The sequence below is a fragment of the Rutidosis leptorrhynchoides genome, chromosome 1 (assembly GCF_046630445.1).
Source record: "Rutidosis leptorrhynchoides isolate AG116_Rl617_1_P2 chromosome 1, CSIRO_AGI_Rlap_v1, whole genome shotgun sequence".
Lineage (NCBI taxonomy): Eukaryota > Viridiplantae > Streptophyta > Magnoliopsida > Asterales > Asteraceae > Rutidosis > Rutidosis leptorrhynchoides.
Window position 1 is genome coordinate 124218437 of NC_092333.1, and position 72089 is coordinate 124290525.

The 72089-nt window shown below is 36.4% G+C and overlaps 2 protein-coding genes across 2 annotated transcripts; both read right to left on the minus strand.

Annotated features, from left to right (window-relative positions):
- Positions 1–37609: 37609 nt before the first annotated feature.
- On the minus strand, positions 37610–41229 carry LOC139864641 (E3 ubiquitin-protein ligase RSL1-like). Its single transcript, XM_071853219.1, has 3 exons — positions 40792–41229; positions 38953–39728; positions 37610–37889 (listed from the first exon to the last, which is right to left on the minus strand). Exons 1-3 carry the CDS (start codon positions 41194–41196, stop codon positions 37769–37771), a joined length of 1302 nt encoding a protein of 433 aa, XP_071709320.1. The 5' UTR covers positions 41197–41229; the 3' UTR covers positions 37610–37768.
- A 5577-nt stretch (positions 41230–46806) lies between these two features.
- LOC139864645 (E3 ubiquitin-protein ligase RSL1-like) lies at positions 46807–50634 on the minus strand. Its single transcript, XM_071853225.1, has 3 exons — positions 49867–50634; positions 48262–49025; positions 46807–47196 (listed from the first exon to the last, which is right to left on the minus strand). The coding sequence occupies exons 1-3, from the start codon at positions 50563–50565 to the stop codon at positions 47076–47078; spliced, it is 1584 nt and encodes a 527-aa protein (XP_071709326.1). The 5' UTR covers positions 50566–50634; the 3' UTR covers positions 46807–47075.
- Positions 50635–72089: the final 21455 nt, after the last annotated feature.

Here is a 72089-nt window from a genome sequence, read left to right on the forward strand (position 1 = left end):
TCGTCACCGTATGTTGAAGTTTTGTCCCCACAGGTCTTTTTGGAATTTAATTTTGACCTTAAATCCTCTTTGTTGTTATTTAGTTTACTGCGTAAGTCACCTGCTTTTCCCCCAACGACCTCATCAAATCTCCTATCATCCCGGTAGCTATTGCTAAAAGCCCTTCCCCCAGATTTACTTGCATTCTTAGACTTGCAACCATCAACATCAGCTTTGGGTTTTCTGTTTGTGGCCTTAAACACCTTGATTGGTGTCGAACCAAATTTGATCCCTTCTAGTCTTCGAAGCATGAAATTTGGGTCCTTTACATCCACAAATCGAACAAAAGCATACCTTTCACCACCCTTAAGACGAGTATTTGCCACGTACACATCTCGGACAGAACCAAAAGGTTTGAATGTCTTCCAAAGATCCACGACTTGAAAATCTCTCGGAAAGTTGAAGAACATGTAGGAAGTCAAATCGTTTCTGCTTGACCAATTGAATCGGTGTTGGTAGTCGCCGCCGTTGTAGCCACCCTGTGCCCTAGCCGAACCCGCCTTCACTCTCTCTCTAGTTTCTCTCTCACACATTATGTTTTTATTTTTGAACGATACAACCAGTTAAGTTTATATTTTCTTGTTTATAGACAATTCAAGTTCGTAGCCTCATTATTAAATATATATAAAAAATTCGACCAGAAACTCTTTGAAAAAAATATAAAAAATAAATACTCGTATATCTGGTAACAACTAAGTGTTATATAAATAATGTTAATTAAGAAAAAATTTGGTTCTTTGTGTTATTTTTAACATTTTTCTTATAAGATTTTAGTCAGAGTTGGTACGAATGGAACAAAACACGAACTTGAATGACCTATAAAATTACTTTCAAATATGGACGTAACACGAAAAATAAACCTGGAAGGCCTGCAAATCATTATCAAGTATGGTGGCCTAGAAATACACAACGATAAACTTGAGTGGCTTCCCGATATATCATCCCTTTAGAAATAAGCTATTTTTATTTTTGAAAAAAACATCATACCATTAAAAGGATTCAAAGATCAAAAAGTACAACCGATACAAAAGAATCTAAAACGAGTCTTATCCAAACTAAACAATCTTAAGCAAACGACCATACCAACGGAGTGAAAACACGTTTTACTAAAAAATTAATATAAGAATATTAGATATGGAACTAATAGTAACAGCTACACTAAACCATTTTCACGAAACTTGTAACGACCCAACCCGTTATCCAACCGATTACAAAATATATTTTTTTATAACAGAAGGGTGCGCGGCGCGCAGCCCTTGATGTGCGCAGCGCTCACAAGGCCTGGCAGCCCGCTGTCCAGATTTTCCAATTTTCGTTTAAAGATCTCCCACATCCCGACACTTTTAGACGAAATGACTTTTACAACACATTATAATATGTAAAACTAACACGTTTCAATAATAAAACAAGTTTTACAACACCGGGCCCACATCGGCCGTTTTACGACTTTCGTACAAAATACAAGTTTTCGACTACATGAATTTAAGTTCCAAACACAACTACGAGTATGATGTTTGGGGATAAACTACCCAATCCTAAGTCGAAACCAAAAGTAATCCAAGCAAGCATCAAAAGAGGAAATCATCTAATCCCGAGCATACCCTTGCTACGTCCGCCTCTGAACCTAAAAATGTAAACAACGAGAGGGTAAGCTAATGCTTAGTGAATGCAATACTTATACGCATACATACATAATTCAATCACTTGCATACACCTACACAAACAACGCAATATCATTAGCAAACCGCAATAATCGAATAATCATACGTACAACGATATTAAGACTCACACAACCCGAAATACACAATGTCGACATTCGACTCGATGGTGGCCGATGAAGAGTGGTAGGTCAAATACGTTAACCACTCACCACCCATCGCAACGCGTACGTGGCCGACGAAGAGCGGTAGGTCAAAATCATTAACCGCTCACCACTACGCACCATGAGGCCGACGAAAAGTGCAACCAAAACGTTAACACTTACCTCAATCACAAGGATGGCCGACGAAAAGCGAAACCGCTTACCATCCTAAGATAAGTGGCCAACGAAGAGCGAATCCCCAAACGGATAACACTCACCACTTACCCCAACACACACATATGGCCGACGAAGAGCGTTAGGTCAAACATTAATCGCTCGCCACATAACCAAACACACACATGTGACCGACGAAGAGTGATAGGTCAAACATTAACAGCTCGTCACATAACCAAACTCACACATGTTGTAATGACCCTGGATTTTCCAACGTTTATTTATTAATAATTGTTATTATTAATACGTGTGATAAAACGAATGTATGTTATTACATTTACATGTTGCCATGATTGCCCGAACTTGACTTTAATTGCCCGAAACGTCTTTGTGACACCCGGAACTTACACGAATAATATTTTCAAGTATTATTTACATTCATGATTAATTTTATTAATTATTTTAATTAACTATGGTGATTAGTTAGTTACTTGGGCTTTAATTGGATTTAATTGTTAATTAATGGAACTTGGGCTTGTTTAAAGTAAATGGACTCATGATATCGGACTTCCAAGCCCACCCTACCTTTTAAATGGACTTAGTTAGCCCACTCTTTCATATGTAAGTACCAAATTAAATGTGAACTAGTTAGTTAGAATACTTGGAATCTTGTTAACTCTTAATCCCCATGCACATACCTCCATTAACCACCTTTAAGGACAACAACATGCAAGAGACTAGTGTGCATTGGCCTCCCCTTCTTTTTTGCTGCAGAAACCATAGGCCTTTGGCCATGGGAGAGATTCAAAATCTTTTTTTTTCATTACTAGTTCACTCATTCTCTCATTTTCCAAAACACTCTCATACTTGCAACTCTTTCTCTCTCACTTTTCTCTCTAGCTCTTGTAAGTAAACTTGAATCATTTCTTCCTTCTTTTCTTTCTAAAACCGTAGCAAGAACACCCATAATCATCATCATACTTTGTTTGTTTTAATCTTTGTTTACTTGTGTTGATTTCTAGTAGTTGTTAGTTACTTACTTACTTGGTTTCAAGAATCAAACTTGCTAGTTTCTTTCTTCTTTTATCTTGTAATTACAAGAATACTCAAGAACATAACTTACTAGTTATGTTCTACATATACTTTCTTAATAGATTGCAAGTCCATGTGTTGATTAAAATCATACTTGTGATTCATGAAGTAAACTTTAAAGTTTACTTTCTTAAAGATCAAACTTTGGTTTGAATCTTTAAAGTATGAACAACCATGAACAAATTACATGTTTACTTAGTTTACTTCTTCATTCTTGCACTTTAATTTCATGTAATTAGTTTAAATGGTCAAGTACTACAAGTTAGTCTTGATCTCATTAATCTTGAACTAAAAGTTAACTTTGAAAGTTCAAGAACACACAAATAGGTTTTGTTTAAATATAACTTTGTATACTTATGCTTGATCTAGACTTTTGAGTCTTGGATCTTCAAGATCTAACTAAGAACCATGTTCTACACCTTAAGATCTTGATTAGTTAGCTTACTTTCAAGTTTATAGTTCAATATTACCTTTAAAGTTCATGTATGTGTTAGATCTAAGACTTTGATGTAACTTTGGTTCATCAAAACACTTGCAACACTTAAGTGAGTTGTGCTTCATGTCTTAGACTTGCACTTGGGTTATGATGGTCAAACCTTGGTGAAGATGATGTAAACTCATCAATGAGTTGCACACTTGAAGCTATATGCATCAAGGATGAGAACCATGATGAACATCAAGCACCAAGACCACCGGAACTCACTTTTAACTTCCTGTTTTCTGTTTACAGCCCTCTGTCCTACTGTTTCTGTAACAGACCAGTAGACCTGTGAAATGTCCCGTTCTTATTGATTAAAAACGTTCCATATTAATTGATTTCGTTGCGAGGTTTTGACCTCTATATGAGACGTTTTTCAAAGACTGCATTCATTTTTAAACAAACCATAACCTTTATTTCATCAATAAAGGTTTAAAAAGCTTTACGTAGATTATCAAATAATGATAATCTAAAATATCCTGTTTACACACGACCATTACATAATGGTTTACAATACAAATATGTTACAACAAAATAAGTTTCTTGAATGCAGTTTTTACACAATATCATACAAGCATGGACTCCAAATCTTGTCCTTATTTAAGTATGCGACAGCGGAAGCTCTTAATACTCACCTGAGAATAAACATGCTTAAAACGTCAACAAAAATGTTGGTGAGTTATAGGTTTAACCTATATATATCAAATCGTAACAATAGACCACAAGATTTCATATTTCAATACACATCCCATACATAGAGATAAAAATCATTCATATGGTGAACACCTGGTAACCGACAATAACAAGATGCATATATAAGAATATCCCCATCATTCCGGGACACCCTTCGGATATGATATAAATTTCGAAGTACTAAAGCATCCGGTACTTTGGATGGGGTTTGTTAGGCCCAATAGATCTATCTTTAGGATTCGCGTCAATTAGGGTGTCTGTTCCCTAATTCTTAGATTACCAGACTTAATAAAAAGGGGCATATTCGATTTCGATAATTCAACCATAGAATGTAGTTTCACGTACTTGTGTCTATTTTGTAAATCATTTATAAAACCTGCATGTATTCTCATCCCAAAAATATTAGATTTTAAAAGTGGGACTATAACTCACTTTCACAGATTTTTACTTCGTCGGGAAGTAAGACTTGGCCACTGGTTGATTCACGAACCTATAACAATATATACATATATATCAAAGTATGTTCAAAATATATTTACAACACTTTTAATATATTTTGATGTTTTAAGTTTATTAAGTCAGCTGTCCTCGTTAGTAACCTACAACTAGTTGTCCACAGTTAGATGTACAGAAATAAATCGATAAATATTATCTTGAATCAATCCACGACCCAGTGTATACGTATCTCAGTATTGATCACAACTCAAACTATATATATTTTGGAATCAACCTCAACCCTGTATAGCTAACTCCAACATTCACATATAGAGTGTCTATGGTTGTTCCGAAATATATATAGATGTGTCGACATGATAGGTCGAAACATTGTATACGTGTCTATGGTATCTCAAGATTACATAATATATAATACAAGTTGATTAAGTTATGGTTGGAATAGATTTGTTACCAATTTTCACGTAGCTAAAATGAGAAAAATTATCCAATCTTGTTTTACCCATAACTTCTTCATTTTAAATCCGTTTTGAGTGAATCAAATTGCTATGGTTTCATATTGAACTCTATTTTATGAATCTAAACAAAAAAAGTATAGGTTTCTAGTCGGAAAAATAAGTTACAAGTCGTTTTTGTAAAGGTAGTCATTTCAGTCGAAAGAACGACGTCTAGATGACCATTTTAGAAAACATACTTCCACTTTGAGTTTAACCATAATTTTTGGATATAGTTTCATGTTCATAATAAAAATCATTTTCTCAGAATAACAACTTTTAAATCAAAGTTTATCATAGTTTTTAATTAACTAACCCAAAACAGCCCGCGGTGTTACTACGACGGCGTAAATCCGGTTTTACGGTATTTTTCGTGTTTCCAGGTTTTAAATCATTAAGTTAGCATATCATATAGATATAGAACATGTGTTTAGTTGATTTTAAAAGTCAAGTTAGAAGGATTAACTTTTATTTGCGAACAAGTTTAGAATTAACTAAACTATGTTCTAGCGATTACAAGTTTAAACCTTCGAATAAGATAGCTTTATATGTATGAATCGAATGATGTTATGAATATCATTACTACCTTAAGTTCCTTGGATGAACCTACTGGAAAAGAGAAAAATGGATCTAGCTTCAATGGATCCTTGGATGGCTCAAAGTTCTTGAAGCAAAATCATGACACGAAAACAAGTTCAAGTAAGATCATCACTTGAAATAAGATTGTTATAGTTATAGAAATTGAACCAAAGTTTGAATATGATTATTACCTTGTATTAGAATGATAACCTACTGTAAGAAACAAAGATTTCTTGAGGTTGGATGATCACCTTACAAGATTGGAAGTGAGCTAGCAAACTTGAAAGTATTCTTGATTTTATGAAACTAGAACTTTTGGAATTTATGAAGAACACTTAGAACTTGAAGATAGAACTTGAGAGAGTTCAATTAGATGAAGAAAATTGAAGAATGAAAGTGTTTGTAGGTGTTTTTGGTCGTTGGTGTATGGATTAGATATAAAGGATATGTAATTTTGTTTTCATGTAAATAAGTCATGAATGATTACTCATATTTTTGTAATCTTATGAGATATTTCATGCTAGTTGCCAAATGATGGTTCCCACATGTGTTAGGTGACTCACATGGGCTGCTAAGAGCTGATCATTGGAGTGTATATACCAATAGTACATACATCTAAAAGCTGTGTATTGTACGAGTACGAATACGGGTGCATACGAGTAGAATTGTTGATGAAACTGAACGAGAATGTAATTGTAAGCATTTTTGTTAAGTAGAAGTATTTTGATAAGTGTATTGAAGTCTTTCAAAAGTGTATAAATACATATTAAAACACTACATGTATATACATTTTAACTGAGTCGTTAAGTCATCGTTAGTCGTTACATGTAAGTGTTGTTTTGAAACCTTTAGGTTAACGATCTTGTTAAATGTTGTTAACCCAATGTTTATAATAACAAAAGAGATTTTAAATTATTATATTATCATGATATTATGATGTACGAATATCTCTTAATATGATATATATACATTAAATGTCGTTACAACGATAAACATTACATATATGTCTCGTTTCAAAATCATTAAGTTAGTAGTCTTGTTTTTACATATGTAGTTCATTGTTAATATAATTAATGATATGTTTACTTATCATAATATCATGTTAACTATATATATAACCATATATATGTCATCATATAGTTTTTTTACAAGTTTTAACGTTCGTGAATCACCGGTCAACTTGGGTGGTCAATTGTCTATATGAAACCTATTTCAATTAATCAAGTCTTAACAAGTTTGATTGCTTAACATGTTGGAAACATTTAATCATGTAAACATCAATCTCAATTAATATATATAAACATGGAAAAGTTCGGGTCACTACAGTACCTACCCGTTAAATAAATTTCGTCCCGAAATTTTAAGCTGTTGAAGGTGTTGACGAATCTTCTGGAAATAGATGCGGGTATTTCTTCTTCATCTGATCTTCACGCTCCCAGGTGAACTCGGGTCCTCTACGAGCATTCCATCGAACCTTAACAATTGGTATCTTGTTTTGCTTAAGTCTTTTAACCTCACGATCCATTATTTCGACGGGTTCTTCGATGAATTGGAGTTTTTCGTTGATTTGGATTTCATCTAACGGAATAGTGAGATCTTCTTTAGCAAAACATTTCTTCAAATTCGAGACGTGGAAAGTGTTATGTACAGCCGCGAGTTGTTGAGGTAACTCAAGTCGGTAAGCTACTGGTCCGACACGATCAATAATCTTGAATGGTCCAATATACCTTGGATTTAATTTCCCTCGTTTACCAAATCGAACAACGCCTTTCCAAGGTGAAACTTTAAGCATGACCATCTCTCCAATTTCAAATTCTATATCTTTTCTTTTAATGTCAGCGTAGCTCTTTTGTCGACTTTGGGCGGTTTTCAACCGTTGTTGAATTTGGATGATCTTCTCGGTAGTTTCTTGTATAATCTCCGGACCCGTAATCTGTCTATCCCCCACCTCACTCCAACAAATCGGAGACCTGCACTTTCTACCATAAAGTACTTCAAACGGCGCCATCTCAATGCTTGAATGGTAGCTGTTATTGTAGGAAAATTCTGCTAACGGTAGATGTCGATCCCAACTGTTTCCGAAATCAATAACACATGCTCGTAGCATGTCTTCAAGCGTTTGTATCGTCCTTTCGCTCTGCCCATCAGTTTGTGGATGATAGGCAGTACTCATGTCTAGACGAGTTCCTAATGCTTGCTGTAATGTCTGCCAGAATCTTGAAATAAATCTGCCATCCCTATCAGAGATAATAGAGATTGGTATTCCATGTCTGGAGACGACTTCCTTCAAATACAGTCGTGCTAACTTCTCCATCTTGTCATCTTCTCTTATTGGTAGGAAGTGTGCTGATTTGGTGAGACGATCAACTATTACCCAAATAGTATCAAAACCACTTGCAGTCCTTGGCAATTTAGTGATGAAATCCATGGTAATGTTTTCCCATTTCCATTCCGGGATTTCGGGTTGTTGAAGTAGACCTGATGGTTTCTGATGCTCAGCTTTGACCTTAGAACACGTCAAACATTCTCCTACGTATTTAGCAACATCGGCTTTCATACCCGGCCACCAAAAATGTTTCTTGAGATCCTTGTACATCTTCCCCGTTCCAGGATGTATTGAGTATCTGGTTTTATGAGCTTCTCTAAGTACCATTTCTCTCATATCTCCAAATTTTGGTACCCAAATCCTTTCAGCCCTATACCGGGTTCCATCTTCCCGAATATTAAGATGCTTCTCCGATCCTTTGGGTATTTCATCCTTTAAATTTCCCTCTTTTAAAACTCCTTGTTGCGCCTCCTTTATTTGAGTAGTAATGTTATTATGAATCATTATATTCATAGATTTTACTCGAATGGGTTCTCTATCCTTCCTGCTCAAGGCATCGGCTACCACATTTGCCTTCCCCGGGTGGTAACGAATCTCAAAATCGTAATCATTCAATAATTCAATCCACCTACGCTGCCTCATATTCAGTTGTTTCTGATTAAATATGTGTTGAAGACTTTTGTGGTCGGTATATATAATACTTTTGACCCCATATAAGTAGTGCCTCCAAGTCTTTAATGCAAAAACAACCGCGCCTAATTCCAAATCATGCGTCGTATAATTTTGTTCGTGAATCTTCAATTGTCTAGACGCATAAGCAATCACCTTCGTTCGTTGCATTAATACACAACCGAGACCTTGCTTTGATGCGTCACAATAAATCACAAAATCATCATTCCCTTCAGGCAATGACAATATAGGTGCCGTAGTTAGCTTTTTCTTCAATAACTGAAACGCTTTCTCTTGTTCATCATTCCATTCAAATTTCTTCCCTTTATGCGTTAATGCAGTCAAGGGTTTTGCTATTCTGGAAAAGTCTTGGATGAACCTTCTGTAGTAACCAGCTAGTCCTAAAAACTGGCGTATGTGTTTCGGAGTTTTCGGGGTTTCCCACTTTTCAACAGTTTCTATCTTTGCCGGATCCACCTTAATACCTTCTTTGTTCACTATGTGACCGAGGAATTGAACTTCTTCCAACCAAAATGCACACTTTGAAAACTTAGCGTACAATTCTTCCTTTCTCAATACTTCTAACACCTTTCTCAAATGTTCACCGTGTTCTTGGTCATTCTTTGAGTAAATAAGTATGTCATCAATGAAAACAATGACAAACTTGTCAAGGTATGGTCCACACACTCGGTTCATAAGGTCCATGAACACAGCTGGTGCATTAGTTAAACCAAACGGCATGACCATAAACTCGTAATGACCGTAACGTGTTCTGAAAGCAGTCTTTGGAATATCATCTTCTTTCACCCGCATTTGATGATACCCGGAACGTAAGTCAATCTTTGAATAAACAGACGAGCCTTGTAGTTGATCAAATAAGTCGTCGATTCTCGGTAGTGGGTAGCGGTTCTTGATGGTAAGTTTGTTCAACTCTCGGTAGTCGATACACAACCTGAATGTACCATCTTTCTTCTTGACAAACAAAACAGGAGCTCCCCACGGTGATGTGCTTGGTCGAATGAAACCACGCTCTAAAAGTTCTTGTAATTGGCTTTGCAGTTCTTTCATCTCGCTGGGTGCGAGTCTGTAAGGAGCACGAGCTATTGGTGCAGCTCCTGGTACAAGATCTATTTGAAATTCAACGGATCGATGTGGGGGTAATCCCGGTAATTCTTTCGGAAATACATCGGGAAATTCTTTTGCAATGGGAACATCATTGATGCTCTTTTCTTCAGTTTGTACTTTCTCGACGTGTGCTAGAACAGCATAGCAACCTTTTCTTATTAGTTTTTGTGCCTTCAAATTACTAATAAGATGTAGCTTCGTGTTGCCCTTTTCTCCGTACACCATTAAGGGTTTTCCTTTTTCTCGTATAATGCGAATTGCATTTTTGTAACAAACGATCTCCGCTTTCACTTCTTTCAACCAGTCCATACCGATTATCACATCAAAACTCCCTAACTCTACTGGTATCAAATCAATCTTAAATGTTTCGCTAACCAGTTTAATTTCTCGATTCCGACATATATTATCTGCTGAAATTAATTTACCATTTGCTAATTCGAGTAAAAATTTACTATCCAAAGGCGTCAATGGACAACTTAATTTAGCACAAAAATCTCTACTCATATAGCTTCTATCCGCACCCGAATCAAATAAAACGTAAGCAGATTTATTGTCAATAAGAAACGTACCCGTAACAAGCTCCGGGTCTTCCTGTGCCTCTACCGCATTAATATTGAAAACTCTTCCACGGCCTTGTCCATTCGTGTTCTCCTGGTTCGGGCAATTTCTAATAATGTGGCCTGGTTTTCCACATTTATAACAAACTATATTGGCATAACTTGCTCCGACACTACTTGCTCCGCCATTACTCGTTCCGACACCATTTGTTCCTTTCGTTCTATTAATCCCTGGTCCGTAGACCTCACACTTCGTCGCGCTATGACCATTTCTTTTACACTTGTTGCAAAATTTGGTGCAGAACCCCGAGTGATTCTTTTCACACCTTTGGCATAGTTGCTTCTGATTGTTGTTGTTGTTGCGGTTATTATTGTTGTTGGGATGATTGTTGTAGTTGCTGTTGTTGTTGTTGTTGTTGTTATTGCTGTTGTTGTTGGGCCGTTTGTTGTAGTTGCGATTGATGTTGCGATTGTTGGGATAATTGTTGCGATTATTGTTGTAATTGCTGTTGTTGTTGTATTGGTGATTCTTATCACCGTTTTCCTCCCACTTTCTTTTGACTTGCTTCACATTGGCCTCTTCAGCAGTCTGTTCTTTAATTCTTTCTTCAATCTGGTTCACTAGTTTGTGAGCCATTCTACATGCCTGTTGTATGGAGGCGGGCTCGTGTGAACTTATATCTTCTTGGATTCTTTCCGGTAATCCTTTCACAAACGCGTCGATCTTCTCTTCCTCATCTTCGAATGCTCCCGGACACAATAGGCACAATTCTGTGAATCGTCTTTCGTACGTGGTAATATCAAATCCTTGGGTTCGTAACCCTCTAAGTTCTGTCTTGAGCTTATTGACCTCGGTTCTGGGACGGTACTTCTCGTTCATCAAGTGCTTGAATGCTGACCACGGTAGTGCGTACGCATCATCTTGTCCCACTTGCTCTAGATAGGTATTCCACCATGTTAACGCAGAACCTGTGAAGGTATGCGTAGCGTACTTCACTTTGTCCTCTTCAGTACACTTACTTATGGCAAACACCGATTCAACCTTCTCGGTCCACCGTTTCAATCCGATCGGTCCTTCGGTTCCATCAAATTCCAAAGGTTTGCAGGCAGTGAATTCTTTGTAGGTGCATCCTACACGATTTCCTGTACTGCTAGATCCAAGGTTATTGTTGGTATGTAGCGCAGCCTGTACTGCGGCTATGTTTGAAGCTAGAAAAGTACGGAATTCCTCTTCATTCATATTCACGGTGTGTCGAGTAGTCGGTGCCATTTCCTTCAAAATAGTTAAATGGAACAAGTTAATCATACAGAATATTAAGAGTAGTTAATAGTATTTCGTAGCATAATATGAACTCATTTATAAAAGCTTTTTCTTCATATTAGCGTTTTATAAGTTTAAATTCGGGTAGTACCTACCCGTTAAGTTCATACTTAGTAGCTAATATACAATTCAACTACTACAATTCTATATGAAAAACTGATTATAATAATATTTCGCGTTCAAACTTTTATACAATATTTTACAAACTTACAATACCGCTTATTTTACATAAAGCATGAAATATAGCACACAATAACTTTGATACAAGATAGTTGTGAAGACAATTCTAGCTAGTACACAAGTCGTTCAGCAAAGGCAATAAAGACACGTAATTCATACGTCCAGAAACAAGTCATGCATTCTGGTTTTACTAGGACTACTTCCCATCCTTGGTCTTGTGCAACATAACCGTTATGGCCGTTGATAAGACAGCGTGTTGTAACGTCATCAAAGGGACGAGGGTTACGTAATGTCCAACAGTCCCGTAATAATCTAAAAACCTCATTTCTTACCCCAATTACCGACTCCGTCACTTGTGGAAACGTTTTGTTTAATAGTTGTAGCCCGATGTTCTTGTTCTCACTTTGGTGAGAAGCGAACATTACTAATCCGTAAGCATAACATGCTTCTTTATGTTGCATGTTAGCCGCTTTTTCTAAATCACGAAGTCCAATATTCGGATATATTGAGTCAAAATAATTTCTTAACCCGTTGCGTAAAATAGCATTTGGGTTCCCCGCAATATATGCGTCAAAGTAAACACATCGTAACTTATGGGTTTCCCAATGTGATATCCCCCATCTTTCAAACGAAAGTCTCTTATAAACCAAGACATTCTTGGAACGTTCTTCGAATGTCTTACAAACTGATCTCGCCTTAAATAGTTGTGCCGAAGAATTCTGGCCGACTCTAGACAAGATTTCATCAATCATGTCTCCGGGTAGGTCTCTTAAAATATTGGGTTGTCTATCCATTTTGTGTTTTTAAACTGTAAAATAGACAAGAGTTAGATTCATAAAAAAAATACTTATTAATACAAGCAATTTTTACATATATCATAAAGCATAAGAACACTATATTCCATATATTACACCACACGAATACAACTATCTTATTCCGACTCGCTCGTTTCTTCTTCTTCGGTTTTGGTTCGTTTTGCCAAGTTTCTAGGGATATATGATGTTCCCCTAATACGAGCCGTCGTTGTCCACATTGGTTTAGAAAAACCTGGTGGTTTAGAGGTTCCCGGGTCATTGTTACAACTTAAGGACTTCGGGGGTTGACGATACATATAAAGTTCATCGGGGTTGGAATTAGATTTCTCTATTTTTATGCCCTTTCCCTTATTATTTTCTTTTGCCTTTTTAAATTCAGTTGGGGTAATTTCTATAACATCATCGGAATTCTCGTCGGAATCCGATTCATCGGAGAATTGGTAATCCTCCCAATATTTTGCTTCCTTGGCGGAAACACCATTGACCATAATTAACTTTGGTCGGTTGGTTGAGGATTTTCTTTTACTTAACCGTTTTATTATTTCCCCCACCGGTTCTATTTCTTCATCCGGTTCCGATTCTTCTTCCGGTTCCGATTCTTCTTCCGGTTCCGACTCTTCTTCCGGTTCCTCTTCGGGAACTTGTGAATCAGTCCACAAATCATTCCAATTTACATTTGACTCTTCATTATTATTAGGTGAGTCAATGGGACTTGTTCTAGAGGTAGACATCTATCACATAATATCAAACACGTTAAGAGATTAATATATCACATAATATTCATATGTTAAAAATATATAGTTTCCAACAAAAATGTTAAGCAATCATTTTTAAAGAAAACACGGTCGAAGTCCAGACTCACTAATGCATCCTAACAAACTCGATAAGACACACTAATGCAAATTTTCTGGTTCTCTAAGACCAACGCTCTGATACCAACTGAAATGTCCCGTTCTTATTGATTAAAAACGTTCCATATTAATTGATTTCGTTGCGAGGTTTTGACCTCTATATGAGACGTTTTTCAAAGACTGCATTCATTTTTAAACAAACCATAACCTTTATTTCATCAATAAAGGTTTAAAAAGCTTTACGTAGATTATCAAATAATGATAATCTAAAATATCCTGTTTACACACGACCATTACATAATGGTTTACAATACAAATATGTTACAACAAAATAAGTTTCTTGAATGCAGTTTTTACACAATATCATACAAGCATGGACTCCAAATCTTGTCCTTATTTAAGTATGCGACAGCGGAAGCTCTTAATACTCACCTGAGAATAAACATGCTTAAAACGTCAACAAAAATGTTGGTGAGTTATAGGTTTAACCTATATATATCAAATCGTAACAATAGACCACAAGATTTCATATTTCAATACACATCCCATACATAGAGATAAAAATCATTCATATGGTGAACACCTGGTAACCGACAATAACAAGATGCATATATAAGAATATCCCCATCATTCCGGGACACCCTTCGGATATGATATAAATTTCGAAGTACTAAAGCATCCGGTACTTTGGATGGGGTTTGTTAGGCCCAATAGATCTATCTTTAGGATTCGCGTCAATTAGGGTGTCTGTTCCCTAATTCTTAGATTACCAGACTTAATAAAAAGGGGCATATTCGATTTCGATAATTCAACCATAGAATGTAGTTTCACGTACTTGTGTCTATTTTGTAAATCATTTATAAAACCTGCATGTATTCTCATCCCAAAAATATTAGATTTTAAAAGTGGGACTATAACTCACTTTCACAGATTTTTACTTCGTCGGGAAGTAAGACTTGGCCACTGGTTGATTCACGAACCTATAACAATATATACATATATATCAAAGTATGTTCAAAATATATTTACAACACTTTTAATATATTTTGATGTTTTAAGTTTATTAAGTCAGCTGTCCTCGTTAGTAACCTACAACTAGTTGTCCACAGTTAGATGTACAGAAATAAATCGATAAATATTATCTTGAATCAATCCACGACCCAGTGTATACGTATCTCAGTATTGATCACAACTCAAACTATATATATTTTGGAATCAACCTCAACCCTGTATAGCTAACTCCAACATTCACATATAGAGTGTCTATGGTTGTTCCGAAATATATATAGATGTGTCGACATGATAGGTCGAAACATTGTATACGTGTCTATGGTATCTCAAGATTACATAATATATAATACAAGTTGATTAAGTTATGGTTGGAATAGATTTGTTACCAATTTTCACGTAGCTAAAATGAGAAAAATTATCCAATCTTGTTTTACCCATAACTTCTTCATTTTAAATCCGTTTTGAGTGAATCAAATTGCTATGGTTTCATATTGAACTCTATTTTATGAATCTAAACAAAAAAAGTATAGGTTTCTAGTCGGAAAAATAAGTTACAAGTCGTTTTTGTAAAGGTAGTCATTTCAGTCGAAAGAACGACGTCTAGATGACCATTTTAGAAAACATACTTCCACTTTGAGTTTAACCATAATTTTTGGATATAGTTTCATGTTCATAATAAAAATCATTTTCTCAGAATAACAACTTTTAAATCAAAGTTTATCATAGTTTTTAATTAACTAACCCAAAACAGCCCGCGGTGTTACTACGACGGCGTAAATCCGGTTTTACGGTATTTTTCGTGTTTCCAGGTTTTAAATCATTAAGTTAGCATATCATATAGATATAGAACATGTGTTTAGTTGATTTTAAAAGTCAAGTTAGAAGGATTAACTTTTATTTGCGAACAAGTTTAGAATTAACTAAACTATGTTCTAGTGATTACAAGTTTAAACCTTCGAATAAGATAGCTTTATATGTATGAATCGAATGATGTTATGAATATCATTACTACCTTAAGTTCCTTGGATGAACCTACTGGAAAAGAGAAAAATGGATCTAGCTTCAATGGATCCTTGGATGGCTCAAAGTTCTTGAAGCAAAATCATGACACGAAAACAAGTTCAAGTAAGATCATCACTTGAAATAAGATTGTTATAGTTATAGAAATTGAACCAAAGTTTGAATATGATTATTACCTTGTATTAGAATGATAACCTACTGTAAGAAACAAAGATTTCTTGAGGTTGGATGATCACCTTACAAGATTGGAAGTGAGCTAGCAAACTTGAAAGTATTCTTGATTTTATGAAACTAGAACTTTTGGAATTTATGAAGAACACTTAGAACTTGAAGATAGAACTTGAGAGAGTTCAATTAGATGAAGAAAATTGAAGAATGAAAGTGTTTGTAGGTGTTTTTGGTCGTTGGTGTATGGATTAGATATAAAGGATATGTAATTTTGTTTTCATGTAAATAAGTCATGAATGATTACTCATATTTTTGTAATCTTATGAGATATTTCATGCTAGTTGCCAAATGATGGTTCCCACATGTGTTAGGTGACTCACATGGGCTGCTAAGAGCTGATCATTGGAGTGTATATACCAATAGTACATACATCTAAAAGCTGTGTATTGTACGAGTACGAATACGGGTGCATACGAGTAGAATTGTTGATGAAACTGAACGAGAATGTAATTGTAAGCATTTTTGTTAAGTAGAAGTATTTTGATAAGTGTATTGAAGTCTTTCAAAAGTGTATAAATACATATTAAAACACTACATGTATATACATTTTAACTGAGTCGTTAAGTCATCGTTAGTCGTTACATGTAAGTGTTGTTTTGAAACCTTTAGGTTAACGATCTTGTTAAATGTTGTTAACCCAATGTTTATAATAACAAAAGAGATTTTAAATTATTATATTATCATGATATTATGATGTACGAATATCTCTTAATATGATATATATACATTAAATGTCGTTACAACGATAAACATTACATATATGTCTCGTTTCAAAATCATTAAGTTAGTAGTCTTGTTTTTACATATGTAGTTCATTGTTAATATAATTAATGATATGTTTACTTATCATAATATCATGTTAACTATATATATAACCATATATATGTCATCATATAGTTTTTTTACAAGTTTTAACGTTCGTGAATCACCGGTCAACTTGGGTGGTCAATTGTCTATATGAAACCTATTTCAATTAATCAAGTCTTAACAAGTTTGATTGCTTAACATGTTGGAAACATTTAATCATGTAAACATCAATCTCAATTAATATATATAAACATGGAAAAGTTCGGGTCACTACAACCTGGGCTACTGAGACCTTGATTTTCAAATAGATCTTTTCGAGTAGATAATTTTTCATATAAGACTTGTCTTAATCCGAGTTACGGTTTAGGATTTATGGCCCTCCGATCGTCACTATGTGCTTTTAACGTTGTGCAGAAATTTCTGACCTACTCGCACTTAGACCGTCACCACGGTAAAATGAAGACGAGTTTGATTCTGTGAATTTTACCACACTTAAAGGACTCATATATGGAGCCATGGCCACTGGTCTCACCTTAATTCAGTAAGGGTAGAGGCCGTGGTGACTGATCAAAGTCAGCCTTTGTTTTAAACTACTTTCATAAACGAAACTTACTTTACGCCTTTTATTTGATGATGAGTGATGATGACCTTTAAGACCTTATTTACATACTTTTAAACATATTCGGCCGATTTACTGACTTAGTACTATTTGACTTAGGTTGAGGACTCGTTGGACTTTTTGGACCGATTACTTGCACACTTTTCCCGACTCGACTTTTACCGCTACTTTATCATTGTGAGTTATAGCATTCCCTTTTTACTTTAACTTATTTTGGGAACTGAGAATACATGCGGATTTTATGTTTTACATACTAGGCATGAGTACTTAAACTTTATATATGTGTGGGTTATACAACGGCATAAACATTCCCTTTAGCTCGGTAACGTTTAATCATTGGTTTTTGAACCGTGAACGCGAATCTTAGATATGGATCCATAGGGTTTGACATCCCCACTCGGGCTAGTAGCGCTAGCATTTAACGAGTGTTTAATACTTCGTAGACATACTCACTTGCCAAGTGTACTTTCAGGGGGTATAAACGTTAAGTTAGTTACCAAGTGCCCACGGTTAACATATACTTTATCATACTGTTTTGAAACGCTCTTTGTAGCACTGAAATCTCGTGGCCTACCTTACATACTGTTATACTTAAACTATAGCTCACCAACCTTTGTGTTGACGTTTTTAAGCATGTTTTTCTCAGGTGCTTGAGGTTAGCTTCCGCTGTGTACTAGTCGTGCTGTAGACACCCGCTGCTTAGAGTTGTCATCGCATGAACTACTTTACCTTGCATTCAAACTTTAGTACTTTTGAATTATTACTTGTAACGACCATTGTGGTCACATACACTTATTATTTGCTTCTACTTAGTGAAGCATGCTTTTGGATTGTAAAACATTCGATGTTGGTTTAGACATCACTTTATTAATGAATGCAAACTCTTTTTGAAAACGCATATAGTACTTAACCTTGTAATGATCCTGTTGTTGATGATTCGTACACGATGGTTTTGTACGGGGCATTACATTTGGTATCAGATCATTGGTTGTAGGGAATTAGGTTGCATTAGTGAGTCTAAGACCGACCCGAGTAGGATTCACTAATAGGACTAATCTACAACTTGCTAGTTTACTTGTTTCCGCTGAACTTACTACATGCTGCTATTTACTTTTACTGCTATATGCCGTATGCTATTACATGATTTCACTACTGCATGCTATTACTTGCTTTCGATTGCATGCTACTTTCGTACGATTTGCTGTTATTGCCATGCCATTTACTGTTATACCTGATTTAAACTGTTGGCCTAATACGTGCTTGCTTTATGACTTAATGACATGGAAAATTTATTTTTCCTTGTTCAGATGTCGGATGTACCACCTGCTATCGTTTTGGACAGTTTAGACTCGTCAGCCACCCCACCTGCTGCCGTTGCCGACACACCGATCCCGATACGCACGAGTGACCCCGACGCTTCATCTTCCGGGACTAGCAGCCAGCCGCCTGCACCAGTGGCTACTATTGACGGACACGTGGACCCTACGGAGATTCCAGCTCTATCTGCTCCCGGACCCTCGGAGTCACTGCCCCGCATCGGTGGTGTTGTGATTCCCGCGGAGTTCGGGGAAGGGCCATTCCGTAATCGTATGCGCATGCCGTGCCGACGCGCTCCAGATGGACGTTTAATGCCGATTCCGCCATTCAGATACAGACAGATGATGGCCGCTCATGGATGACCAGTTCAGCCACCCGTGTCACCACCACATGATTCTGATGATCCTTCGTCCGATGACTCCTCTACAGATGACTCCAGTGACTCCGACGAAGAGAACCTTGATGACGTACCTATACAGGCACCCTCCACCCCGCCGAAGAAGCGGTACCGTCCTGATGGCACCGTCATTCCAGGGGTGAATGGAGGTCGTGCTTTCACTGACGCTTTTGGTCAGCGTCAGAGGGTTACTGCCCGTAAGCGGCTTATGCCGTACCCTGCCGACCTACTCATACGTAAGGCACCTCGTTACGTGCTGACTATTTTTGGAGCCGGGATATCTGCACCCCGCTTCGTACGGTCTGCACCACCCGCTCCACCAGCACCATCCACTCCACCAGCCCCACCTGCACCACCAGCACCGCCCGCCCCACCAGCTCCCACTGTCGAGGAATTGACAAGGGAGGTGGAGATTCTCCGAGCTCGGGTTACTACGCTTGAGGAGCAAATGTCTCAGGTTATGGACATCCTTCACCCACCTTCACCGTAGGACTTTTGTATTTAGATTTAGTTATGTAATCTAGTTGTAGTTTCATATTTCACTTATGTATTGTACGAACTTATCCAGATGTATGAAACTTATTCTTATTAATGAATGGAACTTTGCGTTATTTAATTCTTGCACGATGTTCTATTTACATTACTGTACGATGATTCTGTGGTATTTGTACCTAGATGCGTTATTTAATAACATGTGATGTTTTGATTCCATGTTGGTTACTATATACTGTACTATTACTACTTGCATACTGGATTTTGACTTGAGTCAAAAATTTTGTTTAGAACATCATGGCTAACGGTCGATCCACACCTACTGCTGCTCAAATTGAAGAGATGATCCAAGAACGTGTAGCCGCAGCCCTAGCATAAAGAAACCTCCAAGCTCCACCTCCACCACCACCGGTTATCCCACCCATTCGAAATGGGTGTACTTACAAGGAATTCTAGAGCTGCAAACCACATAACTTCAGTGGAACCGAGGGACCGGTTGGTCTCACCAGATGGTTCGAGAAACTTGAATCAGTATTCCGAGTTAGCAACTGTTCGGAGGATAACAAAACCAAGTTTGCATCTTGCACGCTATCTGACGGTGCACTAACGTGGTGGAACACGTTAGCTCAAGCGAAAGGTATCGATGAGGCGTATGCTATGCCATGGGAGGAATTCAACGCGGCAATGATTGATGAGTATTGTCTGAGAACCAAAATACAAAAGATGGAGATGGAATTCATGCAGTTAAAGGCCGTTGAGAACGACCTCGATGGTTACAACAGGAGATTTTTGGAACTAGCCCTGATGTGTCCGACAATGGTCACCCCAGAATTCAAGCGAATGGAGAGATACTTCTGGGGACTCCCTAAGTCCATCAAAGGAAACGTCACATCGTCCAAACCACCGAATGTTCCCGAAGCAATGCGCATGGTGCATACTCTCATGAACCAAATCATTATTGATGAGCCGGAGAAGGCTAAGTTTGAAGCTGGTAGTAGCGAAAAGCGAAAGTGGGATAATAACAACAACAACAACAACAACAACAACAACCACCACCACAACAACAGGGGGAGAACCTATGACCAGACCCCCACCAAGAGGCACAACAACGGTGGAAACCCCAACCCCAACAACAACACCAACTCCAACCCGAACTACAAAGGAACCTTACCACAATGCAAGCGGTGCTACAAGCACCATACTGGATATTGCAATGTTGTCTGTGAGAAGTGTCAACGGGCTGGGCATATCGGGAAAGACTGCAAGGTCACCACTTTGAATGGGAAGCCGAACCCCACAGGGCCAAGGAAGTGTTACGAATGCGGGCAGACAGGCCATTTCAGAAATGCGTGCCCAAATAAGCGAAAAGATGGCGGACCACCGTGCGCTAGAGCTTTCAACGTTAATGCAAGGGACGCCCGAGAAAACCCCGACTTGGTGACAGGTATATTCACAATTAACAATCTTTTAGCTTCTGTCTTGTTTGATACTGGTGCGGATAGAAGTTATGTATGTAGACATTTTTGAGATAAGATTAATTGGTCATTAGTCCCGTTAAAAGAAAGTATGCTTGTCGAGGTCGCCAACGGTAAACTTGAAAAAGTTGACCACATTAGTCGAGGAGCTATTATCAACATAGCTGGTGCAGATTTCGAAATTGACTTGATACCTATTAAACTGGGAAGTTTTGACGTGATCGTCGGTATGGATTGGTTGAGCAAGATAAGGGCCGATATTATCTGCGGAGATAAAGCACTCCGCATACCACAAGGAGATGGCGAACCACTGGTTATCTATGGAGAGAGATGTACCTTGAAGTTGAACCTCATTAGTTGCGTGAAAGCGCAAAAGATTATGAAGAAGGGACGATATGCTGTCCTAGCACATGTGAAAACAGTAGAAACTGAGGTGAAGAGCGTGAACGACGTTCGAATTGTGAACGAATTTTCCAATGTCTTCCCCGAGGAATTACCTGGATTGCCGCCGCAGAGAGCAGTAGAGTTTCAGATTGATTTAGTGCCAGGAGCTGCACCTGTAGCTCGCGCACCTTATAGACTCGCACCTTCCGAGATGCAAGAATTACAGAGCCAACTACAAGAACTACTTGATCGAGGATTTATCCAACCAAGTTTCTCGCCTTGGGACGCACCTGTTCTGTTTGTGAAGAAGAAGGATGGATCCTTCCGTATGTGTATCGACTACCATGAACTCAACAAATTGACTATCAAGAATCGGTATCCTCTTCCACGAATTGATGATCTTTTTGATCAACTACAAGGATCAAGTGTTTACTCAAAGATCGATTTGCGATCCGGCTATCACCAGCTGAGGGTGAAAGAAAGTGACGTGATGAAAACTGCATTCAGGACCTGTTATGGTCATTATGAGTTTCTTGTGATGCCATTCGGGTTGACAAATGCACCTGCCGTGTTCATGGACCTCATGAATCGTGTCTGCAAGCCGTACTTGGATAAGTTTGTTATCGTCTTCATAGATGATATCCTCATCTACTCTAAGAGCGAAGAAGAACATGAGCAACACCTCCGACTTGTGCTTGAACTCTTGAGACAAGAGCAACTTTACGCCAAATTCTCCAAGTGTGAATTTTGGTTGAAGGAAGTTCAATTTCTGGGTCATGTTGTGAGTGACCAGGGTATCAAAGTTGATCCCGCCAAGATTGAAGCCATCAGCAAGTGGGAGACCCCCACTACTCCAACTCACATTCGCCAATTCCTAGGTCTCGCCGGTTATTACCGAAGGTTTATCGAAGGTTTCTCTCTGATTGCGCGTCCTTTGACCGCGCTGACTCACAAGGGCAAGAAGTTCATTTGGGAACCCGCACACGAATCAGCATTCCAAACTTTGAAGAAGAAGTTAACCACCGCACCTATCCTATCACTTCCTGAGGGCAGTGACGACTTTCTTGTTTATTGTGATGCATCGAAGAGTGGTTTTGGTTGTGTACTGATGCAACGATCAAAAGTTATTGCCTATGCCTCCCGCCAATTGAAGATTCACGAGCGGAACTACACTACTCACAATCTTGAACTTGGAGCCGTTGTCTTTGCGCTCAAATTATGGAGACACTATTTGTATGGAACTAAGAGCACTATCTTCACCGATCACAAGAGTCTCCAGCACATCTTTGATCAGAAGCAACTGAATATGAGACAGCGTCGATGGATCGAGACGCTCAACGACTACAATTGTGAACTCCGTTATCACCCTGGCAAGGCCAATGTTGTAGCTGATGCTTTAAGCCGAAAGGAGAGGACGACACCTCTTTGTGTTAGGGCTCTGAACATCACCATCCATTCGAACCTCAACAACCAGATCAGAGTAGCCCAAGATGAGGCTCTCAAGGAGGAGAACATATCACACGAACATTTGAACATACTTATCTCTTGATTCGAGGTTAGGGAGTCTGGACTCCGATGTTATGCCGGAAGAATTTGGGTACCTCTTTATGGAGATCTACGGAACCTTATACTTGATGAAGCACACAAATCGAGATATTCGATTCATCCTGGAGCGGGCAAAATGTACCACGACCTTAAAGAACAGTATTGGTGGCCAAATCTTAAGAAGGACGTTGCGACTTATGTTGGTAAGTGTTTGACTTGCTCGAAGGTTAAAGCCGAGCATCAGAGACCTTCTGGTTTACTTCAACAGCTAGAAATCCCACAATGGAAGTGGGAAAGGATCACAATGGATTTCATTACCAAGCTACCAAAGACGGTGGACGGATACGACACTATTTGGGTTATTGTTGACCGCCTTACAAAATCTGCATACTTCCTAGCGATGAAGGAACCTGATACAATGGAAAGACTTGCTCAATTATACATTAAAGAGGTTGTAACACGACACGGTGTACCTTTATCGATCATCTCCGATCGCGACCCCTGTTTTGCTTCTAGATTTTGGCGTTCTTTACAAGAAGCCATGGGAACTCGTCTTGACATGAGTACTGCTTATCACCCTTAGACTGACGGGCAAAGTGAATGAACGATTCAAACCTTGGAAGACATGTTGCGCGCATGTGTCATTGATTTTGGAAAGGCCTGGGAAAGGCATTTGCCATTAGCCGAATTCTCGTACAACAACAGTTATCACTCAAGCATTAATGCGGTGCCTTTCGAAGCATTGTATGGCCGCAAGTGCCGATCTCCTATTTGTTGGGCCGAAGTAGGTGAAAAGCAAATCACCGGACCCGAGGTAGTCCATGAAACGACGGAGAAGATTGCTCAGATTCAAGCTAGACTTAAGACTGCCCGTGATCGCCAAAAGAGTTATGCTGATCTTAAACGTAAAGACTTTGAATTCAATGTTGGTGATCACGTAATGTTAAAGGTTGCACCTTGGAAAGGTGTGATTCGTTTTGGAAAACGTGGAAAGTTAAACCCACGATACATTGGTCCTTTCGAAATTTTGGAACGTGTTGGACCCGTTGCTTACCGTTTGGATCTACCAGCACAATTGAGCTCAGTTCATCCTACCTTTCACGTGTCAAACTTGAAGAAGTGTCTTGCTGCACCTGAACTTATCATACCACTTGAGGAACTTACGATTGATGACAAACTTCACTTCGTGGAAGAACCTGTCGAGATTATGGATCGTGAGATCAAAACTTTAAAACGCAACAAGATTCCAATTGTACGAGTACGATGGAATGCCAAACGAGGACCTGAGTTTACTTGGGAGCGAGAGGATCAAATGATGCAGAAGTATCCTCACCTTTTCCCGACTCCTCCATCTACCTCGGCTTAAATTTCGGGACGAAATTTTCTTTAACATGTGGGTAATGTAACGACCCTGGATTTTCCAACGTTTATTTATTAATAATTGTTATTATTAATACGTGTGATAAATCAAATGTATGTTATTACATTTACATGTTGCCATGATTGCCCGAACTTGCCTTTAATTGCCCGAAACGTCTTTGTGACACCCGGAACTTACACGAATAATATTTTCAAGTATTATTTACATTCATGATTAATTTTATTAATCATTTTAATTAACTATGGTGATTAGTTAGTTACTTGGGCTTTAATTGGATTTAATTGTTAATTAATGGAACTTGGGCTTGTTTAAAGTAAATGGACTCATGATATTGGACTTCCAAGCCCACCCTACCTTTTAAATGGACTTAGTTAGCCCACTCTTTTATATCTAAGTACCAAATTAAATGTGAACTAGTTAGTTAGAATACTTGGAATCTTGTTAACTCTTAATCCCCATGCACATACCTCCATTAACCACCTTTAAGGACAACAACATGCAAGAGACTAGTGTGCATTGGCCTCCCCTTCTTTTTTGCTGCAGAAACCGTAGGCCTTTGGCCATGGAAGAGATTCAAAATTTTTTTTTCATTACTAGTTCACTCATTTTCCAAAACACTCTCATACTTGCAACTCTTTCTCTCTCACTTTTCTCTCTAGTTCTTGTAAGTAAACTTGAATCATTTCTTCCTTCTTTTCTTTCTAAAACCATAGCAAGAACACCCATAATCATCATCATACTTTGTTTGTTTTAATCTTTGTTTACTTGTGTTGATTTCTAGTAGTTGTTAGTTACTTACTTACTTGGTTTCAAGAATCAAACTTGCTAGTTTCTTTCTTCTTTTATCTTGTAATTACAAGAACACTCAAGAACATAACTTACTAGTTATGTTCTACATATACTTTCTTAATAGATTGCAAGTCCATGTGTTGATTAAAATCATACTTGTGATTCATGAAGTAAACTTTAAAGTTTACTTTCTTAAAGATCAAACTTTGGTTTGAATCTTTAAAGTATGAACAACCATGAACAAATTACATGTTTACTTAGTTTACTTCTTCATTCTTGCACTTTAATTTCATGTAATTAGTTTAAATGTTCAAGTACTACAAGTTAGTCTTGATCTCATTAATCTTGAACTAAAAGTTAACTTTGAAAGTTCAAGAACACACAAATAAGTTTTCTTTAAATATAACTTTGTATACTTATGCTTGATCTAGACTTTTGAGTTTTGGATCTTCAAGATCTAACTAAGAACCATGTTCTACACCTTAAGATCTTGATTAGTTAGCTTACTTTCAAGTTTATAGTTCAATATTACCTTTAAAGTTCATGTATGTGTTAGATCTAAGACTTTGATGTAACTTTGGTTCATCAAAACACTTGCAACACTTAAGTGAGTTGTGCTTCATGTCTTTGACTTGCACTTGGGTTATGATGGTTAAACCTTGGTGAAGGTGATGTAAACGCATCAATGAGTTTCACACTTGAAGCTATATGCATCAAGGATGAGAACCATGATGAACATCAAGCACCAAGACCACCGGAACTCACTTTTAACTTCCTATTTTCTGTTTACAGCCCTCTGTCCTACTGTTTATGTAACATATCATTAGACCTGGGCTACTGAGACCTTGATTTTCAAATAGATCTTTTTGAGTAGATAATTTTTCATATAAGACTCGTCTTAATCCGAGTTACGGTTTAGGATTTATGGCCCTCCGATCGTCACTATGTCCTTTTAACGTTGTGCAGAAATTTCTGACATACTCGTACTTAGACCGTCGCCACGGTCAAACGAAGACGAGTTTGCATCTGTAAATTTTGCCACACTTAAAGGACTCATATACGGAGCCATGGCCACTGGTTTCACCTTAATTCAATAAGGGTAGAGGCCGTGGTGACTGATCAAAGTCAGCCTTTGTTTTAAACTACTTTCATAAACGAAACTTACTTTACGCCTTTTGTTTGATGATGAGTGATGATGACCTTTAAGACCTTATTTACATACTTTTAAACCTATTCGACCGATTTACTGACTTAGTACTATTTAACTTAGGTTGAGGACTCGTTGGACTTTTCGGACCGATTACTTGCACACTTTTCCCGACTCGACTTTTACCGCTACTTTATCATTGTGAGTTATAGCATTCCCTTTTTTACTTTAACTTATTTTGGGAACTGAGAATACATACGGATTTTATGTTTTACATACTAGGCACGAGTACTTAAACTTTATATATGTGTGGGTTATACAATGGCATAAACATTCCCTTTAGCTCGGTAACGTTTAATCATTGGTTTTTGAACCGTGAACGCGAATCTTAGATATGGATCCATAGGGTTTGACATCCCCACTCGGGCTAGTAGCGCTAGTATTTAACGAGTGTTTAATACTTCGTAGACATACTCATTTACCAAGTGTACTTTCAGGGGGTATAAACGTTAAGTTAGTTACCAAGTGCCCACGGTTAACATATACTTTATCATACTGTTTTGAAACGCTCTTTGTAGCACTGAAATCTCGTGGCCTACCTTACATACTGTTATACTTAAACTATAGCTCACCAACCTTTGTGTTGACGTTTTTAAGCATGTTTTTCTCAGGTGCTTGAGGTTAGCTTCCGCTGTGTACTAGTCGTGCTGTAGACACCCGCTGCTTAGAGTTGTCATCGCATGAACTACTTTACCTTGCATTCAAACTTTAGTACTTTTGAATTATGACTTGTAACGACCATTGTGGTCACATACACTTATTATTTGCTTCTACTTAGTGAAGCATGCTTTTGGATTGTAAAACATCCGATGTTGGTTTAGACATCACTTTATTAATGAATGCAAACTCTTTTTGAAAACGCATATAGTACTTAACCTTGTAATGATCCTGTTGTTGATGATTCGTATACGATGGTTTTGTACGGGGCATCACACATGTGACCGACGAAGAGTGATAGGTCAAATATTAACCACTCGCCACATGCCTCACCTTCAATCGTGGTCGACAAAGAGTCATTCCTTCCGGATATCACTCGCCACATAACGCAAACCAAATATAGCCAACGAAGAGCCATCCATACGGATATCACTCACTATATTTTTCCCCACCCAAATGTAGCCCACGAAAAGCGTATCCTACCGGATAACACTTGTTACGTCGCACGCAAGCAACCAAATTATATACATACGCGTATAAATATTCCACTCACCTTGGTTACTTGAAGAGCCAATCCCGCTTGAGCTCCTAATCGTCCAAAAGTAAATCACCTAAGTAATTCACAACAAATAAGCTAAACACTCTAGCTTATACCCAAAACACCAATAAGTGCAATATTAACCCATTTGCACTTACTTCCAATTGACTAAGTCAAAACTCACCCAAAACACCCATAATCACAATCGACTAGTGATTATGTTCCAAACGCTCATTTTACTCAAGGTTTCATCATCAAAACATATTACTTGCATCAATTTACACAAAACCCATTTTGACCTAATCTCAAGTCAAAACACCTATTTTGCAAGCTTACACAATTAATCGCTTATAACCTAAGTTAACTAGTGATATTAACACCCGAACATGATTATCAACTAATCAATTTCATCATCCAACCCAAAACCCACAAACAATGGTTATCAACACCATTTACTAGCTTAATCACCCATTTATCAACTAGTGGGTTTACTCAAGAACACCCAAATCAAAACCCCAATTATGAACAGTAATCAAACTATTAAAACTCGGAGTTAGAACTTACCAATACTACCATAACGTAGCTAGGAGCGAGATGAACAACTTTAACACTCGAGCTTTTGATCGATTCAAGCTCCTTCTTCCCCAAATCTCCAAATCTCTCTAGAAATCTCTCTCTCTAGATGAAATGGGAGTGTTTGTGGATGTGAAATATGATCCAAAATTGGATCCCAAACTGATAATATGGTTACGCATCCGGCCTCAAGTGAAAAGACCAAAATGCCCTTCATTTAACTCAAAATAGCAAAAAGCAGATTTCTGTCGCAGGATAGGTGTGCGGCGCGCATCATTGCCTATGCGCGGCGCGCACAAGCTCACCCACAGTCTGTCAGTTTCAGTTTACTTTAGTTTGATTTATGCAACGTTTATGTACACCTGTACACTTGGGTTTAGGGTCTTACAACTCTCCCCCACTTAAATTGGATCACGTCCCCGTGATCCTCGCCACTCTAACTAACAGGACCCACACTCTATGGTCCTCCGACATCCGTCCAAATTCGATGTCCACAACAATTCCCACAAATCCGAAGATTTCACACAATTCTTTTAGGCGACTTTACTCAAAAGTTACCCTTTCGATTTAAATCATCATCCGTGATATACCAAATCTACCAAACTGAGCACTAAGTCTCGTTTCATTCTCAAACCGGAACGAACTCACGCCTCGACTGCATGACAAACACATGCTAACCTTCTAAATCTCGTACCGAGTTAGCAATCCCTTTAGCGTACCCTTATCATGTACATCGCTAAAGTAACAACACACCAATAATATGTCCAACAAACAATACAATGGAGCCGACGAAAAGTGAATTCTCACGATTGGATACCACTTGCCCCACATCCTCACGCGTACGTGGCTGACGAAAAGCGGTAGATCAAACGTTAACCACTTACCACTACGCAACAAGAGGCCAACAAAAAGCGCATCCTTACGGATCACACTTACCTCTCCCCACACATGGCCAAACAAAAGCGATTCCTAACGGAAAACGCATGCCACACACCAATAAGTAGCCAACGAAAAGCGAATCCTAACGGATAACACTTACTACTTATCACACTCCAACCGTGGCCAACGAAAAGTGAATCCTCGCAATTGGATAGCACTTGCCACAATACATACAAACAAACTAAGTATATGCGCATACATAGAATCATTCCACTCGACTTGAAATCTCCCGCACATGAAATCATACGTATGCACAAGCATCGATATCCCGATCATGCAAAACATAACCTATATCACGCATAGGTTCAAGAATGCAATTCTCTAAAAGAGAAATTGACACATCATCCTTCAACTACGGGACCTTACCTTGCTCAACGAGCCCGTCCATTTACCTCTTAATGAGCTTATCCACTTTACTACCTCGAGTAGTAATTTACATTCAAAACAATAAATACAATTTAACCAAAATTGTACTCTACCACGAATCGACCAATCTAGGTCCCGACACTAACTCCGGATCTAACATGAGCATTATCCGAAATTTCACACTAAAACCTCCTTGTGTGGGAGTGTAACTCCCCCACTTGGAACTACGTTCCATATCCACATCGTCGTGGTAACAACATCCCGTGATAATTACCACTCCCCGATATACGTGACTAACCTCTCCATCGGTCGTAGCACTAGAATTCCCAAGAATTCATTTCGCACACTAGAAATTGACGCTCACCGTCACCCGTTGGCGTTATTTAAGCAACGACATAGAACCAACACAACACGCACCTTGTACAATCATACAATGCTACCGAAAGGTAGACTTTTCCAATAATTGGGTTCACACGACCCATCACCACATCTAGCTCCAACCTTGAGCATACAAAGGATCTTAACCTATCCTTAATCACTTCGAACGAAGAGTTCATCACAAATTACACAAACTTTATTCTTGCAATCCTCCGATTGTCATAGTTTGTTAAAGTTCCACCTAGTCACTCATGTACCTAAGAGTTTCTCTCCGGTACCCTAAGTACAATGTAACCACAACATTGTCGGAGTCGAACATTACGCTTGCAGGTATGAAAGAGGCACCTGACCACGCGTCGCATAGACTCCACTACCAACATTCATCGAGACCGAAAGACTCGACTTTGTGGGTTCCATTCATCCGATGTCACCCATCACAACACTAAAGTGACCTTAAGTCATCCGTCCTCGACGAAACGTATGTTTCATCAATTACGACACAAAAGCGAATACGCGCTACCAAAACAACACCAAAGCCCATTCTCATGGCTTGGTAAAATCTTTCGCCCAACACTAAGGAATTCTTGGAAGCACCAAGTCTTATGCCCTTCGCCCGTCAATCCGACCATCATCATAGGGTAATTCCATAAGGAACGCTACCCCTCATCACCTTACGCAATAACACAAAATGCATCAAACAAAATCATGAGTATGTTTCAATAAGATAATCGAAAAGTACCTGAACATCGTCGTCAGGTTCTCATGCATCACCAACTAATTCCGGACACGCCGACTTTCGGTGTCCCTCCTTTCGGCAATTAAAACACGTAACCTTGTTAGACTTCGCATTCGTACATTCGCGCGACAAATGACCCCGTTGTCCGCAATTATAACAAGTGGGTATAAAACCACTACCACTCTTCTTCATGCTTCCGACACCCTCGGAAATACTTTTACTCTTTTTGTTCGATTGCATCGTAGTTTCGGACTTCCGCTTACTAACATCGGAACCACTCTTCTTCAGGACAAGCGTCTCAAAACCCTTCGCCATGTCAAACAACTCGTCAAAAGTTTTCACCGAGTTCCTACTAATCTTTTCTTGGTAATGATCGTCCAAGGTTCGGTAAAAGTCTTCCTTCAACATGTGATCATTCCCGACATACTCCGGCAAAATTGGGTCTTCGATAAGAAAACGAATTTGAGAGTGTTTAAATCCATTGACCCTTGCCTCAAAGCACGCAACTCGTCCTTAAGCTTAGAAAGATCGGCCGAAGTTCGGTATTCCTTGAAAAATTCCGCTTTGAACTCGTCCCATGTGAACTCCATACATTGTTCCTCACCATAGAGTTGGATTTTCGCATCCCACCACAACTTGGCGTCACCCCTTAACATACTACTACCATACCTCGTCTTCTTATCGAGAGGGCACTCACTAATACGAAAGGCCCCCTCCATATCGGAGATCCATCGAGCACTCTTGAGTGGGTCTCGTTCGCCATCAAAAGTGGGAGGTTGAGCATCCTTGAAGTTTTTGTAGTAGAAGTCTCGTCTTTCCATATTATCTTCGTGACGGACAATCTTAACTTGTTCCTTAACTAGATCAACTACTTGCTCGTTAATTGAATCTAGGAACATCTTCCTAACGTCCTCTTGAAAGGCCGCACGATGCCTTTGTATAATGGCCTCAACCTTGGTTGTGAACTCGGAGTCTTCACCTTGATCATCATTATCATGTCCGTTCCTCGTCTTCATTCTAAGAAATGAACTCGGTTAGGAACGCAACACAAGTGAATTACATACACCGCCAAGATCTATATTCACAATCATATAAATATGCCACCGTTCGTACATCCCATCTAGTTCAATACTTGTTGTACATCACTTACTTGACTTGGCTTGCAACCGTAATAATGGTCGTGAAGCATTATTACGCTCACACGCCATGCCGAGCTCATGAATACAACAACCATCTCGCTAGATGTTCAACACAAAACAACATGATTAGTAACAACATAATTAATACATAGCTAGTTCACCTATTCTCTAAGGCACTAACTAAAACCCGAACCAACCCGTAATCCTACAAGTCCCGCAGCAAATAAGCACACACAAAAAGTCTAAGTCTAGGCGCTTATCTCAAGTCACCTAAATCCCTTAGACCATGCTCTGATACCACTTGTAATGATCCAACCCGTTATCCAACCGATTACGCAAAATAATTTTTTTTTATAACAGAAGGGTGCGCGGCGCGCAGCCCTTGATGTGCGCTGCGCGCACAAGGCCTGGCAGCCCGCTGTCCAGATTTTCCAATTTTCGTTTAAAGATCTCCCACTTCCCGACACTTTTAGACGAAATGACTTTCACAACACATTATAATATGTAAACTAACACGTTTCAATAATAAAACAAGTTTTACGACACCGAGCCCACATCGGCCGTTTTAAGACTTTCATACAAAATACAAGTTTTCGACTACATGAGTTTAAGTTCCAAACACAACTACGAGCATGATGTTTGAGGATAAACTACCCAATCCTAAGTCGAAACCAAAAGTAATCCCAGCAAGCATCATCAAAAGGGAAAATCATCTAATCCCGAGCGTACCCTTGCCACGTCCGCCTCCGAACCTAAAAATGTAAACAACGAGAGGGTAAGCTAATGCTTAGTGAATGCAATACTTATACACATACATACATAATTCAATCAATTGCATACACCTACACAAACAACGCAATATCATTAGCAAACCGCAATAATCGAATAATCATACGTACAACGATATTAAGACTCACACAACCCGAAATACACAATGTCGACATTCGACTCGATGGTGGCCGACGAAGAGCGGTAGGTCAAATACGTTAACCACTCACCACCCATCGCAACGCGTACGTGACCGACGAAGAGCGGTAGGTCAAAATCATTAACCGCTCAGCACTACGCACCATGAGGCTGACGAAAAGTGCAACTGAAACGTTAACACTTACCTCAATCACAAGGATGGCCGACAAAAATCGAAACCGCTTACCATCCTACGATAAGTGGCCAACGAAGAGCGAATCCCCAAATGGATAACACTCACCACTTTCCCTAACACACACATGTGGCCGACGAAGAGCGATAGGTCAAACATTAATCACTCGCCACATAACCAAACACACACATGTGACCGACGAAGAGTGATAGGTCAAACATTAACCACTCGTCACATAACCAAACTCGCACATGTGATCAACGAAGAGTGATAGGTCAAACATTAACTACTCCCCACATGCCTCACCTTCAATCGTGGTCGACAAAGAGTCATTCCTTCCGGATATCACTCGCCACATAACGCAAACCAAATATAGCCAACGAAGAACCATCCATACGGATATCACTCACTATATTTTTCCCCACCCTAATGTGGCCTACGAAAAGCGTATCTTACCGGATAACACTTGCCACGTCGCACACAAGCAACTAAATTATATACATACGCGTATAAATATTCCACTCACCTCGGTTACTTGAAGAGCCAATCCCTCTTGAGCTCCTAATCGTCCAAAAGTAAATCAACTAAGTAATTCACAACAAATAAGCTAAACACTCTAGCTTATACTCAAAACACCAATAAGTGCAATATTAACCCATTTGCACTTACTTCCAATTGACTAAGTCAAAACTCACCCAAAACACCCATAATCACAATCGACTAGTGATTATGTTCCAAACGCTCATTTTACTCAAGGTTTCATCATCAAAATATATTACTTGCATCAATTTACACAAAACTCATTTTGACCTAATCTCAAGTCAAAACACCCATTTTGCAAGCTTACACCCTTAATCACTTATAACCTAAGTTAACTAGTGATATTAACACCCGAACATGATTATCAACTAATCAATTTCATCATCCAACCCAAAACCCATCAACAATGGTTATCAACACCATTTACTAGCTTAATCACCCATTTATCAACTAGTGGGTTTACTCAAGAACACCCAAATTAAAACCCCAATTATGAACACTAATCAAACTATAAAAACTCGGAGTTAAAACTTACCAATACTACCACAACGTAGCTAGGAGCGAGATGAACAACTTTAACACTCGAGCTTTTGATCGATTTAAGCTCTTTCTTCCCCAAATCTCCAAATCTCTCTCTAGAAATCTCTCTGTAGATGAAATGGGAGTGTTTGTGGATGTGAAATATGATCCAAAATTGGATCCTAAACTGATAATATGACTACACATCCGGCCTCAAATGAAAAGACCAAAATACCCTTCATTTAACTCATAATAGCAAAAAGCAGATTTCTGTCGCAGGATTGGTGTGCGGTGCGCACCACTGCCTGTGCGCGGCGCGCACAAGCTCACCCACAGTCTGTCAGTTTCAGTTTACTTTAGTTTGATTTATCCAACGTTTATGTACACCTGTACACTTGGGTTTAGGGTCTTACAAAACTAATAGGTACGGTTACACTAAACCATTCTCACAAACAAACAAGCAGTGACGGTGACCAAACCCGTCCATCGCCGCAACAAAACAACCAAACCAAACCGTTGGCCATGTACCAAATAACCGACAACCACCTTTAAAACACAACTCCGACCACAACCCCAAAACGAGAGAACGTCACAAAGATAACCATGCAAGGAGGTCATCAGGAAGGTTGCCGCTAAACACCGATAAAAAGGAAACCGGCCATAAATATCTGACCACCACCAAATAAAACCAAACCAGATCATTATAAGATAAGAACACGCATACAAAAGACCAGCAACCACCAACAAAGAAAAACTAGAGTACCAACATACTACTCGTCGCCTGCTCAAGAGAAGGACGAGGCTAGTGAGGATTCTGGTGAAGAAGCCCAATTTTGACAATATGCAAATCTCATTGGAGAAACGAAATCACCTAGATCTCGGACACTATAACGGGCTCCGGGCTCCGGCAATCCCTGTTACGAGAACGCGAGCAGGAGTGGGACAAGTCACTAGAAACGAACACAAGCTGCCGAAAAAAGAAGACCTCGCTACCAGAAAGAAAAAAAACGAAGAGGCGAAGGAGATCAGCCCGTTTATTGAGTTTTACACTTTTAAGTATCACATTATATCTTTAATGGTTAACATTGCATGTGATTAAATATAATGATAAGCGCTAAATAATTCAAGATCTTCATGATTTAAGGATCGATTTTGAAATAATAATAATAATAATAATAATAATAATAATATATTTGATATTTATTTTATATTTACACTTTTAATGATGTAAAAATATTGTATTAAGTATTAACATGTTACATTAACATGTAAAAGGGTATAATGGTTTAATAAGTATTACTAATATAATTTAAGAAGAGTATTAAAGAAAAATAGAGACATTAAATAGTTAACAACTCCGAATGATTGAAAATATATCTTTTTGTTGTTCGACATTTAACGTTTAGAAATTACAAGCACATATAATGAATGTTAAACGATTCGAGTATTAGTAATCTGAATCTTTATTTATAGCATTATACCAACGTTTTAACGTGATGAGCCATTTCGAAATTTGAGAGTTTGATGCACATATGATATGTTATACCTATTTTATTTAATACATGTAAGAGGCTATATTATCTAAATATTGTAGGATTTAGGATACACTAATCCAATTTTATAATCTCAATGCTGATGCTGATTATGATAATGACTTCACTGAAATAACTCTCTAACCATAATGTGCTTTCTAAAAATAATACAATAACAACAAAATCCAATACCACATAAATAGTGTATGAGGAATGTGAGATGTAGACAATCATTCTCTTATCCAAGAATAAAGACAAGTCATTTCTCCACCCAAAGTGAAAACACTCTCAAAAGTAGAGAAAGTCATATCTCTCCCTATTCGACGGATAGAGTGATTGCTTCCGAGTGAACCTTCGGCTAATAAATTAGAAAAAAAAATTAAAAAAATTAAATTAAATTAAAAATAAAATTGAGACGCCATGAAAATGATAAAATCAAATTTTCATGGATTTTAAATCCTGCCCGAAATTAATTTAGGCTCTAAGAGTCAGTCAAGTCGGCAATAAATCAACGTTTGCTGTCTACTCAATAACTAGAGCCGTGTGCTTTCTAAAAATAATGAACTAGTATATTAGTGTCGCATTAACACTTCGTTACAAAGACTATTTAAGACTGATGTGTTATCTATGACAAACTTATTAGGGTTAAAGCCAAAAATAGGCTACAAACTTATACAAATGTACCGATGTCGCCCACAAACTCATTTATGTCCTACTGTAGCCTACAAACTTTCAAAAAATGTGCTAATATCAACATTTTATGGTTTTGACCTGTTACATACTAATTTTGACCTGACAAATTTTTTTTTTGGTTTTTTTTTTTTTAAGAATTAAGATCCAATCCACGAACGACACGTGTTGATTTTAACCAGTTTAGCCGGTAGCAAGTCATTTTTGTTTACATTGGTACACTTTTTGAAAGTTTTTGTTTACATCGGTACACTTTTTGAAAGTTTGTAGGCGACAATAGGACGGAAATGAGTTTGTGGGCAACATCGGTACATTTGTGTAAGTTTGTAGCCTATTTTTAGCTTTAAACCAACTTATTAAAAAGAGTGGTATTTAGTAGACCATTATAATATTAAATTTAATAAATCAATAATTTTTATTGGGCAAAAATTATTGTTAACCCATAAAAATTCGATTCACTATATAAACAAAGACTTAGAAAAGAATTGCAAGGACTAGTGTCATTAGGCCATTCTTTACCCATGAGTGGAATGTTATGGTGTTGTGTTGTGTAGAGAGGATTTTTGCTGACGTGATATTGTTGTAAAATTTAAGATGCAGTGTGAGAACTAATTGCTTCTCTAGCAAACTGAAGTCCCATCGCTCCCTAATCACATTTCAACACCATCTCATATACACTTACAACGCATGGACCCACATTAATTAATTAAATAAACCAATTTTTATATTTATGATCGGTTGTGTCAAGCATGTTCACGATTACGTTGAAGTGGATTTAGAAGATGGGCGTTTTTCGAACACGTGCTTATGGGTTAATGAGGTGAATCCTAAGATCGTGGATGCCAATTGGTTTAAAGATGTTTCTCCTTCCGACCTTTTAGCCATTTTCAATTGGATTGTCATGGCGGGTCATCCAGGCTATGCACAACATGTTGACGAAGTGCAAGTTGCTTTAGTGGTCGAGGGCTTGATTGATATTCAAGATGTTGGAGACGAAGTGAATGAATCGGCTTTGTTTGGTGTTCAAGAAGCCGATGTCGAAGAGACTGATATCGAGTTCGATCAAGAGGTCAATGTTGTCTTTGGTTCGGGCTTGAAATTTGGTAGTATTGATGAAAATGTACTTGCCGGCTCGCCGTTTTAAATTCAAGGTAAACAAGTTCCGGTTGAAAATTTTGTTGAAATTCCTATTATAGGTGCTACAGAATTTGTGTTGCAACACCCTGAAGATGCGCATCATGTGGTTGGTGTCTCTTCTGTTTCTCGTGGTGACCAACGTGTTAACGATCGTCCTATGAACCTCGTATAAAGAATGGTAGGAACAAGAAGAAGAAAGATAAGGGTTCGTATGTGCTTCGGGACGAAGATGATGTAGAACAATCGAATGAAGAATATTTTAACATTGTTGTTCTTATCTTACTCGTCATTGCTTATGTCATCGCGTGTGGTGCATTCAGGGACAATAAAAGGATGGACATAATGAACAATATGGTGCGATTAGGATGGAGAAGGTGCGACCCACACGGATACATATGGAGAAAAGTTGTAATTATACATACAAAACGTAGAGTTACTCTTTTAATTGCCATTGATCAGCACATATTAGGTACGAGCACGTAAACTGGTATCTAGTTAGTAACGATAGAAGTAAAAAAAAGAAAAAAACATCATTGTCAACGTGGACAGTATTAACAAGATCCTAACCGCCAAGCAAAACTTGAGTTATGTAAAACTAGAGCATGATCAATTCATACGTTGCCTACGCGTGTCTATAATGTTACGCTCATCCCAGATTGGACACTTGTACGTAGGTGTCTTGTTGATCCACTGAGCTCCACAGGTGTAGCAAAACTCATATCCACATCTGTAATCACATTTCCAAATTAGAGGCTTAAAAAGCAGCAAATGTTATTGTTGTTCTTCATCAGAATCAAATCAGCATTTTATTCTTTATATATGCCACTTATGCAACTACTTTTTGTGGTTTCAACCTGTACAAATCAACTCTTATGTAAATAATGTAACAGAAGTGACGGCTTTGTTTTAGTTTTCTTGTTACCAAGATGCAGAATTGGTAATATTACATTGGCGCGCCACACCATTTTAGAATTATACTAATAATCAAGTGTCTTCATTTTACAGTTCATTCAGAGAAATGTAGCATCATAACTAATGATGATACTTACCAATATGACAAATTGACAATAGTTATAAGTACTGTTGACAAAGCATATGAACTAGGCTGAAACTATCAAATCATGATAACAAAATGAATTTAACTCTTTTGCTCTCTTTATCGAGAGTTTCGCAATGGTTTCTACGTTTAAAGCGTAAGTTCAACTTTAAGCTGATTACCATATTATAGATGGACGGAACATTTTCTAGAGGTGGTAAAGTGGGCAAATTGGGACATATGTCAAAACGGTTTTTTGTCAAAATAGTTAATCATAATGTTGGCGCATACGAGATGAAACACACTTTTTTTGGTATCTTACATCTTATTTAATAAAAGACAAAATTGCTAAAATCATCCATGTGTTAGGCTTTTTCATCTATTTTCGTCCCTCCTAATTACAATCTGAAAAAAATAGTCCTTAAATGTTAGGGCAAAGGATCACTTTAAGGACTGTTTTTGCAGCTTTTAGTTTGGAGGGATGAAAAGAGAGAAAAACCCTAACACGGGGACAATTTCATCAATTTTGTCAATTTTATTACAAAAACTATGGAACTTATTTTCATTAGAACAATTTGGAGGTTTTAGGCATTTGAGTACTTTTAATTACTTTTTACCTAATCATCCCATTTAATCTCTAAAACTACTCCACGTTAAAGCTTAACCTGTGGCACGTTAAATACAAACTACAACCCAAATTCTGACGGAATATATACGATAAACCAGTCAAATAAACGAGATGAGATAACAATACCTGCAATATATATGGTAGCACCCTTTTGCAAGTTCAATGATATTCTTACACTTGATACATTGACGCCAATGTTTTTTTGTTGCGAGAGACTTAAGTTTTGCAGCACTCGAAGACTTATATCGAGACGACTTCATATAATCAGAGCAGGTAATATTATCATGCCAAGGTACATTGCAATCAATGCAAAAAGCACGATTGCATTTAACACATTTTCGCATTCCAGGTTTTATAACAGAAGTAGATCCTGACGTGGCATTATATTCTTGTACCTCAGTCTTCGACATCAAATTTGAACAATCAGAATACGGACAGTAAATTCTCTCTTCAGGAGGAATAGAAGCTTCTTTTACCCGCACGCTAATCATATCGTGTAATTTTGGGTTTAAAAACTTTTTGCAGCTCTCGATTTCGATTTTAGATTTGCAATTTTCGTGTGGACATTCAGCTAGTTTTCCTTGAAGTAATTTTGCTTCTACATGTTTTCTCATACAAGAGAAACAAAATCGATGCAGACATTTGTTAATGGAAAACATTTGACTGGTGTTCAAATATTCGAAGCAAATTTTGCATTGCTCAACAAGTGTCACGGTACAAGTACTGTCTGCCCATTTGGTGGACTCGGAACGTATTGCATCAATTGCTAATTTATAAATGAACTCCATATTGTTTGTGCTCTCGAGACGTGGTTCGCAATGGGCAAAGTTTTTCTGAATAAGGTTAAATTGGTGAACCAATTTCATAATCTTGTTGTTCGTTGGTTTATCTGTACCAGTGAGCTGCATTGCACATAAATTCAATGGTGAATACATGCATACTCATTACTCACAATATAATCATAAAAGTTGACGATTAATTGGTAACAAAGATTATCACAACAGATATGTGACAAGTTACTCTTATCATTAGGAGTGGCACTAATCAGGAGTACTTTTACTTTTGATTTGAATACAATGTAGAACAAGAACACAATGTAGAATACAGTGTGGGCCCGTAGGGGTGATGTGGCCGGTGTGGGGACCCTAAGTGAGTTCTGTGTGCATCTAATGTGGTGCAACCAGGGGCGGAAGTAGTAAGGTACAAGCGGGTCACTCGCCCCGGTAGATTTGCAATTTTTGGTGCAAAAATTTTGGATTTTTTTATTTTGCCCCGAGCGAATTTTTTTTTTTGTCCAAAAATCTTCTTATTTTGCTCCCAAAGCCTCCATATCAGTGGCGATTTTAGGATGAAATGCTAATGGGGTCCTAAATTTTTTTTTTTTAAGGCTAATTATATTTGAAGGGTACTTTAGTGGTTATTTACCTCTAAAAAATACAAATTTTAAAAATATATGTGGTCCTATACTTAAATTTAGTGAGGTCCTGTACAATTTGAAGTATACATCGTATAAAAATTTTTTCCACTAGTGGGGTCATAGGACCCCACTCCCTTCAAGGTAGAGTCGCGTTGCTCCATATTTTGCCCAAAAGTCTAAGTAATTTGCCCAAAAACCTCCATATTTTAGTCAAAAGACTCCATATTTTCCCCAACAAAATTTCTACACTTTTAAATTTTTTTTTGTACCCAGTGAAAAATATTTCTGTTTCCGGGGTACAACTGTTATAGAGGTCATCAAGTATTAAACTTTTTTAATCAACCACAAATTCAAATATATTGGAAACACAAAATTGTACATGGTATCTCTTATACCAACATTTGTACAAACAAATAAATCAATTAATAAACAAATAATGTGAGATGATTGAATATGGTTATATGCAAGTTAAGGTTAGGATTAGGGTATCTAGGGTTTATAACTTTATCAATTAAATAAACGTAAAAATCTAATCAAAGTTAACTTACATATTGATAAACCGAATCATTATCGGAGAAAACATGCAGTCGTTTTACGCCAATATTAGCAGCAGAATCCATAGCTTCAATCAAAGCTTTAAGTTCAATAAACTCACCTTCTGATTTATTTCCACCACCAATTGCATCGACCAAAAACGAATACCCCAATTCACAAACACAAAAACCATTAGGATTAAAAATAGCTACACCAATACCAGCAAACTTCATTTTAATATTCGTGACTATTTCATTCATCACTAAACCCTTGAAATAAACCCTAAATATTTCTTCCATTTCGTTCGATGATGATGAAAATTGTACGGTTGATGAGAGTTTTATTGCTTCTTGCAATTGAAGTTCGAAAGCGAGATCGAAGTCGGCGGCGGCCGATGCCATGGGTTGATCGGAGTTCATGAGAAACGGACGTGAGAGGAAGGATAGCCACCGTGAACTCGGTCTGTAAAAAATGTAAAAGTAAATTTACGGACGGTTATTTTATTTTATTTTTTTAATATGCAAATGACAAAATATCATTGATAGTCCTTATAGTTTGTATCAGATTACACTCATGATCCATATATTTTTTTTTCAAAAAAGATGATTCATGTAATTTGCATTTGAATCACCCAGTAGTCCATGGAGTTTGCATTTTTCCGTCAAAGATAGTTCATGTGGTTAGCATCACAGAGAATATCGATGACTCAAGTGTGAACCATAGAGACCATCCATGATGTAAAAAAACACGAAGACCATGAGTTTAATCTAGGGGTGTAAATGAGCCGAGCTACTCGCGAGCTACTCGAGCTCGACTCGTTAAAAACTCGATTCGAGCCAAGCTTAAACGAGCTCGAGCCCGAGCTTGAACATATTTTGAAGCTCGTTTAGTAAACGAGCCCGATCTCGAGCTTCATATCTCGAGCTCGAACAGACTCACGAGCCTAAACGAGCTTTTTTATTTTTATACACTAAATTATTATTCTATAATAATATAAATAATATAGTATAATATAATTTCATAATAATCATTATTATTTTTTTATATAATTAAAACAAAAAAAGTAAATCTTATTATATGTGAATAAAAAAATACACAAAAATAAATATTTAATATAATTAAAATAAAATTTTATTAACAAAAAAATAGAGTATTACGTAATAAACGAGTCGAGCTCGAGCCGAGCTCGAGTTTCTATAATATCAAGCCAGCCGAGCTCGAGCTCGAGCTTTGTGAATTCTAAACGAGCCGAGCTCGAGCCTAGTCGAGCTTGGGCTCGGCTCAGCTCGTTTACACTCCTAGTTTAATCTGATACAAATTATATGGACTATTTGTAAAATTTTGTCTATACAAATTGTAGAGCTTATTTTAAATTTAATCAAATAAGTTAAAAAAAAAAAAAAAATAAGCTACCAGTACTTGTTTTTAATATAAGTTACCGTACTTGTTTATATAGTGTTAAACTTAAATACATACATTTTATTTAAAATAATTACAGTAATACTAAACAGTTAAATTTTATATGTTTATGGTTAAGCTTATAACATTATGGTTAAACGTTCATAGTTAACAATTTGAATGATTTAAAATTTTTAATGAACTTAGTTCAGAGTAACATGTTTGATAATTATATAAAATTAGTCTAACGGTATCGATGTGCCTCTCTGACTTTGAGCCTTGAGATTGGTTTATGTTCTGGAGTGAACGTTAGGTAAATATTTGTGTAAAAATCGTGTTGGTTATGTACGTTTAACTATCTAAAAAATGTATTAACGTTTTACAACAACGGATTTTTTTTAAAAAAGTTGACGATTACTATTAAAATTTAAATATCTTCATCAAACAATGAAGGATCCTATAAACCTGGTACAATATAACCAACAACGTTAAGGCTCGAAAGAGAAAACAATACAAAATAACCTAAAAACGCTAATCCAATTCGAGCCAAAACAAAAACGGCCGCAAAAACATAGACACAACCAATCATAGCAACTAACAGCGGGTTTGTTAGTTGTTGTAGATGGGTTTGTTACTGGTTTAAATGCTTCGGCTATTAAATTTGGTTCCATATATTTTGTTGACGATGTTGGAGTGAAGGGTACTCCTGTTGGTTGCAATTTGGTTGAAGATGTTGTAGAGGTTCTTGACGAATCTAATGAATTAGATATTACAGTGGGTTCTTTTGGTGATGTTAGGAGCAAGTTAGTGAAACCAAATCAGGTGCATGACATTTTTAATGGTGTACAATCGGATGATCATTCACTAAGTGGTGATAATGTTAATTTTGATTGTATAAAAAAGAAAATGGGGGTTCGCTCTAGTATTGAACCAAATCAGGAGCATGTTTTTGTTGATGGTATTAAGAGTGCATCTTCACAATTGATAAACAAGGTTATTGATATGTCGGAACCGAATGATGATAACATTACGTTTGCGGTTAGATTAGATCGTTTAAAGAAGGAGAAAAAGAAAAAGAAGGAAGAATTGTTGGCAAAAAATAAGGTTGTTTCGAACGTTGAAAGGCTTGAACCGGTTTTGTTTGGTCGTAGTGGATGGTGTTATTGTGATTGCGAGGTCCCATCATGTGAAGGTTGTTGTAAAGCGAGGTATGTTATGAATAAAGATGTTTCAAAATGTTTACCTAGTGATGCTAACCCGGGGTCAAGAAAGAAGGCGAAGGAAGTGTCCACTTCGGGTGCCTATAAGCTTAAAGATAACATTGACGACGTGGATTACGGGGACGCAATTCAAAATTTGTTCATGGGTCCTCAAGATGGAAAAGACGGCGGCTCATCGGCAATCAGGATAGGAAATATGTCCGTGGAGGCTTTCGCGGCATTCGACAATATGATGACACGTTTGGCCGCGGAGAGCGCGCCCGGTGATGGTTCCGCTAATGTATTATCTTACAAGATTGAGAATCGATCCGGGAAGAATTCTATGAAAGAGACGGTTAATGGAAAACTAAAAAGGGCGGGTCCTCGAGGTTGATGTTGTGGTCCGTCTTATTTTCTTCGGTTGATCTTGTTCGTTATTTTTTCATGTTATAGTTATTCGGTTTAATTGGTTAGTTTGATTGTAAGGTTTTTTTCGGAATGTTAGGGAGACCCGTTTATAGATAGCTTTTGTTTAGTTGTTTTCTAGGCGCGAGCTCCCCGTTTCTCCCATCGTTTTGTATTCTTGTTGAGGGCTTTTTCTTTTGAAAAACAACCTCGGTTCTATTTGAGTATTCGTATTTTCGCCAAAAAAAAAAAAAAAAAACAACTAACAGCCCCCGATACCAACAACTCAAAGACACTAACACAACGAATCTATAACATAAAAAATCAGAAATCAAAAACATCTAAGAGGCTCTCATGCCGCTCCTTTTATCTAGTCATGACGTCTTTCCTTCGACTTTATCAATATGTAAACCTTTGTCACTTCGAGAAGAAAATTGATATGTAACAACGTTCGGCGAACTACGTACCAACAATACGTGTACCCTCACAAGGTGGAATACCCAATGATCCGCCAAGTGTTGAAAGAATCCTTTATTAGTAGCAACCGAACAACCCGTGTCGTTAGCTTCCGAAGTACCCACGTTATTACCTCTATATACTAATAGTCACCTTACCCTTATATACTAATAGCCACCAAGAATTTTGTAGTTTCAATACAAAAGTGTAATTTTTAGTTTGCGTTCACACTGCAATCGGCCCCTCACCTTTGCCTCACTTTACACAACGACCCCTCAACTTTACCTCTTTTCAGGGGTAAAAAATGTAAATATACAATTTTATTAAAATAAAAGAAACTACTTCTACCCGAATTTTTAACGGGTCCTATCTTTTCGCTCGGCGCGAGTTAAATTTTTCCGAGCCCACAGTTCAACTCAAAAAAATCTCACGAACACAACGGGACTAAGTATGCGCGAAACGGACACTTAAAAAAAAACGCTCAATACCTCGGACTATATTCAATACATATACACACCTATAACACGCTCCGTTAACTATGAATACGCAACTCAAAGGCCCCGCGGCATCGCACGGGCTCATTTTTCTAGTTTGCATCAAAAGAAACTGCTGTATCTTCATCTCTTTAGGTCGTCGACCGTACCTTGGATTATTTTGCTTTCTGTTTCCTCTTATTGATCTTCGATGGCTTAGGATTAGAAACAATAGCAACGTCACCCGAATCATCAACTAATCCAAAAGTCCATCTGAAGCCGAACGGAACAAAGATGCGTGATTCGAAACAGGAGGATCAATTTCATGATCCAAAACCTGAGTTACACCAATGGTCAAAACAGGGTCAGACTCTGCCATATTCGAAGCAGGGACAGAATAGGATTCAAAAACTGATGGAGGAGCCATAACCGAAACGTCACCCTCACCTAGGCTCCCAAATTGTATCCTGACGTCAGTCTAATCTTCAACCACGCCCACGTACCCTCGTAATAGCAGCCAAAACCTCACAAATATCATCATCCGAAGCTAAATTCGCGGAAAAATCATTAACGAGTAACGCACCATTAACAACGTCAATATGTTGACCATAAATTGGATTACCGACGAACACTGGGCGATTAGATATGGCAGACAATGATACGGTCTTTTCGAGTCGACTGTGAACTCCGAGGATAGGAGCCGATTCGAGATGGATAAAATAGACTTGTGAAAAAGTCTTTGGACTAAACCAAATATTCATTCATCATGCTTAATAAGAAACCAAGTACATGTATATATACTAAAACAAACTAACTGCTACTTACTGATAAAAGCTACGTAAATAAAAACTACTACTAAGTTCTATGCACACATACACTGAACGTGGGCAAGGCATGCTCACAACACAACATGCATGAATTGTGACACATAGAACAAAATAAATAAATTTGCATGAAGTGTGGAAATCTCAGCAAACACTTTGACTTCTTCAAACAAAATGTAGATAACAATTTTGTGGCTAAACCATACTCGTATCAGACAACTCAGCAGGGAATTCGTCTGAGAGCACACCATCTAAGTCCATTAACGCACTTAACTCGTTAACCCAAACGTTTCCGACCGAAGAAACATCATCCTCAAGGTCGACCTCGCCCGATTAGTGCAAATGCTTCGGATTTTCAATTTTACTGAAAGCGTATAACGCTCCAATATTACGCAAACAGCTAGTCGTTTGCGTAATCTTCAACACATCTCCAAACAAACTAGCAATTTTTGTGGCGCTATCGTCGGAGGAGTATGCTAACGGTATACCCCTCAATTCCAACCAGGTGACTCGAGCCAAACTTTTAACCACAAAAACTAAAATAAATTCAGCTTACTGAGACGACAAGATACGATTAAAACCTGTACCCTCAGCGAAGAAAATGACAGCTCCGATGCTTCCCACCTTGCACACTTTATTATCCGAAACTTTGTTACTAAATGATAAAAACTGAATCTTCAAATATGCCAACGGGTTCGTGTCAACGATCAAAACCCCTAAACCCATCTGATCAGCCCCCGAATTATTCGAATTCACCTTGCACCTGAGTTTAACCGGTTGAGACGCTCGCCTACCTCCGGAAACAGAACGAAGTACCCTGTTAGCGCGATAAATCGGCCACCCCACAAAAATTGGATGCCCAGAAATTTGTGACCCATTCATGGTCTCGACAGCCTCTTTTGCAACTGACTGATTGGAAAAGGAGACGAAACAGTATCTACAACTCACCCAGAACTTAATTTCCGTGATAAATGTTCTAATGCATTATTATACCAATGTTTTAATGCTTACGTGATAACCATTTCAGTAATTTTAAACACATGGTATTATACGCATTATACATTACATGTAAGAGGCTGTAATACTTAAATATCATCTGATTTAGGCTCTGTTCTAGAGTTTTCAGATTTTTAAACCTGTTTAGGAGTTTACCCTCACGCGTACCATCATCAATTACTCCGTACAAACTACAAGATGTTTAAAAAGTTAATAAATGGAAGAAAAAGATAAGGTTACAGCTCACGAGATCAATATTTTTCAAGAAAAGTGAATCCAAAAGGCCAAAAGCAATTGTAGAAAAAACAGAGAGAGTACAAGTTATAGGTCTCAACTCAATTCATTCATCCAAAACGACACAAAATGTAACATTTTTTACCCAATGAAGCGGTCATATCCAAACATATCCACAATGACATGCAACTTAGGTAGCAAAAGTTGTGCGTCACACAGTTAATTTGACCATTTAGTACTAAGTAGAACATCAACCATCAGTATTAATCGATTCATAAAGTTAAAGTCAGGCATTGGAGTCATTATGAACATATCAACGCCCATTCTGTCCACCAGCATATATAATGTTACGCTCATCCCAGATTGGACAATTGCACGTAGGTTTCTTGTTGATCCACTGAGCTCCACATGTGTAGCAAAACTCATATCCACATCTGCAATCACATTTCCAAATTAGAAGCATCATTTACATTCAGCAAATGCTATTTTATCATCTTTACGTCACGGAATCAATATTGTCTTAGTTACATAGTAGTATATTTTTGTATCTTTTTATTCTTGTGTCTTTAATCATGTCATAGAAGTTGGCAGCTTTTCGGAAACATGTGTTTTCACTTTTCAATATATATACTAGTTTTCAGCACATATACATAAATTTGAATCACATAGAAATATAGAATAGAATGCAGATACTTACCAACATCATTGAATAAGCCTGAATGCGTGCCTTTAATTCCGTCTGATAATGGATATACAAAATGATAATCTAATTCCTATGTTTATGTCCTTTCCCACAGTTCTATATTCTCCTATTGTAGACTGTATATGGTATCAGACTATAAGGCCCATTGGTTTGTAGTAATTAATTCAGATTAGGGTTTCTGTATCTATGGGTTCACTTTGTAACAAAGTATACGATAAAAAATGGAAGTATCACTACAATAAGTGGAACGAAGATAGAAACAAACCAGAAATGAGCAAAAAAAAGGTCATGTGATTTTGATGATTCGGTTCAACTATAAGAGATGAACAAAGAGACTTAAATTGAAACTAGGTTTATTAACAACACCGACAAATAATATTAATCATGAAGGAACCATACACCCATGACAATAGCTACTTATATCAAGAATATTACAATATTATTTTTCACAACATGTATCATGTATGAGGAATCCCCGGTTTCAGTGGTCCCTACGTTTTAAATAGGTTGCAAAAACCAATTAAATTTAATATTTAATATTATTATAGCAATGTTAACCTAAATCTTGTATAAATCAGTTTGAAGGTTTATGCAATTAAATAAACTTCGGATGATTTTCGACCTATTCTGCACATATCCTTTTTGAACAGCAACTAGTATGACTCTATGGATATAGCCCAAATTAACCCATCAACCCAAAACCCATCAGATCTAAGATAAATGGGTTGAAAGTGCCACCTCCAGTATTTCGACAAAACAAGTACGAGTATAATAAAGTCAATGAGATAATAAATACCTGCAGTAGATATGATAGCACCCTTCAGAAAGTTCAACCATATTCTTGCACTTGATACACTGACGCCAACGATTCTTTGTTGCAAGAGACTTAAGTTTCGCCTCATTTGAAGATTGATTTGCAAAATACTTCAAGTAACTACCGCAGTCAACGTTATCATGCCACGGTACTTTGCAATTAATACAAAAAAGCCGACGACACTTAACACATTGTCTCATTCCAGTGTCACGAGACGAAGTAGCAGCATGCAATTGGAGCTCGGTTTTTGACATTAAAGCTGAGCATTTAGAAAACGGGCAATAAACTTTATCTGTTGCAGGAATAGACTCTTCTTTTACCCTCGAGCTCATAATGTCGTATAATTCAGGATTTAAAAATTTCTTGCAGCTTTCGATTTCAAGTTTAGACTTGCATTTTACATCTGGACATTTGGGTAGCTGCCCTTGAAGTAACTTCGCTTCTACGTGCTTTCTCATACAAGAAAAGCAATATCTATGCATACAATTGCTGACTGAAAACATTTGATCAGTGTAAACAGATTCAAAACAAATTGTGCATTGCTCGAGTAATCTCTTGTCAGAAGTGTTTCCAGCATATTTGGTGGTCTGAGAACTGATTGCTCCTCTAGCAAACTGAAGAGCAAACTTGATATTGTTTTGCCTCATCAGAAATGGGCCACAATAAGCAAATTTTCTCTGAATAAGGTTTAGCTGATCGACCAATGTCACAAGTTTGTTGTTTGTTGGCTGCCATTTACCAGTGAACTGCATTAACAAACATAACAGTAATCAGATGACAGTAATAAACACATAATTACATAAAATGGGAACTTCTACAAAAAGTAGAACAATAACATGTTGACATGTTACATAATAGCGAAGTAAGAAAAAGGATAGCAGTTAACTTTTATTACAATACCAATTGGCTACGATCAATATTCTCACAAATGATACCAAAAATCCAATATCATATTGTGGGCCAGAGCAATAACTTCAATCTATACCCCATATAAACAGCATCAACATAATTTTTTTACTTGAAAAATGACTTCTAGTCAAGATGTTGGCAAATGCCAAATGGCATTGCATATTTCAACATTTTTAAAAAACCAAAATGTACTTTAGAACATTTCAATCCCTACTGCGTTTTAGCTTACTTTGAACAAAATCTAACCTTTCAAGCAGCAGATGCGGTATCAATTTAAAACAAACCTTACAACCCATAAGCACTCCCCTTCTACATCATACACAAACCTCAAATGTCTACACTCTATGGAAGCATGAAAGTAACGGTGTGCAAAGATTCGATAGTCGTACCAAAACATAACTAATTACACCCCACACTTTCATCTCCAATCGCACACCCTTAATTTAAAAAATGTATTATGCATTACTTCTACAACATTGCAAATTTTATATACATACACAGTATTATGACTTTACTGTTACAAGCCCTAAAAATATAAACTTAGCAAACTTAAATATTGATAAAATGTATTATGTATTTACTTCATTACTTCAACAACAACAACTATAATTTATACATATACACAGTATAATTACTTCAATGTTACGACCCCTAAATATGAAAAGTTAACGAACTTACATATTGATAAACCGAATGGTTATCAAAATACACTTGAATTCGATTGATTCCAATACAAACAGCAGCATTCAACCCTTCAATCAAAGCTTTAACCTCAACAACAATTACATCATCACCATCAATTACATCACCGTCACTAACAATAAACGGTTTCCGTAACTCAAATACACAGCAATCACGTGTATCGCAAATAGCAACACCGATACCACCAAACACCACTTTATTTTCACCCTCACTTACTAAACCCTTACAATAAACCCTAAAAACCTCCTCACGTGACACCGGCGTGCCACCGTACGGTTTTTCAAAGTAATCGCCTGTGCTTCTCCACTCACGTTCCGGAACGTCGAGAATTTGACGCGCGAAAACCTGATCGTGGATTAAGCGGTTGAGATTGTCTTGTAGTTGTTTAGTTTCTGCTTTGACTATATCACGATCAACGCGTTGACGTTCGATGTTGTCGATTTCTTCGGCGAGGTAATGTGCGATTCCGGACGGTGAATCGGAGGTTAGTTCGGTTAAGGAAAGTTGTTGTGAAGAAGATGAAGATGAAGATGAAGGTTGAGAGATTTTGATGGCTTCTTGTAGTTGAAGTTGGAAGGCGAATTCGAGGTCGGAATCGGTGGCGATGGCGGTGGTGAGTTCATGGCGTTGTTCGGAGAGGAGGGAGAGGAGTTCAGGGTCGTCGTCGATGTCCATGGTGGCGGCAGTAAAAAGTAAAAAGGGGGAAATGGAAGGGGTAGTGTATATTTTACGCAAAATCAAATGTGTAGTGATCACGAGGTTAGTAGTATGTTGTTTCGGTTTCTTTACTCTTTTTTTAATAAAAAACAAATAACGTACATGTTAATTTGTTGCTCCGTGACTAAGGAATTTAATTAGTGTAGAACTAGGAAGATACCGTCCCCAACAATGTGACGGGGTTATTTGGGTTGAATATTCATATTTAATATAACATTATGCATTTTCAATCATATTTAATATAGCATTATGCATTTACAAAATTAAAAATGTGTTACTACGAGTATGGTTGGAAACACGTGGTTAGTACATATTATCCGTAATAGACTCTACGTTTTTAGTGCCGGAAAAACCGCATAATGGTTAGTTTGAGTTGTTTATTACACCTGTACTTAAATGTATAAAACAAATCTCGAAATATTTAACGTTTTTTAAAAAAATTCCGTTTCGCGCGTACTTAGTTACATTGTGTTCGTAAAATTATTTCGAGTTAAACGGTGATCTCGGAAAAATTCAACTCGAAGCGAGCGGGAAGATGAGGCACTTTAAAGTTTTGGGTGGAGTTTGTGTAAGTTTTTTAATTAAATAATAATTTTACAATTTTTACCCCTAAAGAATTGACATATTTAAGATTGTTTGAGGTGAAGTTTTGTAATTTTTTTGATGTTTGTTGTTTGATAAAGCGATAGAAATCCCGACCTCTTTAAGTATATAGGATAAATAAATAAATAAATAAATAAATAAATACATAGGTGTATTTAAGGTTACATTTAGGTTTTATTCAAATTAACAATAGTGCATGGAAAATACTACTCGTATATGTAGTTCTTTAATTTTTAATATTGTCTTTTTTGTTTGAATTTTAATACCATTTCATTATTTATAAACCAGATGACAAATTGTGTATTAGTCACTAACTAATTGCTTTATAAAAATGGAGAAAGTGGATATTGGCGTGTCTTAAATCGGCTTCCATCTCTATTCTTGTTAACAGTGCGCTCACAAAGGAATTCAATCTAGAAAGGGGCGTAATGATAAGGTGTTAATTTCGCATCTCCAATACGCGGATGACACTATTTTTTTCGGGGATTGGAGCCGTTTAAATGCCTTCAATTTAATGAATCTCCTTAAGTGTTTTGAACTAGCGTCGGGTTTAAAAGTCAACTTCCAAAAGAGTTGTTTGTACGGAGTAGGGGTGGATTTAAGTGAGCTTAATTCGGTAGCTCAACTCATGGGTTTTCAAATCGGTAAATTCCCATTCACCTATCTTGGGTTACCCATTGGTTCGAAAATGAAAAAGTTGAATGATTGGAACGCGGTAATTGAGAAATTTAATAAGAGGCTTTCGGATTGGAAATCGTGTTCGATGTCATTTGGAGGAAGATTGACTCTTATTAAATCGGTCCTAACGAGCCTTCCATTGTACTACTTTTCTCTCTTTCGTGTCCCGCCGTGTGTGATTAATCTCCTAAAAAAAGTGAGGCGTAATTTCTTTTGGGGCGGGGCGGGTCCGGGTTCAAAAATATCTTGGGTCAAATGGGATTGTATCATTAATTCATATGATAATAGGGGGTTAAACATCGGGTCTTTGAAGGGCAAAAATCTATCCCTTTTGGGAAAATGGTGGTGGAGGTTTAAAACCGAAACCAATTCATTGTGGGTCAAAGTCATTCGGAGTATTTATGGTCAATTTGGCGGCCTAATGTCGGAAAGTGGGTCTCCCCATGCTTCGGCATTAGGTGTTTGGCATAATGTTATTTTCGCAGGTAACCTAATTGAAGAAGCACATGTACAATTTAAAACTTCATTCGTTAAATGCATCGGGGATGGCGGCTCTACTTTCTTTTGGCACGAGAAGTGGATTGGGGTTGATAGTCTGAGCAAAAAAAAAACACAAGGACTAAATCAGCATTTTGGTACAAACTACAGGGACTATTTAAGCAGTTTTGTCTAAATAATAATTAAATACTTTTATATTAGGTTGTTTGTTACGCTGACAATAGAACGGTATGGGTTGCCCAAGGAGCACAAAAGCAACACCCACTTTGGTGTATGGGTCGTGACTTAACGACTTGTCCTGGGTGTCGATTGTGAGCTATTATAATTGATTTTTTTTAACGGCAATCTTTGCATCAGTGTATCATTTATTTTAACGACACTCATCATTTGCACATACACACACACGTTCGGGTGTAAACTAGAATCGCAGTACAAAAACCAGATCCTTTAACCATCCTAGGGGCACCAATGCCTTAAGCCCTTGTGATATCCCCTCATGAGGACCGGGTTTGAATCCTGAATGGATCCAAGAGAAAATCCTTTGGGGTCAATCTGAATACCCATATTTCAGGCAGATTGCTTAATAGGATAAGCAGAACGAGACTCGAACTTATGATCTAACCCTCGGCCCCAACACACAAGGTGAAGAGGATGCCGTTGAAGCAATGCTTCGTTGGCAATTGGTTATTTTTTGATTATATATTTCACTTATCATCTTCTTATCTGTGATGACCCGTCTAAATTCACTTGGACGAATACATCATTCATTGATTTCATAGTGAGGTTTTGACCTCTATATGATACGTTTTGTAAACATTGCATTCTTTTGAAAAGGCACACCATAAATGAATATATAAATCCAAGGTTTTCGACGTCTGATGATTTCTACGTATAGACAATCACCGTATATAATAGTTTTCAACAATACATCCGTTGACAATACAGTCAAATAAGATACATGGTGATGATTTTGTGAATGCAAAGTTTTCTCGAATAAAGCATGTATGACTCCATGCACATAGCTTGTATACGTATAAGCAAACAGCGGAAGACTTCTAGGAAACTGAGAATAAACATGCTTAAAAGTGTCAACACAAAGGTTGGTGAGTTCATAGTTTTAATGTTGCGCATAATCTGTATATAAAGGTGGATCACAAGATTTCAGTTGTTTCATCCAGAAACGTTTATCAAAATATTCTACGAAATTAAGCACCCTGGTAACTAAACTTTAACGTTATAATAAGTACCCATGTTTTAACATACATGCAACCAACATGTACAATACACGCAATCCAACGTGAACTAAACTCAAATAGCATACGTCTATTTTATAGTTCAGGCTAGGGTTTCTATACCTAGAACAAACGGGGATGTCAAGCCCTATGGATCCATATACAACTACTCGTGCCCACCTGTAGTGACCCGAACTTTTTCATGATTATTCCATGATTATATATTAAATGAAAACTATATTTGCATGATTAAATGTTTCCAACATGTTAAGCAATCAAACTTGATAAGACTTGATTATTTGAACTGAGTTTCATGTAGACAATTGACCACCCAAGTTGACCGGCGATTCACGAACGTTAAAACTTGTAAAAAATGACATGATGATATATATATATGGACATATATATGGTTAACATGAGATTATGATAAGTAAGAATCTCAATAAGTATATTAACAATGTGTGATATACATAAAAATGAGAATATTGAATTATGAAGCTCGAAACGATATACATAACGATTATCGTTATAATAACGTGTTACTAAATACATATGTATTGTATTAAGATATTGGTATACTATATTTAACATGATAAAATGATAATTAAGTATATCATTGAGTGTATTAACAATGAACTATACAAGTAAGATGAGACTACTAACTTAAGAATTTCGAAACGAGACATATATGTAACGATTATCGTTGTAACGACATTTTAAAGTATATATATCATATCAAGATATATTCATTGTTGGTGATTTGTGTCACCAATATGATTTAAGTGTAATGGGATAAATTTGTTAACCAAAATAACCTTGATAAATATCGAACAAGTTTGGGAAAGTGTGGAGTGCACAATTGTTTGAACTTATCTTGATTATGACGGGGGTCCGGGGGCAGTGCTCCCGATAGTGGGGTCCGGTCCAAGGGGCAGAGCCCCTGGCTGGGGTTGTGCTGCCAGGTCATCATGGAAAATTTTTGTTTGGGTTAATATCGCTTTATTAAAAATGTGTTAAAATTTGATTTTAAGATTTCAACAACATTAAATAAGATCGTTAACTAAGACACATATCAAAGTACTTCTACTTAGAAAAAATACTTACAATTTTATTCTCATTCGTTTTCATCAATAATTTTACTCGTATGCACCTGTATTCGTACTCGTACAATACACAGCTTCTAGATGTATTTACTATTGGTATATACCAATAGGAAACCATCATGATCAGCCATAATTGATTGGAATTTGGAGTCTTTCATGTAGGGTTTATCTTTTGACTAATGGTAAGAATTATTGCAACTAAATTCCAAGCTTAAAAGTTAATCAAATTTGACTACATATACATGCATATTCACGTCCATAATTCTATCACCATAACCCATTTGATTTCAATCTTAATCTTAACTTTCTTTCTACCTAAACACTTTCATTCAAGAACACATCTATATTCAGCAACCTTTCTTCATCTACAACAAATTCTACTTCAAAATCTAATCTATAATCGTCATAAGAAAAATCATTCAAGAATCATTTCAAGTTTACTAGATTACTACCAAGCTTTCTAATCCAATCCAAGTAGTCATCCAAGATCAAGAAACCTTTGTTATTTACAGTAGATTATCTTTCGTATTCAAGGTAATACTCATATCCAAACTTTGATTCGATTTCTATAACTATAAACTATCTTGATTCGAGTAATAATCTTACTTGAACTTGTTTTCGTGTCATGATTCTACTTCAAGAACTTTCAAGCCATCCAAGGATCCTTTGAAGCTAGATCTATTTTTCTCATTTTCAGTAGGTTTATCCACAAAACCTGAGGTAGTAATGATGTTCATAACATCATTCGATTCATATATATATAACTACCTTATTCGAAGGTTTAAACTTGTAATCACTAGAACATAGTTTAGTTAATTCTAAACTTGTTCGCAAACAAAAGTTAATCCTTCTAACTTGACTTTTAAAATAAACTATACACATGTTCTATATCTATATGATATGCTAACTTAATGATTTAAAACCTGAAAACCCGAAAAACACCGTAAAACCGGATATACGCCGTCGTAGTAACACCGCGGGCTGTTTTGGGTTAGTTAATTAAAAACGATGATAAACTTTGATTTAAAAGTTGTTCTTCTGGGAAAATGATTTTTCTTATGAACATGAAACTATATCCAAAAATCATGGTTAAACTCAAAGTGGAAGTATGTTTTCCAAAATGGTCATCTAGACGTCGTTCTTTCGACTGAAATGACTACCTTTACAAAAATGACTTGTAACCTGTATTTCCGACTATAAAATTATACTTTTTCTGTTTAGATTCATAAACTTAAGTTCAATATGAAACCATAGCAACTTGAATCACTCAAAACGGATTTAAAACGAAGAAGTTATGGGTAAAACCAGATTGGATAATTTTGCTTGTTGTAGCTACGTGAAAATTGATAACAAATCTATATTAATCACATCCTAGCTAACTCATATTGTATTATACATGTATTCTAATATATTATGTAATCTTGAGATACCATAGACACGTATGCAAATGTTTTGACATATCATATCGACCCATGTATATATATTATTTGGAACAACCATAGACACTCTATATGCAGTAATGTTTGAGTTAGCTATACAGGGTTGAGGTTGATTCCAAAAATATATATACTTTGAGTTGTGATCTAGCCTGAGACATGTATACACTGGGTCGTGGATTGATTCAAGATAATATATATCAATTTATTTCTGTACATCTAACTGTGGACAATTAGTTGTAGGTTACTAACGAGGACAGCTGACTTAATAAACTTAAAATATTAAAACGTATTAAAAATGTTGTAAATATACTTTGAACATACTTTGATATATATGTACAAATTTGTTATAGGTTCGTGAATCGACCCGTGGCCAAGTCTTTTTTTCCGACGAAGTAAAAATCTGTGAAAGTGAGTTATAGTCCCATTTTTAATATCTAATATTTTTGGGATGAGAATACATGTAGATTTGAAAATGATTTACAAAATAGACACAAGTAATTGAAACTACATTGTATGTTGAATCGTTATACCGGATATCGCCCTTGTTGAACTTGGTAACCTAAGAATTTGTGTTTATTATAATTGCCACCCGTTGACGCGAATCCTAAAGATAGATCTATGGGCTTTGACACGCCCCAGTCAGAGAATTTGAACTGCTTTAGTACTTCGATATTATTTATGGGGATATTCTAGATGCATTTTGTTAATGTCGGTTACCAGGTGTTCAAACATATGAATGATTTTTATGCAGATTGCATGTTTTTGAAAGATGAAATCTTGTGGTCTATTATTACAATTTGATATATAGGTTAAACCTATAACTCACCAACATTTTTGTTGACGTTTAAAGCATGTTTATTCTCAGGTGATTATTAAGAGCTTCCGCTGTTGCATGCTAATTTATGGACAAGAGTTGGAGTCAGCATGCTTGTATTATATTGTTTAAAAACTGCATTCGAAGACATATATATTGTTGTGTAATATTGTAGTGACCCGTCCTAATCCATCTGGACGAAGTCTTCAACAGTTGGTCCCATTGCGAGGTTCTGACCTCTATATGCCATGAACGACTCCATGTAATATGAGCAAATGCACAGCAGAAGAGTTCTTTCATACCTGAGAATAAACATGCTTTAAAGTGTCAACCAAAAGGTTGATGAGTTCATAAGTTTATCATAAAACAATAAAATTCATTATTTTGATAGACCACAAGATTTAAATCATGCATGGTACAAATGGGCCCGAATCCTATACTGGTGTCGTAGGGGGTGTATACAAAATAGTATTATTTTTAGTGCGAAATACTATTAAATATGCTACAATTTTACACAAGTTATTTATTTATTTATCGAGTGGATATACTTAAACCTTGCTACAACACTTATAGGCAGTGTACCTAATCGTATTATAGTATAGTTTTTAGTAAGTCCGGTTCGTTCCACAGGGAGCTCGTGAAGTATAACACTATATTTTTTTACACACAATAATTGTAAAAATACAAATATATATATATATATAAGTAATATTATTATTATAAAGGGGGGTTTTTACCGTTTAATGACCGGTTTGTCGATTTTAAAACTTTAGTCGCAGGTAAAACCAAATGTAAAATATTAAAAATAAATACAAGACTTAAATTAAAGCATAAAGTAAATAACGATAATGAAATTGCGAATAATAAAAGTGCGATAAAATAAACTTGCGATAATTAAAAAGTACGATAATTAAAAGTGCAATACAATAACAATAAAAATGCGATAATTAGAAGTGCAATTAAATATAAAATAAAGGAAATTAAATATGAAATAAAAGAATTATGCTTATTTAAACTTCCGTAATCATGATGTTTGACGTGTTGATTTTAGTTTTTTTTTGCCCATGGGTTAATTGTCCTTTGTCCTGGATTATTTAATATGTCCGTCTGGTTTTTGTCCATAACAGTCCATCAGTTATAAATATAAATTGCGAGTGTCCTCGTCAAATTATCCTTATACCCGAAGTTAAATATTCCAACTAATTGAGGACTTAAACTGTAACAAGATTTTAATACTTTGTTTAATAATTACACCAGGATGTCGACTGAGTGTAACCCAAAGTTTTAATATTTTGTTATCAATTATACCAAGTGTCCTTGTACATAATTTCACCCATGTTTTAATTATTCTAGTGGCAATTAATCCATCCCCGTGTCCGGTTAAATGAACGATTATTCGTACATATAAATACCCCGCCCATCGTGTCCGATTGAGTGTATATGGTAATTTATAGGGACGCCCAATTGTAAATCTTTATATTAACATTAACAAACTATCATTTAGTTAAACAAATATAAAGCCCATTAATAGCCCATAGTCTAATTTCCACAAGTGTCGTTCTTTTGTCCAAACCCCAATTATGGTACAAAGCCCAATTACCCAATTTTAGTAATTAGCCCAACATCATGATTACTTCGTTTTAAATAAGCATAATAATAACTTAGCTACGAGACATTAATGTAAAAAGGTTGAACATAACTTACAATGATTAAAAATAGCGTAGCGTTACACGGACAGAATTTCGACTTACACACTCAAACGATCTCTATCATAAATCTTATTATTATCATAATTTAAAATTAAAATTAAGATTATTGTTATATCTGATTACATTAACATTATGATAGAGAATTATAGATATAAATTATAGATATTGATATTGATAGATAGAAAAATAAGAAAAAGATAGAAAAAATGATCGAAAAAAAAGTTCTCTCAAATTGATCGTAATACGTTGCCTTTTATAGGCAAAATGTTAAATTGAATTTTCGCTTACGACCCCTGAACTATGCTCAATTAACAACTTTTTATTATTTAATATTATTCTTATTATGAATTATTTAAATATTATATTTTATTCTTGTGCATAGTTGACTCGTAATTTTTACACCGTTGCGTCGAGCGTTGAGAGTTGACTCATGTCCCGGTTTCGGATTTTCGAACGTCCTTTCGTACAATTTTATATCGTGTACTTTGCGTTTTGTAACTTGTACTCTTGTCATTTTTAGACGTTCCTCATCAATAATTTGAACCTTTTTGATTGTATCTTGTACTTTTGAGCTTTTTGGACCTTTGTGTCTTCAATTCGTCATTTTCGCCTTTTGTCTTCGCACTTATTTAATATAAACGAATATTACTTGAAAATGGAACAATTGCAACTAAAATCTTGTATTTCTTGGGGAATAATGCTATGAAATATATGTTCCTTTTTAGCCTTATCAATATCCCCACACTTGAACGTTGCTTGTCCTCAAGCAATATAGTCTTGAAAAACACTTGAATCACTTCTTTATTCTTCACACTTTGTACATCAGTGACTTCAATATGGCGGTATAAACAATGGTAGTAACGATGTGGTTAAAGGTGGGTGTGTCTTTTATAGTTGCCTCGGGTTTAGGTCAACGACACTTTCAATCAAATAGCCGATTTACTTTCGGTTTCCAAAGCAAAGTGCACATTTGAAAGGCGGTTTACAGTCCCACATGACTATAAAAATTTAGATCCTTTAGGAAATAGGATCTTTATGAAAACATTTGATCTTTTGAAAATTCAATCTAGCTTTTACCCTAGATAAGTTTTCTGATTTGATCCACCATTGGTGTTGCAAAATATATTTGTGGATCAATATTTTGGCTAAAAACATTTAGGTTCGTGTAATCCACTGCTATCCCGGTATCGGAAAGCACACATCCAGTTTACTTGTTCCGTATATTACCTTTCGGCAAACTACCGTCCGGTTGTAAAGGAAAGCGATGAACAAGAAACTGTTAAGGCAATGTCTAATGACATGCTTTTGGTTATGGTCTTTTAACGTGTCGGATGCTAGTACTATCCTTGGTAGGAGCAATAGTAAAGATCATCCTATGATTTTTCGGTCTGGCACAAGGTCCTGTCTCCGACCATGCTATGCAACCACCGTTCTTACGGTTGACACCCGATTTGGTTAAGGTGACCTAATGAATTCCAGGTGAATTCCTAGGATTTTACGTTCAATGGTAATGAACGCATTGAAAATGGTTTTTCAGAAAATAAATCGGTTTGTAATTTTTGATCAAAATATTTTCTCGTTCAAGCTCGAGTTTAGATATCATCGAATTCCATGAGTTTGAATTCTCAATCTTTAAGGTCAATCTCAAGGATTGAGTAATATCAGTCTTAAAAGCTGATTTTTAATCTTTAAGGAGATTATCCTTTTCTGGGGATCTGATTCATTAGTCTTATCCAGCTAATTTGCACGGTGCTCCCCCATTGTACGAGATAAATCCTTCTCATGGTTAGGATAAATCTGACCACTTGGCGACCCTGTTTGATGCTGAGGTCCGTGGATTTCCAGCCGATTTTAGTGATGACTTTTCTAGATTTTTTGTCAACCTACAGCTGATCTGGACGACAACTTCATGACCTAAATCAAGAAGCACGTGTCTTTTTCGGAAGACTTTACTTCCTTTTAATGATGGAATTGATTCATCGTGTAGATCCATCTCTTCTTTTCTTTCATCGGGTAAAACAGTTTAGTTTAGTCCAAAGCAAAAGTATTTTCAGTTATTTGTTACAGATAGATGTGACATATGTTTAAGATAACTTGGTAAATTTTCCCACACTTGGCTTTTATTTTCCTTTTTATCGTCATCTATTACATTTTAAATGAATTTTAACATTTTGGTTTGTTTCTCAATTTATGTCCTTTCCGAGGTAACAATAATTTCGGTGTTAAAACCTAGTTTTATCGTTCATAAATATGTATAAACATGATTTTGAGTTCATTTAATTGAAAATTTTGAAAAATTTTACTAGAATTGGGTAGTCAGTATATAAGACTAGGGCTGTTCTTTATTATCAGAGAGCACTAGATTCTAATACAACTACTGCTTTACTAGTATTTTTAATGGTAACCAAGTGTATAAAGTAAAAAAAAATTTAAAATCCGAAAGAATTTAACCCCTTCCCACACTTAAGATCTTGCAATGCCCTCATTTGCAAGAAATCAGTAACAATTTAAATTATTGAGGGTGATAAGCGTAGAAAAGTGATTAAATTTTACCAAAGTTTCAAACATATTGTTGTTTGTTTGTTGAATGATAAATGGTGCACGTCATTTGTTTATTCCGTCTTGTTTGTTATTTCACACATATTTTGCATCTTGTCGTCAAAATTACTTGCTTTTGCTGAACTTAATGCCAGTCTTTGAAAACGCGTTGTTTTACCCTGTCTTGTAAGATAAACTACAAACAAATATATACATACTATTTTTTTTTATTTATAAAACCTTTAACTTATAAAACAAATATTAATTAATTTTAAAAATTTGTTTCTTTTAAGAATGAGGGCGTTTCGGAACGATGCCCTAGTCCGTCCCTCGACAAAATTTTAAAATTTGTCATTTTCAAGCAATTGTTTTAAAAGCTTAGATTTTTGGATTTTTTAATTTTTTTTGGCATACTTTAAATCAATAAGATTAAAAATAATGATAATAAAAGTTCTCGTCCCTCCCTCGGTTAAAGCAATTTCGGTTCAATGACCTAGTCTTCAACTTACGATGAATTTTAAAAATCATATTTTTAACTTAATGAGATAAAGTAAATTTTTGTTTTTAAATTCACACAATTTAAATATAAAATTCAAAATTAATATTAAAAATTCACACCAAACTTAAAATTTGAAATGCATAAAATTAAAAAATTCATATTTTTTAAAAATTAAAAATTCACACCAAACTTAATTTAAAAATTCATATTATAAATTCACACCAAACTTATATTAATTTTTCAAATATTTACAATTTTAAATATATTGTTTTTACAAAGTTTACAATATTAATTTAAGATTTATATATTAATTTTAAAAATATGGTAAAAATAAAATTAAAAATCTTTTTGGCTTTTTATCCCACTTTAATCAATCAAATATTATCAAAAATATGCGCCCCTCTTTTCGGTAAAGTAATTTCGGTTCCAAGACCTAATTTAACTCATGACAAATTTTTGAAATATTTTGGGTTGATTGATTAAAGATATTTATACCTTAAGAATAAACGTTAAATTTCGCAGTGATGTAATAAATTTTTGAATGATATCAATAATTTCGGTCGCCAAACCTAATTTTATTTAATACCAATTTAATACTTTATAGCGAACAAATTAGCGTTTATTATCAAAAGGTTAAAAATAAAAATAAATAAAAAATAAAAACTGTACAGACTTACCTGTGAGATAGTATTCTTAGTTATATGATCTATCCCATTCATAAGATAGTCGGTTTAATTGGTTTTTCATAGCTACATAGGCGTAACCTCGAGCATTCAGTGTCTTTTCTTCTAAACATATGAACGGTCCGTCTCTACATAAAGTAACAAATTCGGTATTTGAATAGGTTTGATTATTTGAACATTTACCTCCATGTGACCATTTTCCGCATTTGTGACATCGTTCTAGGTGTCGTGCTCTTCTTTTCGCTGCGGATTTTGATTTTCCTTTACCAAATTGTAACTTATTATCTTCACATCTGGATTCTTTTCTAACTCCGTCCATTCTTTCTCTGATTACTGATACTAATTCACTCGGGAGTATGTCATTATTACGTTTAGTGATCAAAGCGTGTAGCATTAGACCATGGTTTAGTTCACAGGCAGTCTTCATTTCCTAAAAAAAATAAAAATTCAGAATGGGGGGAGAAGACTAGTTCTTTAGGGTCTGCTAGGGAAAGACCATTCGGGTTCCATTTTCGAGAACTATATGAAAACAGACAATCTAACTCTAACAGAAATACATATTATCCTTTAAAGACTTGATTCTCCCCACACTTAGTTAGCTGTGGTATCGAAATTATGATTAACTTCATTGTCGAATTCCATCGGACTATCTATGTAGTGTTTAACTCTGTGACCATTAACTTTAAATTCAATCCCATTTGAATTTATTAATTCTATCGTTCCGTATGGGAAAACTCTTTTGACTATGAATGGTCCAGACCATCTTGATTTCAATTTTCCAGGAAATAGCTTGAATCGTGAATTGAAAAGAAGAACTCTGTCTCCTTCTTTAAATTCTTTTAAACTTCTGATTCTTTTATCATGCCATTTCTTCGTTCTTTCTTTATACATTAACGAATTTTCGTATGCTTCATGTCTTAGTTCTTCTAATTCGTTTAGTTGACTTAATCGTAGACGTCCAGCTTCATGTAAATCAAGATTACATGATTTCAAAGCCCAAAATGCTTTGTGTTCAATTTCAACTGGAAGATGACATGCTTTTCCATAAACAAGTCTAAAAGGTGTGGTTCCAATTGGAGTTTTGTGTAACATCCCGCGTTTTTCCGTTAAATTTAATTTTAACACCGTCTTTTTTTTTAAAACATAATCTTTCGTATTTAAATTAATAGTTTCCGTGAGTAACGTTCATTATATTCCCGCTATTTAATTTTGACATCACCCGTTTACTCGAGCGTTTTAAAAATATTCGATCGGTTAAATCCCGCACCCGCTTCTAAACTCGAGGGACTAAAATTGACACTGGGCAAACTAGTTGACTAGGTCAACTAGTCCACCCCAATCACCACCATTCAATCACCTCCATCTCTCTCTCTTTCTCTCTAGCAAGAACACACACACAAACACCCAATTCAATCATTCATCATCTAAATTCGATCTAGGAGGCTTACAACAAAACAAATTACATATTTGGAATCCTCTCTTCATCCTCTACAATTTGATACCAACTTCATCTCGTTTGGGTAACATTTCTAAAACTCTAGATTTCTATAAATTCGTGTTTTTAACTTGAAATTGTGTTAGTTAGTGTCTATGGCTCGTGTCTAGCATGAATATATGATTTACTTGCTCGATTTGTTGTTTTGAGTAACTAGTTTGAACATTTGAAATGGGTTTGCTTAATCTTGCATTTTGGAAGATTAAATGTTGTTTGATTGTTAAAGTTCATGTTTTAATTGTGTTACTAGTATCACAAGCTTCGTTTTGATGCGTAGGTTGATTAAGAAAACTTCAAACACATGATTATTGATTTTTGTGAATTTTGGTTAGGGTTGATAGACTTTGAAATGAACTTTTGATGCGTTGAATGCTTGTTAATGTTGTTAGTAAGTGTTTAGATGCAATGTATGCTTAATTACCTTCGAAACGGCATATCGTATGTGTAAATTGGATTCCCGAATCATAAAATACGTTTTACGAACTTGAAACTTTGAAAATAACCCTATAATGATCACTTGATGAGATTTCGGCTATTGTAAATGATGTTTGTGATTGTTGAAATGTGTTTAGTTGTTTTCCTTGTCAAATTACCTTTCTAATGATATAGGTTATGCGTTTTAAGTGTTTTCGGTGCATGAAATGTGTTATATTGTATTTTGGTTCGTGACTTGGACCATTTTTCTGCAAACTGCATGATTCCCATGTATTGCGCGCCGCGCATTTACCCGCGCACCGCGCAGAATCAGAGATCCCAGATGTTTGCCTTCGTGGTTAAGTTCTGACCAGGATTTACACTTGGGTGCGCGCCGCGCAACCCATTGCGCGCCGCGCATATGCCCAGCTCATTTTTGTTTTTATTTTTCCTTTCACAAAATGTTTCCCGCTTAACCGTAACTCCGATTAACATGAAACTTGGCCATTCTGCACATAAATGATTTCTCATCATGGGAAAATTGTCGGATACCCGACCCGACCCCGTTGACTTTGACTTTGACCAAGTTTGACTTTTAGTCAAACTTAACCAAACGATTATACAATCGTTCTAACATACTTAACTACTTGTATCGTGCATGAAACTTGAAAAATTGATTCACATGCTATATTAATCGAGTCGTAACGAGCCATAGGACTAATTGAACACATTTCACCTGACCTTGTATCGTAACCGGTTAATTGACACAACTTACTTGTTTAGGTCAAGGCTAAGCAACTTTCATGCATACGTTACTTTGTGAAGTACTTTTATACTCGTGCACTCGAGGTGAGATCATAGTCCCACCTTTTCAACAACTTTTATTCTTTTAAATCGTGGGCTGAGAAACATATACATTACATACTTATATACATTTCACATGTATATATACTTTTCATACTTTTATACTTTGAACACAAATACGAATACAAAGATACAGACGAGTTAGAACAAAAGTCCTCAATCCAATTATCATTAGTTCCACTTGCAGGGTGTAAGTGTAAGCGAGTGATTATGTTGTGTGGCCATACGGGTTTAACGAACCCTCATTCAGACGGTTCGCTACTGTTAGTGGATGAAATATAATTTCAACGTGCATAGTGTATGTTCTAACACTATATTCAAAATTCAGAGGGAAGATTCAGTTAAGCTTTGGTAATTGGGTGCTCGCAATACAAACTACATTCTTCGGAATAAATACGATTTGGATAATCATCTATACAAACTATTGTGGTTCAAAATATACTTTTACAAATACATTTATGATCTCACCGACGTTTTTCGTTGACAGTTTTCTACATGTTTTCTCAGGTTCATACTTGGCTACTTGATACATGCTTCCGCACTCTTTGATTACTTGATTGGAGTCAACCATGCATGCATACGCTAGGGATAGCACTTTTGGATTCAAACTTTTGTTTACATACTTACGCTATTTATAGCAACTGTGTTTTTAAACTAATTATGTCGTAAGTTATTTCATTTATACTTTATGACTTTTGTAAACTTAGACTTGTTGTCGAACGGTTTTGTAAACTAAACTTGCAAGTCTTGTACCTTTCAAATGAATGCGACATAATTTTGGTCAAACGAGTCTCATATAGGGACTACGACCACGCAACGGGACCTAAGTTAACGGCGCCGTCAATAACGGTTTTGGTCGGGTCGTTACATTTTGTAGGCTGTTCTAAAAGTCCAGAGTGCATCCTCCAATTTAATGGACCATTCCTTCGGATTTGATCCTACGGTTTTCTCTAGAATACGTTTTAAAGCTCGGTTGGTATTTTCAACTTGTCCACTTGTTTGTGGATGATATGCGGTTGAGATTTTATGAGTTACTCCAAAACGTTTGAGAACTTTCTCAAGTTGATTATTACAAAAATGAGTTCCCCGATCACTTATTAAAGCTTTCGGTGTTCCAAACCTTGCAAAAAGACGTTTTAAAAAGTTGACTACAACTCGTGCATTGTTAGTTGGGAGAGCTTGTGCTTCTGCCCATTTAGATACATAATCAATGGCTACGAGTATATATAGATTATTATGAGATTTTGGAAATGGACCCATAAAGTCAATACCCCAAATGTCAAATACTTCACATACTTGGATGACATTTTGTGGCATTTCATCACGTTGACTTATTTTTCCGGCCCTTTGACAAGCATCACAGGATTTGCAAAGAAGGTGTGTGTCTTTGTAAATTGTAGGCCAATAGAATCCAGCTTCATAAACTTTTCTAGCTGTTAGTTGAGGCCCATAATGCCCTCCTGTTGGTCCTGTGTGACAATGGTTTAATATTTTACTAGCTTCATCTCCAAATACACATCGGCGTATTATTCCATCGGGACAACTTTTAAACAGATGTGGATCTTCCCAGATATAGTGTTTTATATCACTGAAGAATTTCTTTCGTCTTTGGTACGATAATCCTTTTTCAAGGAATCCACATACTAAATAGTTTGCATAGTCTGCAAATCATGGGATTTCTTTATAATCTATCTTCAATAGATATTCATCAGGAAAGTTGTCTTGTATGGCTGATTCATTTAGAACTTCTAATTCGGGATTTTCAAGACGAGAAAGATGACCAGCTGCGAGGTTTTCTGCTCCCTTTTTATCTCGGATTTCAATATCAAATTCTTGTAAGAGTAAGATCCAACGAATTAATCGTGGTTTAGCATCTTGTTTTGAAAATAGGTATCTAAGAGCAGAATGGTCGGTATAGACCACCGTTTTTGCTAGAACGAGATATGATCGAAATTTGTCAAAAGCAAAGACAATAGCAAGGAGTTCTTTTTCAGTAGTTGTATAGTTCGTTTGTGCTCCTTGTAATGTCTTACTAGCATAATATATAGGTTGAAATCGTTTTTCAATCCTTTGTCCTAAAACGGCTCCCATTGCAAAATCACTTGCATCGCACATTAGTTCAAATGGTAGATTCCAATTTGGTGTTATCATGATCGGCGCATTAGTGAGTTTCTCTTTAAGAATATTAAAAGATTTGATACATTCATCTGAAAAGATGAATGGCGCATCCTTTTCTAGGAGTTTATTCATAGGAGTGGCAATTTTAGAAAAATCTTTTATGAAACGTCGGTAAAAACCGGCATGCCCTAGAAAACTCCTAACTCCTCTAACATTGGTGGGATGTGGAAGTTTAGAAATTACATCTACTTTAGCTCTATCCACTTCAATTCCTTCTTTTGAAATTTTATGACCAAGAACGATGCCTTCTTTAACCATGAAATGGCATTTCTCCCAATTAAGAACTAGATTTGATTGCTCGCATCTAATAAGCATTCGTTCAAGATTAACTAAACATGATTCAAAAGTATCACCGAAGACTGAAAAGTCATCCATGAAAACTTCCATGCATTCTTCTATCATGTCGTGAAAAATCGCCATCATGCACCTTTGAAAGGTTGCAGGGGAGTTGCAAAGTCCAAATGGCATTCTTTTGTAAGCAAAAGTACCATAAGGGCACGTGAATGTGGTTTTCTCTTGATCTTCGGGTGCTATTGGAATTTGAAAATATCCTGAAAATCCATCTAGAAAACAATAGTAACTATTTCCGGCTAATCTTTCCAACATTTGATCAATAAAAGGTAAGGGAAAGTGATCTTTTCTGGTGGCGTCATTTAATTTTCTATAATCAATACATACACGCCATCCTGTTACAGTCCTAGTAGGAATAAGCTCATTTTTCTCATTTGTAATGACAGTCATGCCACCCTTCTTAGGCACGCATTGAACTGGGCTTACCCATGGACTATCAGAAATTGGATATATCAAACCTGCATCTAGCAGTTTAATAATCTCTTTCTTAACTACATCTTGCATATTAGGATTTAGTCTTTGTTGGCGTTGCACATACGTTTTATGACCTTCTTCCATAAAGATTTTATGTGTGCAATACGAAGGATTTATTCCTTTAATATCATGAATCTTCCATGCAATGGCTGGTTTATGAGCTTTCAACACAGAAATGAGTTGTGATTTCTCATTTTCAGTAAGAGAAGACGATATTATTACAGGTAATTCAGATTCACCATGTAAATAAGCGTATTCCAAATGGTTTGGAAGTGGCTTTAACTCTAATTTTGGAGGTTCTTCTATCGATGATTTGTATCGATATTTGTCTTCTTCTTTTAGCATTTGAATTTCTTCTGTTGTTGATTCATATCCATTAGCTATAAGTGTAGCTAACATTTCAGCTTCATCAATTGGTTCATTATCTTCTCCTAAAGAACATTCTCCTGTTCCTTGTAATTCTGGAAATTCTTCTAATAATTCTGTATGTGCATCTATAGTTTGAATATAATAACATGTATCATCTGCAGATTGTGGTTGTTGCATTGCTCTATCAACTGAAAAGGTAACACTCTCGTCCTCTATACTTAGGGTCAGTTTCTTACCGAACACGTCTATCATTGCTTTAGCCGTGTTTAAGAATGGTCTTCCTAATATGAGAGGAACTTGAGAATCTTCTTCCATGTCCAAGACAACAAAATCTACTGGAAATACTAAAGTACCAACTTTAACTAGCATGTTCTCCATTATCCCTCTAGGATATTTTATTGATCGATCGGCTAGTTGTATGCTTATTCTTGTTGGTTTCAATTCTCCAAGGTCTAGTTTTGCGTATAGTGAATACGGCATTAAATTTATACTAGCACCTAAATCAGCCAATGCTTCTATTGAACTAAGGCTACCCAGAAAACATGGAATTGTGAAACTTCCTGGATCAGAGAGTTTTTCGGGTATCTTATTCAACAGCACTGCTGAACAATTTGCATTCATAGTGACAGCCGAGAGTTCTTCCATTTTCTTTCTATTTGTGATTAGATCTTTCAAGAATTTAGCATATCTAGGCATTCCTGAAATCACATCAATGAAAGGAAGATTTACATTTATCTGTTTAAACATATCCAAGAATTTGGATTGCTCGGCTTCAAGTCTTTCTTTTCTCATTTTACTCGGGTAAGGAAGTGGTGGTTGGTATGGTTTAACATAAGGTTTAGCCTTAACTGTGTTATCTTCATTAACCTTTTCAACTACCGGTTCTTTTTTCCTTTTCTTGTTCAGGTTGTGGTTCTTGTGGAGTAGGAATGGTTTCATCAGAAGTTACAGGTATTTCCGGTGGTTTAAGTGTTGTACCACTTCTTGTGGTAATGGCTTTAGCTGTTTCATTCCGGGGGTTAGCATTTGTATCACTAGGTAGACTTCCCGGTTTTCTTTCACCTATTAACCTTGCTAGGTTACTTACTTCTTGTTCCAGATTTTGAATAGAAGCTTGTTGATTTCTAAATGCTTGAGCATTTTGTTCATTGGTTTGTTTCTGAGAGGTGAAAAACTGCGTTTGAGTTTCAACTAGCTTCGTCATCATATCTTCTAAATTCGGCTTTTTATCATCGGTTTGTTGTGGTGGTTTGTTTTGAAAATTTGGTCTTTGCTAATTGTAATTATTATTGGATACTTATTGATTGCTAGGACCTTGTTGGTTGTTGTATGGAATATTTCGGTTATAATTCTGGTTTTGATTGTAAATCGGTCTTGGCGGTTGATAATTATTCTGATAATTATTTCCAGGCCTTTGGTTTATGTATGAAATATTCTCTCTTTGTTCCATTGTTAATTCAATACTGAGACAATCTTTTGTCAAATGTGGTCCTCCACACTGCTCACAACTAATTCGTATTGAGTGAATATCTTTAGTCATCTTTTCCATTCGTCTCTCCACAGCATCTATCTTTGCGGAAATGGAATCTAAGTCATGGCTAGAATCGGCTCTAGCTGCTTTAGATGATCTAATGATATCTTTTTCTTGGTGCCACTCATGTGAGTGGGAAGCAGTGTTATCAATAATTTTGTAAGCATCAGTTTCGGTTTTCTTCATAATAGAACCACCAGCTGCTATATCTATGTCTTTCCTTGTAGTGATGTCGCATCCTTGGTAGAATATTTGTACTATTTGACAGGTGTCTAAACCATGTTGCGGACATCCTCTTAATAACTTTCCATATCTTGTCCACGCCTCATATAGAGTTTCATTTGGTTTCTGTGTGAACGTAACAATTTCTGCTTGAAGTCTTACGGCTTTAGATGCAGGAAAGAATTGTTTAAGAAATTTGTCAACTAAAACATCCCATGTATCAATCGCCCCTTCAGGTAACGATTCCAACCAATCTTTGGCTTCTCCCTTTAAAGTCCAGGGAAATAACATGAGATATATCTGTTCATCCTCCACTTCTCGGATTTTAAATAGTGTGCAGATCCTATTAAAGGTACGTAGATGTTCATTTGGATCTTCCTTCGGCGCACCACTAAATTGGCATTGATTAGTCACCATGTGTAGAATTTGTCCTTTGATTTCATAATCTGGCGCATTAATGTCTGGATGAGTAATTGCGTGACCTTGGCCAGTGCGTTTAGCTCTCATTCGGTCTTCCATACTTAAAGGTTCCAGATTCTCCATAATTGAATTTGTTGAATCGGTATCACTAGATGATTCTGATTTAATGGTTCGTTCCTCAACAATCTCTGTTTGAATGATTGGTGGCTCCGGAGGAAAGTTTAATGGTTCAGGATCTACGAACCGTTCCTGAATATTCTCTGGATTCTCAATTGTGAGGTTGGGTTCAAAAAATGGATTATCGGAAATTTGAACTGAAGTACTTGGTCGACTGGATGACGATTCTAAAGAAAAATCAACGGCGGTTATATTTGCTAAATGTCTTGATCTAGTTACAGGTGGTGAACGTACAAAATGTGGTGAACGTCTTGCTCGGTGCATTCACTGAATATCCTATTAGTTTTTAAAAGGAAAGAAAAATTATAATAAGTTATCCAATCAATAGACTTTTCTGATTTTGCCCACGTTTCAAATAGCCAAAAGATGCAGCAGAGGGGCAGGATTCATTTGGTCTCAATATAATTGAGGACTGTTTGGCTCCAATAACCCGGTCCACGTACAAATCCAACTATTACTACGAACCAGAAAATTTTGATGTCTATCAATTTAACCACTTAAAATAAATTTTCGTAATTTTAAGAAATTTAGAGAAGAAGTAGAAAAAAAATCTAAGTCCTAAAAACTAGAATGGCGAGAAATAAGAGAGAAAAAGATTGCGCGTCGAAAAGTGTCGAAAAATGAAAAAGACGAAGAGTGGTTTGTAAACACGCGGTTAATCCAACCTTATAACTATCACTATCTTAAAATTAAAACTACAAATAGAGATCACTAATTGGAATTGTAATTGATACATAGGTAAACGGCGTCGAAAGATAAATAAAAATAAGAAAGTAGCACGAAAAATAGCGTCGCAAAATTTTAAGGCACCTAAATCTTAGTCTAAAGAAAAAGCACTTAAGGGATTTTACGGCAAAGCCTAAAAATTCTAGACGTAAAAATAAATACTAAGGCAAAAACTATACTTAATACTAAAAGTTGCGAATATAGTCTAAAAATCTAAATGTAATAAAACTAAAAAAAAAAAAATTTTTTTTTATAGACAAAATCTTAAAAAAAATATTTTTTTTAAAAATATATATATATTTTTTTTTAGATACGTTTTTTTGTTTTTTTTTTACGTTTTTTTTTTTTTTTTTTTACGTTTTTTTTACACAAATTTTTTTTTTATTAAAATTAATAATTTTTTATTATTATTATTATTTTTTTCAAAACTTATTACAACTAACTTAGTTATCTAAAATTCACCTA

Excerpts from the sequence above, each read along its gene's own strand:
- LOC139864641 (XM_071853219.1), bottom strand. The coding sequence starts at position 41,196 with ATGAACTCCGATCAACCCATGGCATCGGCCGCCGCCGACTTCGATCTC. Across the intron at positions 39,729-40,791 it reads ATGATTCGGTTTATCAATAT|CTCACTGGTACAGATAAACC; the intron begins GTAAGTTAACTT and ends TGTGCAATGCAG. Across the intron at positions 37,890-38,952 it reads TGCTACCATATATATTGCAG|ATGTGGATATGAGTTTTGCT; the intron begins GTATTGTTATCT and ends ATGTGATTACAG.
- LOC139864645 (XM_071853225.1), bottom strand. The coding sequence starts at position 50,565 with ATGGACATCGACGACGACCCTGAACTCCTCTCCCTCCTCTCCGAACAA. Across the intron at positions 49,026-49,866 it reads ACCATTCGGTTTATCAATAT|TTCACTGGTAAATGGCAGCC; the intron begins GTAAGTTCGTTA and ends TTGTTAATGCAG. Across the intron at positions 47,197-48,261 it reads TGCTATCATATCTACTGCAG|ATGTGGATATGAGTTTTGCT; the intron begins GTATTTATTATC and ends ATGTGATTGCAG.